The 60,948-nt window shown below is 36.5% G+C and overlaps 1 protein-coding gene across 2 annotated transcripts; it reads left to right on the top strand.

Moving 5' to 3' along the window:
* Positions 1-17,128: 17,128 nt before the first annotated feature.
* On the top strand, positions 17,129-53,446 carry LOC121424559 (cAMP-specific 3',5'-cyclic phosphodiesterase 4C-like). 2 transcript variants are annotated; one of them, XM_041620285.1, is made up of 13 exons: positions 17,129-17,525; positions 40,326-40,505; positions 43,264-43,374; positions 44,134-44,320; positions 44,974-45,067; positions 46,333-46,577; positions 46,988-47,086; positions 48,363-48,527; positions 48,944-49,043; positions 49,777-49,931; positions 50,897-51,019; positions 52,512-52,694; positions 52,893-53,446. In XM_041620285.1, exons 1-13 carry the CDS (start codon positions 17,377-17,379, stop codon positions 53,307-53,309), a joined length of 2,208 nt encoding a protein of 735 aa, XP_041476219.1. In that variant the 5' UTR covers positions 17,129-17,376; the 3' UTR covers positions 53,310-53,446. The 2 variants fall into 2 exon arrangements, with proteins under 2 accessions (XP_041476219.1, XP_041476220.1); XM_041620286.1 differs by lacking the exon at positions 17,129-17,525 and adding an exon at positions 32,263-33,696.
* The last annotated feature ends 7,502 nt before the right edge of the window (positions 53,447-60,948 follow it).

A 60,948-nucleotide genomic window follows, 5' to 3' on the forward strand; every position in this document is an offset into this window, starting at 1 on the left:
TGTTCAGCGATAAATAAAACCTTGTTTATCATGACAATGAGGAGAAAATTGAAATATTGTATATTTCATATAATAAAATATAAAAGAAATAGTGGGTGATGTCATCAGTCCCTTATATGCATACCGAACAGGATGTGCATATAACTGTTTCGTGGATTATGCGAAACTTTAAAATGTCATAACTTTCTTATTTTACATCCAATTTTGACGAAGTTTTCAGTGTAATATGCTTAGTTTGATTTTTCTCTTTTTATTCAAATCAACTTTTTGTTGGGGTGGAGTTGTCCTTTAATGCATATGAATCTACATTGCTATATCTTACTTGCATAGTGTTTCTTCCTGTCGAGTCTAATGTGACATGCGGAAGTTTATAATGTAAAATTCTGACATGTGATGGACAAGAAGGCAAGTTAAAGACGCTGTCATTCTTGTTCAGAAGTCATGACAGTCATGAATATAGGAGCCCCGTCATCAGGAAACCATGAAAATTAGTCAACAGGAAGTGGTTTGTGGGGTCAAGAGTTTGTAGGTCCCTTCTATTACAGGAGAAAAGGGGGGCAAGGATGGGAACTTGAAAGAATGACAATCTTAAAGGTAGAAAGTATTATTTCTTGAGAAAGCCTTTAAAATCAAAGTTAATTACCACCATATCATAGATCTAGATTTGGTACATTGAAATCAACTCATCTTTGTGAAGTCAAGAAATCTTAGCTGAAAACCGATAATTCTGATGATAAATACATAAAAAGGCATATGTGGGACAGTATATTATTATTGCTTGGCTAAATACCCGACATTTTATTTAATTCTGTGCTTATTTTGCTCATTTCTCAGCAATTACATGTACACTTATTTTTCCAGAGCCATTTGTCACATACTTTATATATAACGCTTGTGTGGTAATTTTATTGTATTCTGTTCTAACTCATTTTGAGATCATTACTTCAACTGATATTTATCTTTAACTTATGGAAAAGAACTATTAGCACACGATCTTGTCATTTGTGGCTCTCTCGGAAAAGAATGAGTCACAAATTACTACTTGTCAGAGGCAAAATTATGCCAAACTATTCTATCATTCTTGGCTGTCTGATGTGGATGTACTGTAGAGTTAGACATGTTTTGTTTAGAATATACCTCAAAGAAATTGAGATATAAACAATTGATTTAATAGCTATTTATGGCTGAACACCTTGTGAACTTCCATGACCTGGCAAAGTAAATTATTTTTTTGCCGATTATGCTTAACCATAATTTTGTAACATAAAGAAGGATTTGATTGAAGAGAAACCTGTTCTTACTTTTGTGTGGTTAACCAAGAGGTACACACTAAATTTTCTAACTTTGCTGTGTCTTTTTTGCCAGTTGTACTCTACAGTCACCATCTAATCCTAAAGATTCACTTTTAAATAAAGAGTTATTTGAATTCAAGTGATTAAGTGTGAAATCTGAATTCTGAATGTGTCTAGTCATACCACAGCCGATAAGGAAATTCATGAAATCTATGAATATAAGCTATTTATACTGGAGTACAGAAAGCAGTTCACTTGGACAGAATGAAGTAAACACCTTAAGTGCTTGATTTATGATTAGTTTTCATTTCATTATATCCTTGTTCAGAGTGCCCATTTTCTTTCATTACAATGTTTTAAAGGTAAATGCCAGTTTTGGTAACGATATCAAAATGAGTTCGTGCAGAATCCAATTAAATGACCACCAAAGTGTCTGTTTGTATAAATAAAGCATATGTGCCAAAGGATTCTTGAAGAAATTGTGTAATTGCTGAGAAATCAGCAAATAAACACAGGATTAGGGTCAAGCGTCGGGCCCGACATTCAAAGCAATTATTATACACTGTCCCACGTGCGCTTATCTGTGTTGGTGATCTTCAGTGTGAACATTTTTCAGCGTATATTTCAAGATTTCACAAAGTTCAGTTTATGTAACTGTACCAGATCTAGATCCTCGATGATATACTGACGACTAAGCCTTGTTTTACAGACTTTCTCATGAAATCAGTGTTTACTGCAACTACTGGCATTTCTCTTTAAACCTTGTCCCTACTTATGCATTGCAACATGATGGCATATGTTTATCAAAAGGGATAACTGCCCACGTGCATTCTTAGGTTTAATCCTGCAACATCTTCCTTCAAAAAATAATGTTACCTGAACATGAAAATTCAGCATAATCTGTATATTTGGTGACAGTTTGTTACGCATGAATGGAGAGTGGTGGAGCATGAGAAATAGGGATTAAGCAGAATTATTCATGGTCCTTGGTGATGAATTTTGCATGATATTGTCACGCTGACGTACTTGAAACTGGCCTACTTCACTCTAGTACCACTTGGAATGCTCGCTGAGGATGGTCGGCATCTCTCTCTCCCTCTTTCCTTCTTCCACTCTCTCAATTACACTCTCCTTCAATCTGTTTTTTCATTTCTCATTTTTACCTTGTAGTTCTTTCTTTCTCTCTCCATCTTTCTTAATCTCCCTTTGGGCTCTGTTCCTTTCTTCCCCTCTCTCACTTCGATCTCTTCCTCACTCAATCTCTCCCTCATTCTTCTTCGGGGGTGGGGGGGGTATTGCGTGACCAAATTATTCCCAAACACCCCTTAAACAAGTATTTTCTCTGTGTGTAAGATAACCCCCTAAACAAGTTGTCGCCAGAATATGACCCCGGGGGAAAGCTTTGGAAAAGTAAAGATTCCCTAAATATGTTTGACCCGCGATTTACCATTGACCAGGCTTTCAAAACCACCCTTTTTTCTTGAAAATCTGTATTTTTGATACCCTTCACGAGTGCACACGTGGCCCGCGGCCAAAACTGAAAAACACCCCTTTAAACGCGTTTTATTGGGTCACGTATGTGTACAGCAATATATTTGACTGCCCGCGGGTTTCTTCCTTCCCTCTCTCTACTCTTTCTCCACATCTTCCTCTCATTTCCCTTCACCCTTTCACTCTATCTCTCACTATCCCTTGATCCCCTCTTAATCCCTCATTGAGGCTAGAGCAAATGACCTCTTTTGTCTAAGGGTGCGTTTATTCGACACTTTTTTACCCTAGAATCATGATTAGAATCATGATTCAAATCACGATTCTGCAGAATCACGATTGCGTTTAGTCGAAAGTGGAAATAAACGTCTTTCAAATCACAAACATGAAACACGGAAAAAGGGGCGTTTGGAAAGACGTTTCTGTAGAATCACGAACGAAAAGGGTCGTATAAACGATATTGTGATTTGAATCATGATTCTATGACGTCATTGTGTCGTGCTTCTTCCGGGTTCGACTCAAAGGCGCGCGCTGTGTTTCGTGCAGGTTAATTTTCGTGTAGCAGATTGCCAGTGTACTAGTACCGGTATAATGTGCATTTAGGAATTATCATTCTGTGTATTGTACCCCGGGGTTGTACTGTAGCGTCATTTGTATATTTCACTCAGGGTGACCAGATTTCACAAAATGAAATACGGGACAATTGACAAACGAAGATCAACAAAGAAGCCCACACAAAGTGTGGGCTTCTGAGAATCCATAGTATAATAATAAGACTTTTGAAAAAAATATAAAGAATTAGAAGGGAAGGTGAACGAAAGAATGAAGGAGAGAAAGAAAAGAAATGATTGGGAAGGAAAGAAAATAAAGGAAAACAGAAAAAATAACAGAAAGTTAGAATAAAAGGATGAAAGAAATAATAAGAGATAAAAAAAAGTTTCCGTCATTCTTTGAAATGAATATAAGAAAGAAAGGAAGGAAGGGAAGATTAATAAATGTCTCGCAAAATAAAGGAGACAATTAAAGGGGGAAAGGTGAGAAAAAGAAGGAGGAAAGAAAGAATGAAGGAAATAAACATGTTTCCTTCATTCTTTGAAAGAAAGAAACAAAAGAAAGAAATAAAAATAAGGGAAAAGAATAAGAAGGGAAAAATGAAGAAAGGAATAAAGAATGGAAGGGAAGAATGAAGGGGAAGAGAACGAAAAAATAGAAAATAATGGAAGGAGAGAAAGAACGAAAAGAAACAGGAGACGAAGAGAGAAGGAAGCCAAGGTAATTATAAGGAAAGAAAGAATGAAGGAAATAAAAAAGTATATTGGATAAAGAAGGAAAGAAAGAAAAATGAACAGAGAGAGAGAGAGAAAAGAAAATGTCGAGGAAAGAAAGATAGGAAATAAAGATAGATGGAACAAAAAAGGGCAAGCAGAAAGGATAGGGTATATATAAAATAAAGAAAAGGGAAAAGTTCAAACTTCAAGTAAACAAAAAAATCCAATCATCTAATAAAAATCATAACTTTATTTGGTGTTTTTTTAAATGTATTTTTAAAATTTTAAACATAAAATGTTTTAGAAATGAATAAAATTTCAAAGTGAAACATATTGTCAAACTTAAAAATTAGATGAAACATCGCGGCATCGTGCACCCCAAGACTCAAAACGAAAGCTGAAACAACTAGATCTATGAAAAGTCAATAACATTTTCCTCCGATTACATCTCCAAATCATTAAACTGAGAATCCATAGTATAATTATAAGTATTTCCCGCCGATTTTGTGATTATTTTGGTGGAAAAACTGCTTATCATGTGAGGTGTTTGCACCATTGAGAATTTGCTTCGATCCTCCATGCCTAGCTAGTAGCCTGCCACACACACAGGCAGGAGGCCAGTTCGTTTGCAATGTATTAGCAAGAAATCATCGCAGAACTTGCAAGTTTACAGTTATCGATTTAATTGTTGTCCCTGCTTCGTCAGCTGTTGGTTATTTAATGAAAATTCGTCACTTTTAGATGTATTAACTACATTTTGTTCAATATTCTGAAATACGGGACAATCCCGGGAAATACGGGACGTCTGGTCACCCTGATTTCACTGTTTTCATCAATCATGTCTTCAAGTTCCAAAGGCACAAATTTGACTGACGACGAACTCAGGGCTCTGCTTGTGCTTTGGGCTCAGCCTGAAGCACAAGCATCCCTTACCGGGATTCACAGAAATATAAGACGATCTACGAGTCCCTTTCAGCGGCGCTTGCAAGAGAGGGATTTCAACGGAGATGTGGCACCGCCTGTCGAGACAAAATTAACAGAATTCGTGCCCAGTACTACGGCTACCGAACACCATTTTTTATGAACCGACAAGATTGAATACAAGTAAACAAAAACAATACGAGGTACAATACACGGAATTCTGGAAGTAAAAGATTTATTTTTCGGAAGCCGAGTTGCACTTGCACAAACGATCGCGCGTACGTTAGCTCCGGTGGCAGCAAAAATCTAGCAGCCGACGTGAAGTTAGAAACACGCGCGAAAATGTTGACCTATACTTCCTGGGTCAAACTGCGCACTGTGATGCGCACTGGATCGGCCCGAATTCAGGGAGAAACAGCGTTAGAAAGATGGTCGTATAAACGCTGATTCTGTCGGATCGTGATTCATGTTGCTGTTTTGAATCATGATTCAAATCGTGATTCCAATCATGATTCTGGGTTGAGGTCGCATAAACGCAGCCTAAGTCTCTTTTATTTTCTGTCTGTTTGTGGCTCTCTCTTCTGTATATCTGTCTCTCTCCCTCTCTTCCCTATCACATTCTCCCTCCATCTCCTCTCCCTCTCTCTTCCTATCTCTCCTACCTGGATGGCAATCAATCTAGTGAATATGAGCATTCATGTCCTGCACTTCAATTCTTACCCACGAGGGTTCTGTGTGAGTTGCCTGGGATATTGCCTCTTCGGACAAAAAAAATGCACTTCTTTGAACTCAGTTCATTTCGCAAACCCTCCCCTCAACACACACAAACACACTAATTTTAACATGCAATGAAGCTCCATGTGATACAAATAATTATGGGGCATTTTAAGACAACAAAAGTTCACTCTAGGTAACAGAAATTGAAGGATAAGTCCACCCAAAAAAATGTTGATTTGAGAGAAAGAGAAAAATCCAACAAGCAAAATACTGGAAAACTTCATCAAAATCGGATGTAAATTAAGAAAATTATGACATTTTAAAGTTTCGCTTAATTTCACAAAACAGTTAGATGCACATCCTGGTCGGTATGCCAATTGGCAGACTGATGACGTCACCCACTCACTTTTTCTTTTGTATTTTATTATATGAAATATAAAATATTCTAATTTTCTCTTCCTTGTTAAGTGAAACAAAGTTTTATTTTTCCCTAAACATGTGAAATTACCATTATTTTAAGAGTTAATGTTTAGGTTAAGTTGGTCCTTATTGTCAAATCTGTAAAAATTGAAATATTTTATTATTCAAACAATAAAAAAAAAGAAATAGTGAGTGATGGACATCATCAACTCTCTCATTTGCATATCACTGTTTTGTGAAAAATAAGCGAAACTTAAAAATGTCATAAAATTCTTATTTTACATCTGATTTCGATGAAATTTGCAGCGTTATTTTTGTTTGATTTTTCTCTATCGATTCAAATCAACAATTTTCTGGGGTGGACTTGGCCTTTAAGGAATACTTCAAATAAAGTGTTTTTAATCTTTCCAAGTCATGTGTATATGTCACATGTGATGTTATTTCCTCTCTGTTGGTCCAATCTAATTCAAAGTCATCAATATGCAATTTGTATGTATGTATGGTCTCATTTGAATGTGAGGTGAACCTGGTGCAGAAGAACTACATGAATTTAAAAACATATGTTCATAATTATTATATGTAACTGGAGCAAGAAAGCAAGAAAAATTTTCTTTCTTCATGACTTTGAACTAATATTCATGCTGCTTGCAAGATAACTTCTGGCATTTATGAGGGAGTTTGGCTCTGGAAAAAAAAGTAAAAATGTGTAATTGCTGAGAAATGAGCAAGATAAGCACAGAATTCCATAAAATGTCGGGTATTTCTCCAAGCAATATTAGTACACTGTCCCACAAATGCCTGTTTGTGTTAGTTATCAGAATTATCGATTTTCAGCCAAGATTTCATGATTTCACAAAGACGAGTTGATTTCAATATACCAGATCTAGATCTATGATAATTTAATTAGACTTGATTTTAAAAGCTTTCTCGTGAAATAATTGTTCGCTCTCTCTCTTTTCCTTGAAGTCCAATCTTGTTTTTCCAACGATTTCTGAATGGATGTTTAAATATTGGTTACAACATCTGCGATGTTTGGCATTTTTTTAATTGTTATGAAATCGTACAACGATATCATTATTTTTAAATAGTTTTGTGGCAGTGACATGGAAGATTGAGTTTGTAAAGGATCAGTATGAGTGTGTGTGCTATTTATACACTCAATTTCAGTCATGTTTGGTTTCAGCGGTTCATCCAATAGAAATTAAATCAAAGGATGCAAATAAAATCATTGTACTCATGGTTTGTTTCAATGCATCTCTTTATGTTCTGCCCAAGCTGGCAAAATTACCAGTTTACATTGTATTAATCACATGAAAATTCTTGTTTAGAGGTAACACATAGATGATTTTTTCCCCTTCGATACCAAATGGCAAGGACTGTATAAATATAACACATTTTTCTTAATGCACCTATTCATTTGAACGGCTTTGTCGATTATTGAGGACCATTCTAAGGTCTCTCATTTCACATGAAAGTTTTAAGTGCTATCTCGTGTCGTTTGGTGTTTGGTATCTCGGCTAACATCAATCGTTCACCCCAGGGGAGGACACTTTCTCTGCCACGCGGGACGCAAATCCCTCTGACAAGTAGGCGCCTTTGAGAAGCGAGGCCCTTGAACAGATAGGAGCCGTAAAAGTCAAACATTTCCTGCCGCCAATTATTCAGGGAGCGATGTGCATATATGTAGCGATCGGGGTGCCACCCCCACCTAATTCTGTTGTTTTATCGATATCTGAAATATAGCCCCCACTTTGCTATTCATGGAGTTGCCGGGACTGTCGGTGTGACCTTAGAGGTGGATACCGAGCTAATCACCGTACATAAACGGTTTCCAGTGGTTATATTACCCTGATGCATTCATTCAATTTAGAGCTTAGGAACGTATTAAGCAGCGGGTGTGCATTTCTATCCGACCTCAAACTGATTGGCTTAATGAGAAATGAGTAAGCTCGATCGCAGCCATCATTTTTTATCATACAGGAAAGCAAGCAGTGTTTCTTAATACATTTCGCTGGTATTATAAGGAGATCTTTCACATCGACAAGGAAGTGACACAGATATCGTGAAGTCTAAATACGAATAGACATGGTTATTTACGCTTTATGGAGTCACTGCCACATCGATTTGCTACTTTCAGTGATACAGCTCTTCCCTGGGATGTTTACAATTTCATCACACGCCAATTTGGATGTTCATTGGAGGTGACGCTTCCTGCATTTTGGATAACCCAGCTCGGATGCACCATGTGTAATGTTACATCTGCTTATGTTATGTGAGAATTTTTGGCCTGAACCTAACCCGCATGAGGTTAACAAAAGCTTTGACTTTAACTGTTTATTTCTACATTCCTACCCAGATTCGAGCCTAATTGAATTATGTGGAATATGAGCAGCTCTATTGTCAAGGGTATGTCTATTTCTAGATTCTTTTGTATATATATTCAGTCTGTGCAAGGAATTCTTTTGTCAACTTGCAGCGCTCGCTGTCAAGCAGCCTTGAGTGGAACTATAAACACACACAGGATACCTCGTCTTTTTATCCTGGGAAAGGATTTGAACTTCATAGCAGTCTAACATGATCACACATTGCCGTCAAAATCAGCCCACTCTCAAAAGACATCTCCAGACTACCTGTCCCACTCTATTCCTCGCTGATTCACTCTTCCCAAATTAGCAGAGCTCGGGATCTTGTTGACGCTGTAGCTGTCACCGGCCATCAGACGCAGAGGACCAGATCGGACAGTGACGAGTCATAACCCCTCAGAAACCCAACTCACCGTGAATACAGGCTGATTGCGAGATCCCTAGTGATTACTCACAGTAAACGAGCCATTTAGACAAATCCCCCTTGCTTTTTGAAAGCTGTCGTCCCTGGCGCTCATATCTCATCGTGCCGGGCGTCAGAAAGCACCTCCGACTGTCTGGGAGGGGCGAATAGATCATCAGCTCGATGCCTTTCACAGACCAAGACCCCTAGATGTTATTAACGATTTGCCAGATGCTCATCTTAAAAACTACATTTCCCCACCTGCGTCACTTTAACGTCACACTCAATTCTGGTGGTTCATGCCCTGTTCCCGATTCGTAGCCTGACTTTATTTCAAAGCCGACATTAGCTACCTGCAACGGTGGATCTAGACGGAATCGGTGGTTTTATCTTACGTTGTTCTCTTCACGAGATAAGTGGTGAGTGCTAACTTCAGCATTGTATTTACAGCACTGTACAATCTCCAATTACCTGGATAATATGTGAAAAGGGCCGGGCTTGCTGGCAAAGGGGGAAGGAATACTCTTTACACAACCATGTCCGATATTGGATAAGGCAATTTGGAAGTTCTGTGACGCACGTGGAAAACTTTGATTGCAAGATTCAATGAAGAGGGGCCTGCGATAACATTCCTCGCACAACATTATTAGAGACAGCTGGTTATCTTCAGCTCGGAAATCTGGCTTTTAATGAAGTAGATTAGCTGATTGTGCTTGTTAAAAGGAAGCTGAAATACTCCTATGCAATATTTAATTGCGGTAATGCCATCAAGGAAATAAAATCAGAAGGAGATTGCCTCCGGGTTGTAAGTCTCTGGAATCGAGAGCTCAGATTCAGAATCCCTTCGGAAAGTGTCGGGTTAAAAATCTGGATAGAGAACTCTGGATAGAGAACTCTCGAGTTAGAGGGGGTTGAAAACATCAATTGAAAGTAATATCTGACTGTGGCAACTATGGGATGATGACCTGAAAAAGGAGCCATGTTATTTTGTTTTGATTCTAACAAAGTGAAAGTTCTTCATTAATCAATTCAATTGCTAAGAAATATCCACTTAATTTGCTACAACAGAAAACTGCTGGGCAGTTGAGGAGGAAGTTATTGAGCATCTATTTTGATCTTGGCAGCGATAAAGATACTTAAGTTTTGAAAGCTCAGTCATAGCAGCATTGTGTATCCCGAGCGGATTTTCGCAAGAACAGTTCTTTGTGGATGCTGGTTTCCTAGGTTTGAATAGTTGCAAATAAGTTCAGAATTAGCTGTTACTCCTCAATACCTATGACAGCGCCGATACCCATCAGTGATCGCAGTGAGTCCTTGGGCACCATGGATGTGCTTCAAGAAGACGAAGAATTGCCTCCCGATTTCCATCCGGGGCCCCGATACCATGGGCCCCCACCTAGATCAAGTTCGGACTCGGTCAGTGCTGCGCTCCAGTTCCGTCGTCACTCCTATGCAAGCTTCCTGGTAACGCAAGCAAACAAGAGACGGTAGGTGCTTTTGCTAGGCTTTTGCTTGATTTCGTATGCAAAGGAGAGAGCAAATGCTTTTGCTAAGTACGTTTAAGTAATCACTAACTGAATGCTAGCATTTCCTTGACAAAGCTATTAAGCTATTGCCAGAAAGCGTATGCATAAAGCGAACATGTCACTTGTGCGTTGAAGCACTTGCTTGGTTTTTTTTCAAGCTCTCAGAGCAGCTTGAGTGTTTGCTTGATCAGGGCATTCAATCTTTTAATAATGTTTATGCACCTTAGAGAGAACCCAAATGTGTACTGTAGCCTAAATTTACAGGTTTTCTTCCTAAGAAGTGCAAAACAAATGTCAGATATACGTTATAAAAAGAAACAAGTTAGTTTGACACCACATCTGAGGAAAAGATGTTATAGGAAAGAAGCAGTAATTTGCACTGCCTTACTTTTGCATTCGAGTCCTGCCTTTCCTGTGAGTTGCTATTAATTGTTCAAACCGCTAGCAAGGGTTATGCATATGAAATAAAGCAATAGCTGAAGCATGATATTTTGCGTTGCTAGTTATTGCTTGTGCTTGAAGCAATTACTTGCCAGCAATTGCTCCTTTTTATGCATCTGACCCAATGCCCTGTTTAAGATATTATTTTGATCTAGCTACTTAAGCAGATGATGGACATGATGGGGTTTCTGTTACACTTCCTTGTTTGTCTGAAACATGCTCAAGATGTTATCAAGTGTTTGTAGTTAAAGGAAACCAAAACCAAAGAAGAGGAGCAATCTTATTGGAAATAGTAAAACAAGAGGAACAATTTAAAACAAGGTTTATCAAAATCGATTATGAAATAGGCAAGTTATGGACATTTAAAAAGTCTTGTAAGTTCTATTGGTATCCTCAAATTGACACACATGCTTCAAAATGGCTGATTTTGTGAACAACCGTCCATCTGTTATGTACATGCAGATTTTCAGATTTTCCCATTTTTTACATATTTCTCAATATCTCCTCCTGACCTTGACATGTATGTGGTGTGAATTATCTTTTCCCATGGCATAAGTTATGTCCGTAAGGAGGCAAGATGCAATTTGAAAGATAATGGGGAAAATCTGGAAAATTGTGTACAAAACAAATGGAGAATTGTCCACAAAATCAGCCATTTTAAGGCATGTTTGCCAATTTGAGGATCCCCATAGAAAGTACAACAAGACAAACATCAATAACTTGCTTATTTTATAACCAATTTTGATGAAACTTGTTCCTCTCATTTACCCTTTCCAACAAGATTGTTGCTCCTCTTGGATTTTGGTTTCCTTTAAATCATTTTCATACATAGGCCTACTTTCCTCGAAGTTGAATAAGCTATACAAAACCTAATTTCAAGTATTTCCAGCAAGCAATAACTTTCAAGAGAGAAAATTATTTTACATCAGGGTGTACTGTTTTCATGTTATGGAAAATGTATTGATCTAGTCGGGATAGTTAGCGAAACCTAAATGGTGGAAATCATAAAAATTTGCTGAAAGCTGTGGACCATGAAAATTGCTTACACAAAAAGGGACACATGGTATTTCCCATTGCTGGGAATACTGGCAGGATGCTGTACTTTAACTCATAATAGATAATAATAACATAGGATTTGTATAGCGCACATATCCACCTTGCTAGGTGCTCAAGGCGCTCCTATATTACCCCGGCTGAGCTAGTCTACCGATTCCGTTGCACACATCTTTTTGAGGAATTACTTTCTGCCGATACCCATTTACCTCACCTGGGTTGATTGCAGCACAATGTGGGTGAATTTCTTGCTGAAGGAAACATGCCATGGCTTGGAATCGAACCCATGTCCCTCAGATTGAAAGACGAGTCTTAACTGCTAGACCACAATGCCCCCACGACCAGAATCATTTGGAAAATAATTTTTGATAACGTTTAAACATCTGATGGATGTTTCCTGGATTGTATTTTATCTTATAAGTGTTAATTACCTTGAATTTATATAATAGTTCTCATTAGTATCACATTTCAGCTCTGCCGTAGGTAAAATTATATCATTCAGGCAACATTAATGTTTATCATATTACACCTATCTGTATCAAAGCCATGCACATCTTCTAATAACCCAGAGGCGGAATTGGCCGTAAACGCTGACATATCAGTCATCTTGAGAATTTGAAACAAGCGAGTTGTTTTGAATGTTGGTATTTTACATCATAATGACATCAACCAGGATGCTGCCAATTTGAACTTTACATAAGTATAATGGTCTTACAATGGTTAGGAATTCATAATTTTCGTTGAAAGTCCAAACCTTTCGCCCATTTGCTTCTATTATTTTCCCACATTTTCTTTAAAACAGACTTTCAACCTGGGTTGGAATCCCATTTAAACAAAAGGACTGTGTTCAGGTGGTACATCTGTAAACCTGTTTTTAACCACACAACATTAGCTTGTCAGTTTGGTCTTATGTCCCTTTAACTGGCTCTAAAAGCATATATATATATCTATACAGTTCATGATAAAATCAGTTTGCTCGAACTTCTGCAAAAAGTATATTTTTTTAAGATTCGATGCAGATTTGATTAAGAGAATTTTACACAGTAAAAATGAAATAGCATGTTGTTTAAGCCTGTCACTCTAGCAAGTTGGTTAAACTTTTTTGTAATTGTTTAAACTTTTAAACAACTCGTTTAAGAGGTTTAAACAGTTGTTTGAAAACTTTAAATAACTTGTTTACAAGTTTAAACAATACTTGTGCTTGAATTTTAAGCAGCATTTTTTTGCAAGGTACCAGGTATATTCCCAAGGTTGCTGTTCTCGATTGAAATTCGCTAAATTTATTTTCTAGAAAGTAAATTTAGAGAATTTCGATCGAATCCCAGCGAGTAGGCCCTATATTGGGAATGGTTGCTAAGGACGATTGTGTTGCCAGCTGAGCTCGTGATTTTGAAAATAATTACCGATTCTGCTTCTCAGACCATCCTCCTCATACTCATAAATTGGAGATCTGTCCCCAGAATGGTCTGATTGGGGTCAGTATGAACGCAGAAAAAATTATCAGATATTTAAGGCCTGAACACATTCTCATATACGCTTGCAAGTATTATGGTGATCAAGTCAGTCTGAAAGCACCTTCTGAGTTTTTTTACTGCTGAAAATCTGCCATTCCTATAAGCATTTCATAGAGACCATCCGGTTCATGTAGACAATGGGTTAATTGATGATCTATATCCTATTTGACTGATTTATACCGTGTTTACACATTGACTCGGCTCGCGTGTTGAATCCTCGAGCCGAGTTGAACACTGCGAAGAAGGGATCAGAGATCGCGTTCATACGTACATATAAAAAGGCGAGTTCAACACGGCTCGCGGATCTCGAACGGAAGAAGAATTATGACGTCACAAATTAAACGCGGGAACTTCACCGCCGGAATCGAATCTTGTCCGTGCGAACAACAACAATGCCAAAAGTGAAAGCGCGCGCAGTGACCTAGGTCAAGAGAGTTCGACACGGCTTTCTGTTTACACACGAAAAAATTGCCGAGTCTGACTCGGGTCGCGGGTTGAAACCTTCGATTTTGTAGGATCGATAAAGCCGTGTTCGACACGGCTCGCGGATCACTCTGATCGTGTTTACACAGCATAAAATTGCCGTGTTGAGCACGGCTCTCGTGTTCAACCCCCGAGCCGAGTCACTGTGTAAACACGGTATTAGTATGAGTACATCATACTTGTGTACGTAGGAGGTGAGCAATTAAGAGGTGCTATAGCTCACTCGGTAGAGCGGGGGTTCCGGATTCGGATGACCCAGGTTCGATTTACACTTGGTGCGTTAGTGCCCTTTGGTAAGGCATTTACCACATTACCAGTTCCCTCGGAGAGAACCAGTCCTCTGGTTGTTTGCTTACAAGCATTCATACTTTTTGAGGAATCAGGTAAAAAATCACCATTTACAATGCACACAGTATTCAAGGGATAATTTGGGTGATTACTACTCAAACCTGGGTGGAGAGTGGTAAATATAAAAAAATTTTGGTTGTTGTGTAGCATCTTTGGTAGGGTATTCGAGAAGTATTTCATTTTTTTTATATATATTGCACTCAGAATTTAACTGACATAAAAATATGTATTGGACCTGTGTTTATATAAGAATTTTAATAATAACTCCATTAACTATTTGCTCAGTGGAATGATTGGTGGGTTTAAAAATATGTATGTATGATATGCCCTTCGAGACTAAGGACATGGCTGCATTGACCTTATTTGAAATTTGTTGTATATTTGCATAATACCGGCATATTGCAACCACCCTCTCTCTCACTCTCTCCTGGTCGAGATTGCTGCCCCCCCCCCCTCTGAGTACAGAACACACCTACCCATTCTACCCTAACAAGTTGACCTACTTATCAGGTAACAATAGCTTATAGGGTAATGGAAGAAAGGGAGGGAGTTGTTGAAACCATGGAAACGACCCAAGCTTTCAGAATTGATGGGGATCATGAGGTCTTGATCCTTTGTAATATGCACCAATGCTTCCACCATTTTCAGCATGAATACATAGTCCTTTATTCAGGATCAAATCCGGATTAGGTCACCCTCTCATCATTCAATGTGAAAGGGATAATACATAAACAATTGAGCTGGCATCCAAGGTGAATAAACTTGTACCCTTGCAATAAATATCCTGTTTGCAATCTCTTGAACACAACAACAGGATCTCTCATTTGGGTCAATAGATAGCATTACAGACTACAGAGTGAGTTTTGATTGGAAAGACAACATGGTAATCTGATCTCCATTTTGTAACTAGACTGACCTATAAGCCCGCTTTTTTAAGTTGGTACACAAGCATTAGGTCTGTTCATTGAGATACAACAGGGTTTGACATTGGATCATGATGAACTGCTCATATAACTTCTTTGTGTTCAACCCCTACAGAAATTTCCAAGCTTGCGGGAAGCGTGCGACTAGCTTGCGCAAGCTTGCGGCATGCTAGTAACTAGCATGCGGCTAGCTTAATAAGCGTGTGATATGCGTGCAGAGTAATAGTTAAGCGATCTTTTAGCGAGCAGGGACTGTTCGCTAGCATGCACTCGCTTATTAAGCGAGCGCCCTGCTAGTCGCATGCTAGTTACTAGCAAGCGGCACGCTTAAATTTCTGCAGGGGAAGAGGCTTATGAACCAAATCTGCACATACCATTTTGTCAGTGGATGTCATAGGCTCTCTGTTCATGAAAACTGCTGAGAATTGTTAGAGAGAGCTTGGGTAAAGAAACTTGACTGAGGTTTGCGGGTAACTGCAAGTCTGCAACTACTGCATATTAAAGTTCCAAGGGAAAACATGAGCTTGCATTGCTTCTCAGGAAGCTCTTCACATTGTTGCATATTCTATCGCGGTTTTACGCGAGACTGAAGTGGGTGCTACTGCTGAAGAAGAGCTATCCAGAACTTGAAGAAGGAGGGGAGCAAGAGAGCCATTCTGAATTCTGTTAAGGTTCAAGTCAGAGAGGAACATGGTGGCAAGGATGAGTGGTGAACTGATAACAGATACGCTGCATGCTCCTTGATCGGAATACAGATGAATGAAGTCTCTGGAGAAGCTTATTGTCATTCTGCAAGAAGGATCGTCCTTGAGACTTGTGGACCCCTTTCTCCATTTTGCTGTGAATACAGATGAATGAAGTACTCTGACAAAATGTCATTGCAACAAGAAGGGTAATCCCTGAGGTTTGTGGGCCACTCTCTCTGTGTTGAATGCAGATGAAAGCAATCCCAGTCACACTGGCCCCTCCAAAAATGCGCCTTTGAATGTCTTTAACAGATATATGGAATTATACAAATACTGTTCATCATCACTTATGGTTGTTCTGCCACAAGAAGAATTGGACTTAGACCTTTGGGCCACTTTCTCCATGTACATGTAGTTGTTAATACAGCTGAATGAAATTGGGGATAATGTTTGTTGATGTCCTTCAACTTTTTAAGAAGAACTGTCTTCAAAGACATATCTCCAGGGATCTCCTGTACTGCTCAGTGAGATCAACCAGTTCCTTGGTGGAAACCCATCTCCTGGTGGAATTGAGTTCAAGACATTGAGGATTTGTTTGAAGGAGGGAGGTAGCATTGAGAAACCTCTTGATTCAAAGTTCACAACTTGGTCGGAATATATGCGCCTGTGAATGTGTAGCCAGTCTGAATACATAATGAAGTAGTGCCCCCCAAACGACAAGCAATATAAGGGAAGGTCGGACCATTCTTGAATATTGATCAGTAGACTGAAGAAACACGGGTCCTCTTGAAGTGAAGAGGCCCACCATTGCCCTCTTTCAGTGTCAGGGAAGAATATAATGCCTCTACAGACACTCTTGGGAATATGGTCTAGGAATGCTGAATATGACTAATGAATTATTTGTGGGGATTTGAATGATGCGTTTAGGTTTACATCCAAAGCAGAGGTGCAGTGAGCTGTAAATGCAATCACTTCCTGTCCTGATTACAAAAACCTTTCTTGTTTGATACAATCTACATTATAATCATAATCATCCATTAGGTAATGGTAAACACCCTGTAAAGAAGTCAAAAACTATGTTGAAAAGATTGATTTGAGTAGCAGTAGCCAGAACATAAATCTTTTCTTTAGAATGCACATGAAAGCCCCTTCCTGCTCCAAGTCACTTCTGACCTTTCCCAAATTTGTACCAAAATTATCTTGCAGTATCAGAAAGCAATCCTTTGTACTGTGAATCTATCAAAAAACATTTCTACAAAAAAAAGCTTTATATGAAATATACACTTGATGTTTGAAGAATTGATTAATTCAGTTTGGGGTTTAACTAGTGTGAAGTAGGATTTCTTGTCAAACTTTCAGTCTCCTCCCCAACTCAAACTGCAGCTTCGTTCCATATATACATGTTAATTGGATTTTTGGTTGCTGTTGCAAGAACCTGTTGCTTTTGAGGTGCTCCACATCCAGACATTACAAGGGTGCTAAGACCTTAACTCATTGATTGCTGAATAGTTGACTTTAAAAGTGTGGAAGATGACCTCGTGGCTGGGTTCTATCGGATCGCTCTTATTATCTCCTGTGAGGGGTAAACGTAAGCCCGAACCAGTGGAAGTTGTAGTGATAGAGGAACCGGATGTAGCAAATATGGCTACCGTCTTGGAAAAGCCAAGGAAATCAGTGTGGTAAGTGTAATAATAATCCACTTCCATATAGCACTTACTTACGTCAGAATGACATGTCTAATTACCCTGGTCTTGTCATTTACGTATATAACGTATAACTTTCTCCACTCCCTGGGGAGCATTCCAACAAGAGTTCCAAGACTCAATTGCTAGGCATACTACATAGGCTTTCACATCCTACTTGGTACCCATTTATCACCTGGGTGGAGAGTGGCAAGTGTGGATTAACGCCTTGCGAAAGGACGCTAGGCTGCGGTGAGATTCGAATACACAACCAAACCCTTTTTCACAAAATGGTCTTTTAAAGGACTATATAGCTTTCTGCCAATCAAAAGAAGTTTGCAATTCATTATTGCAGAGTCTAGGACTCTCTTACACAAGTTAGGATTGTGACCAATTGCAACCTATTCTGATTTGTTACTGGTCAGTATTTTTTTAATAAAGTACTGTATACCTGCAACAGATAGGTAAATTATTGTTTTTATGCAATTGATTGCCAATCTTGACTCAAGATCAGAACCAAGATTGTTGGAGCGTTGTGGCCCAGTGGATTAGTCTTCGGACTTTAAAACAGAGGGTCGTGGGTTCGAATCCCAGCCATGGCGTAATTTCCTTCAGCAAGAAATTTATCTACATTGTGTTGCACTTGACCCAGGCGAGGTGAATGGGTACCCGGAAGGAAGAAATTCCTCGAATGCTCGAGCGCCCGATCAAGGTAGCCGTGCTAAAGCCAGGGTAATAATAGCAGGGCCCGCTGGGAGAACAGTTTTCGGAACTGAAGTGGCTACCCTGGGTAAATATGCCGCTATTATTATCATAAGATGGCTTTTAATTTTGTTTATATTAGGCCTACTTATGCCTATTCTGAATGTAGGGAGTCCATAGTAGGATCCATGGTCATATTTTGCATTTAGGACTGAGTGTTAAGGTGATGCCAACTACAAGTATTTTGTGAAACTGCCCCCTATTTACAGTGGTGTCTCTTTGGTTGAATCCACACAGGAGACTACACCTTGTTTGCACTTTCTCGCTCATAATTAACGGCAAAGATTCTATTCATCACAATCTAACATTTCAGTTTTATGACTTTGTTTTGTTAACTTTGTTTACATTTTTTGGTACATACTTGTTTTTGCCTGCACAACCTTGAATACAGCACATTTATCTTGTTTGCCCACTACCCTTTAAAATGAAAAGGCATGCTCGTGATTAAATCTATGCGCAGCACATTTGTTGTCACATATGATTGATTTCATTTCACAGCCTGGGGTGTGATTTCCTTTTGGAGGCATAGTTTTGAAATTCAGCTCTCCAAATTTATTAAAATATTAAAAGGATTTTATACAATGCTGTTCTTACATGAACTCGTTTTCATTAACAGAGGTTTAGAACTTTCAGAACACTGGTACATTTGATTGTGAAAGAAAATCAATTAAAAATAGGATACATGTACCACGACCATTGTCTAAATGCAACAACTGTAGTCAAAGATAAGAATTTGAATGTAAAACAATATTAATGTCAGTGAAAGTGATACTAATGCAATTCATTTGAAATAATGTTACATCGATAGATTGTTATTGATCATTGAGTTATGTAGGGCCCACTGTAAATGAAAAGGAAAGTGAAACTGAACTTATAAAATTGCATAGCAACTGTTGCCAAAACTTCACAAAGTATTGAGGGATTGGAAAATTGAGAACAACAGAAGATGAAACCAAATCATGGCATTCATGTAGATGTCTTTTTACAGAATAGATTCGTGCCTGAAATTATATCAAGTGTTATGCAGTAACTTAAGTGTTTCTTCAGTGAAACCAAAATTCATTTACTGGTACATAGTCTTGTAGTATTGTAGTTTGAGTGACAGTTTTGTGATCGTGCTGTCAATAAAACACTTAATCGTATAAAAAAAACAATTCTCTGAAATAGTTAAATTCAGCACCAACAGTCCAGCTAGAAAAGTGTGGATGCTTTTGCGACACCAAGATTTTTTTTATTTGTCTTCAGAAAGATGCCTGTCAATTTTAAGACAAAAATTTATCGACAAAAATGAATAGTATTATATATCTACTGTACTTGTAAGTCGTCAACAAACAATAAAATGAATTAATTGTAGTGAGGGCTGTATTTTGTACAATATCTGTTTCTTCTCTCTAGCTGTCTGTCTTCTACTTGTATGACCTATATCTGGAAGTTAATGCTTTTTGTTGGAATAAACATGGCGTACTGTATTACGACCAGTTTCGCTGTCAAGTCTGCTATTGATACTACCAGCTTACATCAGCTAATGAACCCTCGCATAAATGTTTACTACTTTCAGACATCTTTAAACAAAACTTTAGATGGTAGCAGCGAGAAGGGCATAAGTTCTCCTCTCGTTGACAAGCCCTTGTGCCACTCACTAGGTAATCTGTGACATTTGTCCCAAACTTTGTTCATATCAAACAATTACTCTAATTGGTAGGGAGGGGATAGCTGGCAAAGGCAGATGTTCAAATCAATCAGGCTAAAGAGTTTGTGTTTAGGTTTATTTATCAAGGCTTGCGTTGTTCATTTAGAGAAATTGTTTGAGCAAGGATGTTTGACGAGCCCCACTTTCTCTACATTTTAAAGGCCCATGCAATTTAATTTGATGGAGTGGTGTTGCGGTATCTGACATCATTATGGTCCAACCAGAAACTCTCCTAAATGATCCCAGAGACCACATTTAAGGTTTTTAAGAACAGTCAAGGCGATCTAGTTTGGTGGTTTATTTCAAAGGCCTGTAACTTTTCGGCAACATCTATTATACCAATCAATTGAAGTTTGTTGGGTATTTTTGCATAAAGTTCTTTATAATTCTAGTTAGAGATTTTATTTAAAAAATTTTCTAATTTTGTTTTTATTGGAAAAAATCACAATATTTACAAGAATTGTTGCACGATAAAGGTACAAAATCAGAGAAAATCTTACCTACTTTCAACGCGGTGTTGCAAATTATATATAAGATAAAATTGTGATTTGCTCTGATAACTGTTGTAAGCTACTTGGCCTTTGCCTTTGATTGGCTAAAATCACATTTTGTCAGTAAAATTCAAGAAATATTTAACTGTTTATATGTAATTGGTCTGATTAAATATTGAATACTTGTTCAAACCTGTGTGAATCTGAATCTATTCTCATTTCTGGGATCAGTGTGAGAATCTGGATAAAGAGTACAAAAGAATTATTGAGTAAGCATGGTCGTCATATCTAGAACCAATCTTGTCCCATTTTTCTGAGCAACCTGGTTTTGCCATTAAATATCAAACTCGTCTTGCTCATGGATGCGTGAAGTATTTTTCCCATTTTAGGTTTCAAAATAAAGACTTATTATTACATCTAAATGTAATATAATTTATTTGCCTTTGAAGAAAAAAGACATGGGAATCCCGGTTTCCCTTTTCTAGGACGCACTGTATATTGATTTTCCTTTCCTTGTGCAATGACATTACAAAGTCTGGTGGTACATTGTAGCTCATGACGTCAGATAGCTGTTGTAAGCTACTGAAATTTTTGCCAGTAATCTCCCAGTAATTGGATAAATATGACTTTTTTCAGTGAAAATTACTGATGAGATTTATCCATTTGGGCATCTCTTTCCCATCTGGTTATACATGTATTTGTGGAGGTGAGAGGAGTCGAGATTATACTCTCAGTGTTTTTGTTCTGAAACACTGCCCTCTCTAGTCTGTTACGGGAAGTCATAGGCTGCCTGTGTTCAGAACATAAGTTATAACTTTCATTCAAAATGTAGTCTATAGCTAAATATGACACAGATATGTTACAGTTGGGTTCAGTTTAGTACCCCTCCCCTTCGTTCAAGAACAAAGAATGAGGTATTGGAAATAAATGGCTACATCAGATTGTTTTGAAGATACCATATTACAATGTACATCTCTTTGTTGATTAACCCTTTGAGAAAAATAAGAAGTAGAAGTAAAAATATGAAAGTGTAATCAATCTATCTTCAATCAGGACATATGATAATTTTTACAGTGTTGTGCAAATATTAGTCACAAATCTTAAATGATTAACAATTTTTTATATGTGAATTCATTGTGTTCTACTTGTACTTGTCAAGAATATATTCACAATACCACATCATACACAGTATTTTCTGCTGATAGTTGCTTTATTAGCATACTGAATGTATGGTATGACCATTATACATATTGTATTGAATATTTTTGGTGGAATCTAGGGTCTTTCTAGCAATTCAGTCTCCTTGAATCCCGGTTCAAGTATTAGTGGTGTACTATTCCCCTGGTTTGTGAAACACCTGTCATCTGCGAGGCCAGTCATATTCACAGACCTGTAATTCACTCCAACCATTCCCTGTTCGAAGACTGCAAGTCGAGTCGTCCATTGAGGTCTTCAAATTTACTGTAAGATTTTATTTCCAAGCTCTCTTGCTGCCTCAAAGACCCCAATATCATATTTTTCTCTTTTTTATCGTCTTCTTTCTTAGTCTGGTTTCCAATAAACCATTGTTGGAGATCGCTTCGCTAGCATCCTCATCATCCTCTTTCTCAACTGGTTTCCAGAACCACTTTACATAAATGGTATCGTTGCTAAGGGGATGCTCTCAGTGGGGTTGATTTAATTTAGTTTTCACTTTCCACTAAACTTCTTTGAGAAAGTATGATGAAAAAGGAAGCAGTTGAATTTTATAAAAGCCTCTCTGTCCTGAAAAAAAAATAGTGAAAGCCCAGAGAGAATGCTAACATAAACTTCACCCTGACACTAATTAGGAATAGCGTTAGGTCAATGTTATGGTTTGCTTTTCACAAAATCACTTAATTCTCTACCAAGCACATTTTCGTAACCCTCACCAAAACCAGGGAAAATAATTCATATTTTCCCTGGCTTTTGGTGAGGGTTGCAAACGTGAGTGACAGCACGATCTAGTGCACACTAACAAGTATTGTTTTAGATCTTAAAAGAAAATGCTAGTTTTGATAACGATATCAAAATGAGTTCGTCCAGAATCCAATGAAATGACCACCAAAGTGTCTGTTTGTATAAATAAGTCGCATGTGCCAAAGGATTCTGGAAGAAATTGTGTAATTGCTGAGAAATCAGCAAATAAGCACAGGATTCGGGAAGAGCGTCTGGCCCGACGCTCTAAGCAATAATTATACATTGTCCCACGTGCGCTTATCTGTGTTGAGGATCTTCGGTGTGAACATTTTTCAGCGTAGATTTCAAGATTTCACAAAGTTCAGTTAATGTAACTGTACCAGATCTAGATCCTCGATGACATACTGACAATTAAGCCTTGTTTTACAGATTTTCTCATGAAATCAGTGTTTACTGCAACTACTGGAATTTCTCTTTAACCAAGTTAACACTGCACAGAGATAGTAAGCAGTATAGAAACATGTTCTCATCTACTCCAGACCTGCATGGGAGGATCCAAAGGTCATGTTTATTTTCTCACGTCAGACCCATGTGACTAGTAGCTCATGGGGGTATAATCCCATCTTGGTAATTGGAATATTGTTTATTCATCATATTCATGTATGTTCTGTAAACACCAACAGGCGATTTTGACAGACAAATAGAGCCTTGGTTTGATGATGGACGTACTCACACAGGCATGATCATGAAAATACCTGTAATTAAATTGGTAAATTGCTAGTTCGTCCATTACCAACTCGTCCACTCAGCGCATGGTCAACCTTTATTTATTCGAATGCCATTCCATCCAACATTTCTTCTAACAAACATTTGGTCCAATAACCATGTGTTCCAATGATCAATTCATCTAATCACCAGTTCGTCAGTGACCAGTTTGTTTCTTTTCATTCATTTCACCCAAATTAACTCTAGTCCTAGTCCAATTAGACCAAATGGTGTATGGACTAAATGGCTATTGGACCAACTGGTTATTAGACAAACTGGTGAGTGGACGAAATGGCAATTAGACCATGTGGATAGTGGATGAACTGATGGTAGACGAGTTGGCAATTGGCATTACACCTATCGGAAATAAGCCATTAAATTTATATCATACACACCTGCCTCAAGTTGAAAAAGTAATGAAAAAGTCCTGTGAAAGTTTTTTTTTCTTGTTTGTAAATTACCTACTAATTAATTAACCAGGTTTTTTTTGTTTGGAGATATAGCAAGTATTTTGTGTTCACACTCCCCAAATTCCCGGTATTTTCCTGATCGTGTAGGTGTGAAAGGGTCTATTGACTCATGTGATGTCTGTCGATCAGAGCCAAATAGAGAGCTTTCGTGGTGTTTCTTCTACAATAGAGATAATACACTATTAAGTTGTTTTTCATATTTTCAAATGCATTTCATCACTTTTAAATAAAAAGATTAACTTCTATAATCATTTTGTTAGTTTAAAGCTTATGATATTTACATGTGTTAATGTATGAATTTGGCACAAAATGAAATGTTGAATTAAAAGATACAAATGTTTGCCAGGGAAATCAATGTTGCTTTGAAACATGTATTCAAAAAAAAATATTTATGAATGTTGTGTTTGATTTTAAGGCACTACTGTACCTTTCCATGTGTAGTGATTTGTTCCTGTAAAACTTAGGCATAAACATATTTCCTATTAAACATATAAAATTGAAAAAGAACAATTTTTAAGGTAAGGAGTCGCTTTATATTTAGGCCTATAATGAAAATGAGTTGGTTTCCATGGTGATACTTCACATTGCAACATTTTTTCATTTGATTGATAATTATTCATTTATTGCAATCTATTTCATTTGTTTATGTACTTATTTTGCTCAAATTGTTTGTGGCATTTTAGAATACATGTCTACAGGCTACTGTGAAGTCATTAGAGTCTTAAGAGATATGTTTTCTCCAATAGGCCTATACATGCATGGTATAGAAGGCTCTTGAATGTTTATGACAGTTTGAAATTTCAGAGTGATAAGTGGAAAAAGTAACTGGTAACAGAAATTAGATCCTCGCTACTTGACATTCAACACTTTATTACCTTTTTTTTTCACCTCTAAAGTTTGAGTGTCATTTTTATTTATAGAAGATAGTCTCCATTCAGGTGTGCTCAGAATAAAATATGTCAGGTATGTCTGCGCACAGATAAAACAAAAATTATTACTTAGTTGTAAACTGAAATTCAAATTGAAAGTTTATTTTGAATCAGTGAAAGATTTCTTTTATGTCAAAGCTTTAAAAATTCAAACGGATGATATTTCATATGATACAAAATGTTTAGTGAGTGTGTAGCCTCATTGGCTGCCATATTTGCATACTGGCCAGGATGTGCTTATAAATGTTTTGTGGACATGGACAAAACTTAAAAATTAACTTTCTTATTTCAATTCCAATTTTGATCGAATTTAAGCTTGTCTGATTTTTCTTTATTTTTTTCAAAATCAACGATTTGTTGGAGTGAACATGCCCTTTCAACCCAACATTGGTCCCTTTTCATAAGAATTATTATCACAGCTATCAGTGGAAAATTAGTAAAAATTACCATGGTAACAGAGCTTAGTAGCCAACAAAACTGAAGGTTTTAATATTTTCAAGGTGACCCTGTTGTGTTTTTCTCCAAAACCAAAAGAGGGCGGTATACTCATCATGTTTTCAAACATTAGCCTCTCTTGATGATACTGTGCTCCAAGGTGGTTTGAACTGTGAGTGCACACACACACACCCACACACAAATGTAGGCTTGGGTGAAATTGTTCAGAAAGAATAATGAAATCAGTGTGGCCATGTAAGGAATAGGCCTATCCCTTTACATGGCCGCCATGCATACATGTATGTTTTGGATTGTCGCCTCTGTGGTAGGTCCCGCAGTATCCCGAGAGATCGGGATGAGGAATGGATGTTGAATAGTGATGAGCAAGCAGCTAGGAGCAAAGAAGATGAAGATTTTCACATTTAGAAGGATATTCCAGAAAGAGAAATGATTGGCATAAATATTGTCAACTAGAATATGCTTAGAAACCTTAGAAACAATTTGTATTTTAAAAGGATAAATCTAAAACTGCATTTTAAGAAAAAAATACATAAAGAGCAAAATGGATTTTAAATTTTAAAATGAATACATAGGCTAAATATTAAACAAAACTGACATTGAGAGCTGTAGATCATTAGCATACCAGGGGATGCTTTTTGAAAATAAAATGATGAGGAAAATGCCTTCATAAGTGGTGATGACTTTTTGGGGGGTGGGGCTTGTCAGATACTCCCCTCCCCCCGAAGGTTGGTTTACTAGGTACGCTACTGGTGTAGAATTCTAGTAGAATTTTTTTTATAATATTCATTGTCACAGGGATGGAAGCTGTGTTATTTTGTAAATTGTGATTTCATAAAGACAAAAATAAAACTTGAACTTGGTTCTCGGTTTCAAAAGAGTTTGTAAATAAAGACTATTTTTAGATAATGGATACACATTCTGCAGACTTTTCTAGGATAGTTCGCTCCCATGGGTCACGTATGAAACGTGTTTGCAATTTGAGTCACACAGATCTCTATATATATATTTTCTTCGTTTTTTTCTTCATCATGTTGTGTCTTGAAGATACACATACATGTACATCAGCTGAGGGGCTGAATAAAAACCAAGAGAGTTTGATTTGTTTACGCATAAGGACTTTGGCATTGGCTGGCAACCAATCTTCAAGAGTGGTTATGAATCCAGACTGAATTCATTACTTTTGTCGAGACAGTGACAGAAACTCATCGCATTTTCTTTTTGCTGCTCAGTGCTGCTTGAAATTGGATTATTCCTGGAACTTGGGAGTGAATGTTATTCTCTGTGCGTGGTCTGTTTATGACAACTTTGGAAAGAATAGGCCTATAGTGATTGGATGTTTGGTATCGGTTGCCAAATATTTTGTCAGGTTTGAAATTAGATTTGATTTTCTTGGACATCATTATGAGGGAATGCTGGCAAGTGGTTATATGGTGCTAAACCTACTTCAACCCAGACGACTTCTGATTAAACAGTTCTGGTATTCATTAGAACATCATGCTGTAATGTCTGATTTGGTTGTTTATTCTGTGATGAAAAACAAGTCTTGCCCTAAGAGTTCGCATGATTTTTGATCGCACTGGATTATTTGTTCAAGGATTCCTTCTTTTAACCAATATTTTACAAGAGTGTACATACTCCATTGATGTACAGCCGCAAAGTTTTCTCTTTGCTATTGCTTCCTAGTAGAATTTAGGGAAAGCAGTATATTTTTTCCTCTGTAATGTTAAGATATAATTTTCTACCTGCTGGATTAATTTTGTAGGGTTGAGTAATTGCAACCTTTATTTTTCAAATGCACTCTCCGAAAGAAATCAATACTGTACCCTTGTGGGTGATATTTCATTTCCGGTTTATCTGCTAAGTCTAGAATCATGACCGAGTGAGAAGTTAATTATATGAATTAATATCATCGTGATAACAATTTTCCATAGCCAATGAAAGTGTAACATGTGTAATTTTCCCTATGATATAATGTTATGTCTAGGTTGCCATGGCAACGCTTGACCTATACAACCGTCAGTGACTGAATTAAAGCAGTGCTGTTACTCTAACTCTAATCAAAATCTTGGGAGTTGAGACCAACTCAATTATTGAAATGAATCTGTATTCTTGAGCCAGGGTGATTGCATAAATCTTTAATCATTATTCTGTTTGTGAAGCTTCCTTTCACTCTGAAAAGATTTAAATGTGTCCTGTGGAGATTCCACTGGGTAGATACCACAAAACTGAGAAATATCACACCCAGTTGAAACCTAATTGATGGCGTGGTGAATATTGAGGTCTTTTTTTATAGATAAGCATGCGTGTTGGACTACAATATGAATATCGACACTTTGTACAGCTACCCATTGATCTAGTCCAACAACTACCAGCAAAATGTATATTTCTTATTTGTAGGTCAAAGCAATTCTTTAAGGCTTTTTATATACCCGACTTGGGAAAAATAAATTGATATAAAAGCTTGTTATTCTTTTTTAAGAGACATGTAATTATATATAGGGGTGATATAACTATTGCCAAATAACCCCATGATCATTGACAGTTAAACTTTGAAAAGGCAATTTTTTGGTAACTTTTTTTCCTGTAATGCTTCCAGACAGAACAGTTCATATTTCAAACTTTGTTCTTTGAATTGACCCATTTCAAAATATTTCATGGTTAAAATTATGGAATTGATTATTATTAAGTTATCTTGGTTTAAGTTTCCCATTTTATAGAACCGAACCCCCTAAATAATTGTAATCTCTATATTATCTACCCTTTCCCCATCTCCTTTCCCCCATCCCCTCTTCCTACCCCATGGTGGCCTCCTTCCCGTTTCTCCTCCTCCCTCACCTCCCCATGTCCCTTTGTCCTTCCCCTCCCCCTTAATACCCTTCTTCCTTTACCCCCACCCCCCTTCCCCATCCCTCTCCATCTATCTCTCCCTCCCCCATACTCCCCTCACCCCCTGTCCTCTCTCCACCCCTCACCCCTTTCTCTCTAATCCCCCCCCCCCCCCCCCCCCGGTTTTGACTCTTCAAGCGAGTGAGCTTTATTTAACATCCCCTTCACTTTCCACCCCATCCATCTCATCCATGGTATCCCCGGAGACTACGGGTAACTCGACCCAACCATGGACACCCCTCCATCAGGGAAATCCAAATATACCAGACACCTCTTCTACCTACTTCACTTGGCTTGTATATAAGCATTCGATGCCCACTAGACCGAGCTGGGGGGCCCCCCATGCCGTCGTCATCATCATGGGTTTTGTGGGATTTGTGCATGTTAGACCGGCAAAGCCAGATAGCTTTAGTTTCAGCCTTCTCTCGGGTTTGCCATGTCACGGCATACTCGAGCGGCAACAAGGTTCGCCAGATGTATAAAAGGCCAGAGGCATCACATATTTCATGAAGGGTGTAAGATTTATTGGTTGATGCATGTGCGTTTGTGCATGAACACATGGGCTAGCATATAGACCTACACATAAAAATAAGAGGCTGCTTTGTATACAGACTGAACTTTTTGAAGAGTTAATTAAACTTCTCATATGTGCATCGTCAAAATTCTCTATAAAGATCAGAGGGTATTGTTTCTTACATTTGTTTCTTTTATGTACATGTAGGAACTTACTGTAGCAAACATGTGAAGGAAATAATAAGGAAAAATAATGTCGTTAAGACTTCATTAATCATCTCTTTTCAATTGGAGGCCAAACCCCGGTGAGAAAGGATATCTTGTTTCATGTTCGTGGACTGTTGCTATGGTGATTATATTCCTAATTTGTTACATTTTATCAGTTTTGCAGAGCTTGACTTGATTGCAACACAAGTTAGGCATTTTCAAATATCCATTATGATAAAAAGGCCTCCGTCTCAAATAAGTATTGCATATGGTACTTTGAATCTGTTATTCTCTTTTAAGATGGTGTTCTCCATCCCTCAAACAATGAAGAAAAAAAATAATGCAGGGACGGTATTACTCTGTAATAGATAGTAGGTTGAAAGTGTGGAAGTCCCATCACAATAAAAAGGGGCACTTTTTTAGCTCTGCACTATTTTAAAGGGATACTACTAGCTGAAAATAATAAGGTTTGAACAGATTGAGAAAAATCAGACAATCAAAACAATAAATATTTGATGAAAATCAGACAAAGAATAACAAAATTATGGCATTTCAAAGATGTACATTGTTCTGATAAAACAGTGCTAGGTATGTCTTCATGAATATTCAATGAGCAAACTGATGATGTCATATCCCTGCTTGTTCTTTTATACTTAATTATAATAAATTAGGTTTATTCAATTTTTTTCCCTCCAACAACTAAAACAATTGCATTGACAACTGATTTAGTGCATTAGATATTCATTTCTGTAACTGATTTCATTATAAGGGAGACATATAATTCACACAAGTATGATATAATAAAAAAAATTATTATTTTATGTTATAAGATAAGAAAACGTAAAGTGGGATGTGACATCATCAGCCCACCTAATGAATATTCATGATGACTGTTTACACAAAAAATTGCTAAACTTTAAACTTCAATAACTTTATTATTTGTTATCCGATTTTGATGAATTTTTGGTCATTTTGCTCAGTGAATTCTACTCTATGTATTTAGATATAAATATATTCAGCCTGAATCATCCCTTTAAGTAAGAGATATAAAGGTATAATCACATAGTAAATTGTGGTATATTAGGTAACTTGAAATTATAAAAAGTGCTTTACCATGAAGTTTGATCATTTTTATAGGCCCTATTTATTTTCAGACCATATGATGCATCCTTGTAAAGTTACATGATTTAAAAAACATCCAAGGATGTCATCATGTCACATGTGTATCACCTTGCATCCCCCCCCCCCCCATCACCCAAATTGAAATACATGTATCTTGACCACCCCCTCCCCACCTCTGACACATGTAAAACTTTTAATGTTTTGATATAATTGTCATTGAAATATTGACTGAAAAATCTTCAGGAGCAATCATTCATTTGGTACACTATGTTATGATTATTGTCATGAGCTTAACATTGCCTGGATGTCTGCTATGTTAAGAGCATCATTATCACCATCAACCTAATTGGGCATGAGAGACAAATTAACGCTAGCCAACCGTTAAACTACCAACGTTGATTGTATTTAAAGAATTGCTAATGATGTTTCACTGTACGACATTTAAATGCATCATTAAAGCCATCAGTCTCCAGTGATGCTCATTGCTTCGTGAGTGGTTTTCCCCAAGATTCTACTCGTTCCTTACATACTAATCTCTTTTGACAGGTATAGCATTAAAGGACAAGTCTACCCCAACAAAAAGTTGATTTGAATAAAAAGAAAATTCAACAAGCATAGCACTGAAAATTTCATCAAAATTGGATGTAAAATAAGAAAGTTATGACATTTTTAATTTTCGCTGAATTTCACAAAACAGTTATATGCAAATCCTGGTCAGTATGCAAATGAGGGGACTGATGACATCACTCACTATTTCTTATGTATTTTATTATATGAAATATGAAATATTCAAATTTTGTCCTTATTGTCCAGTGATTCAAAGTTTTATTCCTGCCTGAACATGTGGCATTACCATTGTTATAATGTGTTATGGTTCTTTTAAGTTGGTCCTTGATGTCAAATTGGTAAAAATTGAAATATTGTATAATTCAAACAATAAAAAACAAAAGAAATAGTGAGTGATGGACACCATTGACTCTCTCATTTGCATACCTTTGAGTTATGCATATCACTGTTTTGTGAAAAATAAGCGAAACTTTGAATTGCCATAACTTTCTTATTTTACATCCGACCTTAATCAAATTTTCAGCATTGTTGATGTTTGATTTTTCTTTATCTATTTGAATCAACATTTTTCTGGGGTGGACTTGACCTTTAAGCAGCTCGTCAATGATTTTTGCGGGCATTTGTTTTAAGCTACTGAAAATAAGCATTTTGAGAGACACATCCTACTTGTATTCTCCCCTTTGCATCACCCCCTCCCACGCTCCAACTACCCTCCCCCTTCTCCCTCCCCTACCCCTTTCCTTTCTTCATCCCCTCCCCCTTTCCTTTCTTCATCCCCTCCCCCCCCCTCTCTCCCTCCCTCTTTCTTTCATTCTCTCACTCCTTTTATGTGCTTCCTCCTCTCTCTAATGCATTATTGATTTGGCGACACTCTGCACTTGAACAAGCATTTCTATTGCATTATTAGAGGGTGTTACCGTGTGAACCAGACCGTACCGACTTGGTTTGCTTGTGTCTTTTAAACCAGGGCAACTTGAAATTAAAGAGATGGGACTATGCATATCAAATGTTGTCAGTCTTGTCTCACACATAGGAAACACATCCGATGCAATGCGTCTTCTAAAGCACTTTCATCAGGGATGGACTTCAGGGTCAGCAGGGCTCGAATTAAGAATTCAAAGGGGCCAGGCCTTTTTTTTAAATAGGGCACTCACAGGTTAAGTTCTCCCCAGCAAAATGTTGATTTCAATTAATAGAGAAAAATCAAACTAGCATAACACTGAAAATTTCATCAAAATCAGATGTAAAATAAGAAGTTAAGGCATTTTAAAGTTTCGCCCATTTTTCACACAACAGTGATATGCACAACTCGGTGACATGCGAATGAGTCAGTCGATGATGTCCATCATTCACTATTTCTTTTGTTTTTTATTGTTTGAATTACACAATATTTCATTTTTTACAGATTTGACCATAGGAACCGACTTGACTGAATCATATAGTGTTAAACAATGCTTATTTCACATGGTCATTGTTTCACTGGACAATAAGGAGAAAATTAGAATGTTTCATATTTCATATAATAAAATACAAAAATAGTGGATGACGTCATCAGTCTCCTCATTTGCATACCAACCAAGATGTGCATATAACTGTTTTGTGAAATTAAGCCAAACTTTAAAGTGTCATAACTTTCTTATTTTACATCAGATTTTGATGAAATTTTTAGCGTTATGCTTGTTGGATTTTTCTCTTTTTATTCAAATTGATTTTTTGTTGGCGTGGACTTGTCTTTTAAAGGATAGGGAAGGTGGTGCTCACTTTAGGGGAATCCAAAGGCCATTTAAAAAGACAGGAGTAGTAATATTGTGTGACACATTAGCCCACTTGACGTCCGTCCATGTAAAAAAAATACTTCAATATGCAGTTAGATAAAAAAAATTAAATCACTTGATTACAAAGCTGATTACTATTATTATTTCTAGAAATGCTTTTTATTTCTTCATCACTCAAAAGAAATCTACTTAATCATTTCCTTCATCTTTGGCTATTGTCATGGGGATTGTAAACAGATCATATTCCATCTCCATGGTTATATCAAATATTAACAATATTCGGATCTGTTACCAGGTAGTCACTTTAAGGTAAATATTTTCTTTTTAGGGCATACCTAAATTTTCTAGTAAATGAAACATTACCCAATGGACTTTGATCTTCCAAGTGCATGTATCTTCCGGTCGACATAAACTCCAATTTGATTGTTTCCCTTTTGATATGATCACCTACTGCTTGAGATGTCTTCCCTTCATATCTTTATGATATATTCTGCATTTTTAAGATGCGTTGTAATAACCTCCAGGCTGTATGAAATGTAATATCCGGTATTCGGTTCGTGGTTTTCTTCAAGTGTGTTCCTTTTCCCTTCCAGAGGTGAAGGAAATTCCACATCCATAAAGAAAAATCTTGTTTGCTTTCAGTGATGTCCTAGACACTGCCTTTGTGATAATTTTCTGGAACACCTTTCATTGTATTAATGCAAGGGGGATCCATTCATCTATTCATTCATCAACAACTCCCCCGTGGGGATCCGCCATGGGGCGTGCGTATTCTACCGTGACAATAACGACTTGGGATTTTAATATTTTCTAATGGGATTCAAGCTGTCCTTGTTTCACAAGAACCGGGATTGTTTGATACATAATCCACTGTATCTATCTATCTATTTTCTGAGCATGCCAAGTGCTTGATAAAAGGCCAAATGCTCTGTACTTATCACCGACGCACACAACCCTCACGCATCATTATCCTAGCCAACGTTCACTCTCCCGTCAGATCTCTTGTGACTGAACCTTTTCGTGAGAAAGTGAGAATCACCTCGCCATGAACATTATTCAGAGCAAAACTCCGGATTTACGGATGCTGTCTTGTCAGGAGACACAAACGACACATCACTGATGATTTCTCTCTCTCTCACTCTCACCCAGTCACGTTGTAGCCAATCTCTTATTTGGAGAAATGTCTTCATTTTAGTGTGTCATCAAATCCGCGTTTGATGTCAATAAACTTGGCCTACGTTGTGACGTCTTTTAGGAATAAAGCAGGAATGTCGCTGGATTCCACTGAAATGTCTAACCTCAGGTGGTTCTACTGATTGGTCATATTACATTGACATCAAGGATTATCAGCTTCAAATGTCCGTCTCCTTTGAATTTGAGTTTGAAGTTGGAATTGGAAACACCAATCTTTCTATCAGTGGCAGCCTGACCAGTGGACATATCTGATTGTTTATCAGAAATCACCGGTGAATATATTTCTGATTTTGTAAAAGAAAAAAAGGCTCGCTGTTGAAACTTGCAACATGGCGAATTTAAAGAGCCCAACGTTTGGTTATCGTGTGCTTAAAATTCGCAAGTTATCTGAGCCGGTCTTCAGGTGAGCATTCTGCATATTTTTTTTAGTATTTCACTTGATTAAACATCACAAATTGGCAGTATTCTGTTTGTAATATTTGAAGTTTGGTATTCACATGTATATTTTTTAGTGTGTATTTACCTGTATATCATATACATATAGTCACATACCCATGGATGAAAGTTCAGTTGAACTGGAGACATGTTCATGTTTAAAACATTACTTGTGTTGGACCTCCCCCCCAAAAAAAAAAATGTATGTGGTATAATTAATGGCAAGTCCACCCCAACAAAATGTTGATTCGAATTAAGAGACAAGCATAACAAGAGACAATCCAACAAGCATAATGCTGAAAATGTGATCAACGTCGGATGTCAAATAGAGTTATAAGATTTTTTCAGTTTTACGCAATTTTACACAACAGTTGTATACCTGTTGTGGTCGGTATGCAAATGAGGGGACTGATGTCATCCACTCACTATTGCTTTGTATTTATTAGATGCAATTTGAGATATTCTGATTCTCTTCTCATTGTCCTGTGAAACAAGTATTCTTACTCCCTGAACATGTGGTATTTTCATGGTTCAGTCAAGTAAGTACTAATTATCAAATTGGAAAAAGTTGAAACCTTGTATAATTCAAACAATAAACAACAAAAGAAGTAGAGAGAGACATCATCGACTCTTTCATTTGCACGTCACTGATTTGGGCATATTAAATTCTGTTTTGTGAAAATTAAGCAGAAGTTTAGAATGTCATAGCCTATTTACAATCTGATGTCTATGAAATTTTCTGCAGTATGTTTGTTTGAATTTTCTCTTCTAGTTCAAATCCTCGTTTTCCAGGATGGAGTTGACCTTTAGTTTTGGTTCTGTACTAGTTTGTTATATTGCTGTTTCAGTGCATAACTTAATTATTGCTACACGTGATAGGTTCCGATTCCCTGTTATGGTTCAAGAAAAAAAATATTGAAATAGAACATATGTTTGCACAGAATACTTACAATCAATAGACGGTATTCATTTCTTCTGCATGTTGCACCTGAGGAGAGAGTCGATGTAGCAAGGTAGCTTTTTAAAGGTAAATGCTAGTTTTGGTAACGATATCAAAATGAGTTCATACAGAATCCAATGAAATGACCACTAAAGTGTCTGTTTGTATAAATAAAACGCATGTGCCAAAGGATTCTGGAAGAAATTGTGTAATTGCTGAGAAATCAGCAAATAAGCACGGGATTCGGGTAGGGCGTCGGGCCCGACGCCCTAAGCAATAATTATACATTGTCCCACGTGCGCTTATCTGTGTTGGGGATTTTCGGTGTGAACATTTTTCAGCGTAGATTTCAAGATTTCACAAAGTCCAGTTAATGTAACTGTACCAGATCTAGATCCTCGATGATATACTGGCAATTAAGCCTTGTTTTACAGACATTCTCATGAAATCAGTGTTAACTGCAACTACTGGAATTTCTCTTTAAATATGTGATTTAATGAAAATAACTTTGTCTTCATTGTCATAAGATCAGTATTAACAGTGCTTTGCCAGTGGATCCAAATAATTTTGTTTTCTCATTATTCTAACATTACTCTAGCAGTACTCTTAAAATTTGCACACTTTACCCATGCTGTGTTTAGTTGATAGTTAAAAGCATCAACATTTCTCGAAAAATTTTACCTCTATAGAGAGAAAAAAAGAGAATATAAGAAAAACATAGGATCACCTTCAAAGCTGTCAAACAAACAGCGCAGCTATTGGGAATAATTGATTGATTCGTTCTATATAATCTCATTGTGCTGAGCAATCTTGACCTCAACCCAATCCAGTATTCCAATCTATTTTGATACCATCTGCCAAGGAGCCAATAAATACCTTGAAATACTGTTGAGAAACAGAAAAAATATATATTTCATGACCTTTAGGTTCATGATTTCAAGTCTGCCTTGCTGAAGTCGACTCAGAGAATGTCTAGGCTAGTTTTGCGAACCATTTTGTAGTTGATGGAAAAAAAGAGGAAAAGGGAAACGACTATGACTTTGGTCCGGAAGCATTTCAAAATGCCTGTGCTGGCCAAACATACACAAGTATATGCTTGTATGCTGAAGTCAGGTTTTACTTTGATTTAAACTCCTGTCTAAAGTTGTGGCTTAAATAGCCAATTGTGACATAAATCGCTAATAGTAGAGGTTCAAAGTATTAGCTCATTTGACCATCAAATCAATCTTAATTGCCTGAGAAGGATGAAGAAGATAAATGTCTTCAGCATTAAAGGGGAAGTTCACCCTGACAAAAAGTTTATTGTAAAAATAGCAGAAAAAATAATAAAAAATATTGACGAAGGTTTGAGAAAAATTCATCAAATAATTAAAAAGTTATTAGAATTTCAATTATTTGATTTGTGACGTCATATGCGAGCAGCATTCCTACATAGCGAATGGTAAAAAATAAATGAAATGTCATTTTCTCAGAAAATTAAAAATGGTTTTCATTGTACCTATTGTATATCAATAGACAAATCATTTCAAACCCGATCATGAATAGAAAACATAATTAAGTCATCAGGAACCATAAAAAATTTGAAATTCATGCATTTTATATTACATAACACATGAAGCAGCTGCTCGTTTATGACGTCACAAATCCAAAACTTTGAACTCCAATAACTTTCTTATTCTTTAACGGATTTTCCTCAAACCTTCACCAATATTTTTTATTATTTTTTCTGCTATTTTTACAATTGACTTTTTGTCAGGGTGAACCTCACCTTTTAAAGAATTAGGAAAGAGCAAAGTGAATATACTTTAAGAAATTTATAATGTACGCAACTTTTTGACATTTTTGGCTTCCCATAACTTTAGTTAGGCCATGATCCAAGTTAAACCCGTCTTCATCATACGGGCTATTGAGTAACGCATTCTCTGTCCTATAATGGTTGTGTGTAACCTTTAAAAACCACGGCTCGGATTTGTCAGACATGATGTCGATATTGATGCCAATGGAGTAGCATGTATCCGGTTATATCTGCGGCACCTGTCGATGATGCACCCCTTTATTCATCCTGTAATTGTCACGTATCGAAAAGTGATAGACATGTAGACGATCTATCCTAGAGCACAATCTCATCACCCCCCCCAACATTCCCCCCACCCTCTGTGGCATTTCTGAATCGTTGAAAACATCTTACGTGTAGTTGGTTTGACTAGTGATCTCAGTGGGCCTCGCGTTGCTCGGAATAATAATCCTTGCATAATGGTACGAGCGAATTATCCCTCTAAAGCAATGGCTCTTTTATTAAAACTGGAAAAACGGGGGCAAGTAAACATTTTGAAAGTCCATTATACTTTTTACAGGCCTACATGTACATGTTAACATTTTCAGTTTTTCATGCAGACAGGTTATGTCACTTAGATTTACTTTGTAGCTAGGCTTAGGCCCTGTATTATTTTTTATCTGTTTATTAATTCATTTTTTTGCCTTTCTTCCCCACCTAGAGATTTTAAGTTAATCACATCACACCCCTCCTCCCCTCTCTTATCTTCTTCTATTTTTTTCTTTCCAACATTTCCCATCCAATAACCCCCCTTCTCCTTCATGTTCATCCCCCTAAAGAGTGTCAAATTCCTCTCCTTGCATTGGGCCTTGTCGGCAGGCAGAATCAAATTAGTCTGCTGCATACGTGTCTTCTGAGAGACAGCAGATATATCGAATTTGTGGGACTACAGGGGAACGGGATAATTCATCAGGTTTTGCCACCGTCCTGTCACTAATCTGTCACCAAAGGGAACGGAAAAGGGAAGGCTTTTGCCACCTCCTGGGACGCAAAATTATAATTCTTTGCCATTTTTATGAAAAGAAGGCAACATGTAGAACTTCGGTGGCGGATTAAACCAGTGAGATGAAAATGAAATGGCTTCTTTTTTAACACGGCTCAGATTTGATCAAATTCTGTTGCATCCCCGGCATGCAATGGTGGACGCAGTACTTCATTATCATCAAATATGTATGGATGCGTTTCGTTGGCGTGCAAATATTTTCAGAGGAGGTTAATTTTTTTTTTTACAAAATGGCAAGATGCCACATTTTTATTCATTTTGTCAAAAGTTCACCAAACTTTCCCCTTGTTGATAAACATCAGTCAGCATATGGCTCACCAATGCACTTTTTAATACACTCACTGAAAGTAAGCTTCATGTCAATTTCTTAATTCTGCTGATGTAAAAAATGATCAACTGATTGGGACTATAAAATGCCAGCTATGTCAATTTTTTTTTCATCTGTGTTACAAAATGCTTGCATTCATTATTTCATTTCCTAATGGAAGTACTGGTACATGTTCTTGTTAATGAATTATTTTCTTCTCTTGAAAAACTGTTATGAACCAGAATCCCAGGATAAAACAATATTTATCTGATATTTCTCAGGAGACTCCCTTTTTTCATCTTGGGGTATTTTCTTGTTGTGTATACATCATCACCAATGTCAATAAGTGTCCTTACTGGTCAAATTTGATGTAATTTTTTTGTGAAAATGTCTATAATCTCATGAATTATCAATCGTTGACAGTCTCATTTGACACCAGAGATATTGTACTGCTGTGGTACCAAGAATTGAATTTAATCTTCTTCTTTCTACTTCCACAAAGCAAAATCTAAACTTAAAATGCATTTATCTCAAAATTTGTTTCAATCTGTGAAAAGTCTGTTTAGGGCAGTTTTAGAAAATGGTGATGATATGTAATGAAAGATGGAAAGAAAAGTGAATGCTTATTGTTATATTTTTCATTTTTGTGTATGCCCTATAAAGTATTTTAACAGTTGTGTGAATTCAGTGTGTGTACAAGGTTTATTGTTTTACCATGGAGGTTCTAACTCCATGGTTTTAAAAACTTAATGCAAAGCTCTTTCACTTTTCATCTTTCATCATTCTATGTTAGTTATACCCTTTTCATAAACCCATCCTCCAATTAGCCGCCCAAGAGTAATGCGGATAATTCAATAAAAATTGCGTTCACAAACTCCGAAAATAATCCGCACTATTTTTACGAGCACCCATCCTGAAAAAGGCGGATAATCGTCATGACAACTGGACACCCCCCCCCCCTCAGATGCGGTGGTGTTGGAAAAGGGTGACCTTGTGGCCGCACCATGGCAATTATCCGCATTATTTGGAAATGCGTTCATAAAGTCAAAATCTGGACCCGATGCTGCTATTATGCATAATAGCAGCATCAAAATAATGCGGATAACTCTGGTCCTCCTCCGATTTTACGACCAAATTATGCTGCTATTAGCCGAGTAATTGGGTTTATGAAAGGGGTCTTGGGTAGTATGAATATTAAAAACAGTAAACCATTAGTACCTACAAGATGTGTGTCTTGGGGGAAGAACAGATTTTAGCACCTTGATATATTCTTATCATAAACATTTACACAGGGGATTATGATAATCCTTAGTTTGAAAATTATTCATCAGGTGTGAAGTTTCCTATCGTAGAAGGCTTTCTGTGGCATTTGTAATGACTACAGGGTAGGTGCTGTTTTTAGCTTGGAATTTTACACTATCAGTGCATTATTTGGTGGTATGCTCTGGTGATGGAGTCTTGGTTTCGGGAATGAAGGTGAAAGTTCATACATTTACTCCTGGAATTACAGGGATTTTCAAATAAATCCAGATTAAGATTAACTGGAGAGTTTCCGGTCTATTTCTGGAGTTAGATTTAGATTTAGATCCTATAGTGACTTGTGTTTGAATAGAAAATGATTTAAAATCAGATTGATAAAGATTTTAATCTAAACTTAAAACTTTAATGGTCATTTTTCATAGCCAATCTGAATTTTTCTGTTTAATTGATGAAATTCAGAGTGAGATTGTCAGAAGAAAGTGACTCCACATTGAATTAAATTCATTTCGCATGACATAGTTAATAATATAAAGCACAGAGCTTCTAGACTTGTAATTGTATAAGAAATTTTGCGTTGAAAAAAAAATACCCGGTACACGGATAAGTGATGGGATCTAGGATATATGTATCGCGTGAGACAAGGAGACAGACATACTATGAAAGAGAAACAGAAAGATTGTGCGAATGTGAGAAAGTGAAGGAGAGAGAGAAAGAGATGGAGAAGGAGGGTTAGAAAGAAAAGAAGCTCAGTCTTTTCTATGTTTCTAGAGGCCGGAGAAAACGCACCTCTTTGTAATTTGTTTGTGTTTATATGCTCCCAAATGCAGTGTTTGTGTGTTTCTAATGATTAATATTGTTCCTTCATCTTGAACTCAATGATGTCGAAAAACAAACATGTTTAATAATTATGCTCCTATACTGATAGTTCAACCCACTGCAATTCCAAAAGGTCTTATTTATTTTCAGTATCAGTTTTTTTTTTCTATCAAGTGCAATCAAATGAATTACTACTCTTTTGCCTATCTGTATGTAAAAGGAAAGATAATATTCAGCTTTTTTACGTAGTAGCTCTTAATTATCAGGAATATATGACTCTCAAGCACGTTACAGATGTATTTTATCCATTGATATCATGATTTTTTTGCATTTTTTTTTAATCACTTTTTTTTATTTTCAAATTCTACACCTGATTTCCTCATCATAGACAATAATATATTTTCCTTTTTTGTTTTCTATTTTTCTCTACCTTACAGCTTTGATGTTGAAAATGGTCCATCACCGAGCAGAAGCCCTGGCTTGGAGGCGGCGAGCCCGTCTTCGGGCCTGGTGCTCAACTTTCCCCAACGGAGGGAGTCCTTCCTCTATCGCTCGGACAGCGAGTTTGACCTCTCACCAAAGTCCATGTCCAGAAATTCTTCCATTACAAGTGAATCGTAAGTCCCGATTCTTTCTCATTTGAGATAAAAAGACAGGAACGTTTTGATCATGAAAAATTTTCTCAGGAGGAATATTCTGAGTTAAACCAGGGGGCCGTTTCATAAAGATGTTCGGAAGTTTAGAGTGATTTTAAGAATGACTGGTGATCCTTTCTTGTGTAAATGATATTCACCATTAAATGTTCATTGGTGATTATATAACACATCAACAGGTTCACCAGTCATTCTTAAAGTTGCTCTTAACTCACTAACAGCTATATGAAACACCCACCGATTGGAATAAAGAAATTCTCAACATTACAATGATAGGTTATCTCTTTATTGAATTTGTAATTAAGTTATGATCAATCATTGATAATTTTCGGTCTAGTATTTTTGGGGAAGCGCTAGATAACAGGAAATTACTTCGGATGCTGACCAGTAAAAAGCTCATTAAAAAGTCATTACAATTGCAGTCTTCAAAGATCATGATGATACTCATACTATATTCTTTGTTTATTTTCGATTGGTCAATCGCCAACTCATTCACTCCCCACATGGCCTACCTTCATTTAGTCTAATGCCATTCCGTCCATCAACACTTTGTCTAACAGCCATTTGATCCTGTAACTATGTGGTCGACTCACCATTTTGTCTAATAACCAGTTGGTCCAATAGCCAGTTAGTCCATATACCACGAAATGAATGAAAATAAAATGGATATTGGACCAAATGGTTTTGAAACAAAATGGTCACAGATGAACTGGTGATTAGACGAAGTGATAAGTGGACCAAATGGTTATTGGACCAAATGGTTGTTAGATGAAATGTTGATGGATGGAATGGCATTAGACTGAATGAAAGTAGACCATGTGGGGAATGGACGAGTTGGCAGTAGGCAAATTGGTAATTTATTAAATTCTTTAGCATGTTTTGCTGTCAAAAAAACTTCATTAAGTAATTTGCGTGTTACATGTACATGATGCATGCTCCCTCGACATCCATCATGAAATTTCTACTTTTTCTTTTTGGTTGACAGCGTTTTCCTTGATAGCATGCGCAGTGAGGAAAAATTATAAAGTGTAAAGAAACATTTTTTGTGAATGATGGATACCAACATGGATAATGATGGATGATATCAACAAGTAGGTCTTCATGCAAAGACTAGCACATGCAAAACTTGCTTTTTGGACTCAAGAGGGCCTTCAGTACACAAAGCATGAATAGGCTTCGCATTCAAACCCTTAAACTCGAGTGAAGGGTTTGCACATCAGATGAAACAAGTGCAGGGAAAATAAAAAGGATTAATCAGTAGGAATATAAGTACTGTCAAGGGAAAGTCCTAGAGTATTTGAAATTTTGAATGAGGTTTGTAATCACTTTGAAGAGAAACTCTGATTAATGCAAGGTATTGTTGAGTACATTTTCGTAGACCGATCGATCCCTCGGTCAATACGTATGAGTGACGTAATTATAGGGGTATAACGTGTGCGCTTGTATCATGACATCCAGAAATTTGATGTTGCTCATATCAGTGACTTCTTGCATAAGTTATGATATGTAGTGTTTCATACATAACTACCTTTTTGAGGTCACATGTTTGTACAGCATTCTCGAGTTGCCCCCGGCAACGTCATTGCAAATCTTTGCATCATGATGATACTTCATCCTGTACTCATCTTCTCAAATACATTCCTCATTCAGAGAAAATTTAATTGCCTTTTGTTCCATCTCATATGTACTTTTAAGAATAGCTTTCAATATGCTCTCCCTTTTTTACTCCTCAACATCAGAAAGTCGTTGTGGGTCTTTTAATGAGGCTGAGGATTTTTTGTTTCCGACATGTACATCAAAATTTAGTATTTTAATCTTATAAACCTTGCTATTGGTTTCAAAACATGTCCTGAATGTACGTGGTTAAAATTACTACAGTAACTACAAAATTATTATCATCCCATATCATTATCATACAATAATACATGTAATTCCATTAGGTTTTTTAAAATCTTTAACAATAGATAAACATATAGACAATAAAAAAAACTTAATTTTCACATTATGATTGGCATGCCATTGACATACATGTAACAATATTCTAGTGTAGTTATCATTAGTTTCACTTATTTTGCCTTAGCTTGTTTTTCTGTTTGTTATAAAATGAATTTGAAATTGCATGCCATTCAATATTTATTTATTTCATTTTTTATCTTATTCTGAATCTTTATAGAATACACAAAAACATACCTTTATTTTCATCACTCCATTATTTTGTCATCACACTTAACAGTGGAATTGTATTTACCCACTGTTATTCAAAGGATCCTGAGGAACATTTCTCATTCAAATAATTTTTCTTGTCAATTCAATTCCAATTTTTCTCAAATGGAATGGAAAGAACAAAACTAATTGGTGACATAAATTTGTTTATGAAAATCCATATTTTATTGTTCGAAAAAGACATGAAATGAAATATTAAAAAATTTTGCTTTTCCCTATTGATAGTGGGCCGGCAGCCATTGTGCAGCGCCAGATCGATGAGGGTTTATCCCCTTAAGTCGTTGAATGCCAAACATCGTAGCAGCAACTCCCATCTTTGAACTTTTGGTCTCATGCGGTCGGGTTGGAACTCCTGACCTCCCGGTTGTGAGACGGATGCTCTACCAAGTGAGCTAACAATAATTATAGTTACATTCATATAGCACTTAATACTCTCACGTTGCTACGCACTTAACGTTGTGATATAATACTTTTTCTTTCCTTTTTTTTGTGTTTAAAGACATGCACAAGAAGACATTATCGTCACACCATTCGCCCAGATCCTTGCCAGTTTACGAAATGTACGGAAGAACTATGTCAACCTTACGGGTCTATCTCAAAGCGCACCAAGGTAAGTATGCAAGAGTGCATTTGTGGATACCCAAACTCACTTTATATGTTGGTGATATGTGTTACTTAATGCCCATCTGGTAATTGGGATGATTGTTTGAGTTTGTCTTTCATTCTGAAAATAAACTGGTTAAAACGACTAGATTGGTAGTCAGCTGGATGTAGCTGATATATGTAGTCGTAATACTAAGTGAGAAATGACTAAATATGATAGTAAATGTTCAAATATGACTGAAGTAACAGTTTGTACCAGCTGTTTTTAGCTAGTTTGTTTTTATAGTAATATATGTTGTATGATTCTGTCTTTATTTTTCCCAGAGTTTGTCCAAATATGTTTTTCTGAAATTATTGGAGTATGTTGATAAGTGTATAATTGTGAGTAAGCTTGCCTGTGTATACTGGAGCGATATTTCCGATATGAAAAAAATGGGTCTTTTACATTTCTGAAACCTTTAACATGCTTTTCATACATATTAAAAAATAGAAATTGTGTTTTGTCATAAGAAAATGCACACAGCAAAATAAAATGAATTCTGCTTTGGAAAGGTAAATTCAATGAGTTTTCACATCAAAAGTACAGAATGAAAAAAATTGTCTATTTTGATTTATTGCTAAACTGAATATCACTGTCCCTGTATCTTGTATGCCCTCAGGCAAAGTCATGTTGTTGTTCCGTTGAACCTGTAGAAAGAGCTATGCCTGGCATAGCAGCCAGTATCTATATCATAACTCCTGTTTCGTTTGACATTTGTTACCATAGCACCAGGCAATCTCCAAGAAGTACTCAGGCAAACAAGCAGTCATCGACGCAATCGTCGACCGGGTCATCGACAGAAGAGAATACGTCCAAGATGGCGACAGACACGTTAGAAGAGCTAGACTGGTGTTTAGACCAATTAGAAACCATGCAAACACATCGGTCAGTTAGCGACATGGCAACAAGCAAGGTATCAACCTCATATTTTGTGCATCTTAATTCAATTTTGAAACTTATTTTCATGAAACGGAATAGTTGGAAATAGTGCGAGTAGCTCTAGTTGACATTTGTAGATTTTTTTTTACATGCTCGGAGGTTCAGAATTGCCATCAAGTATTTAGAACATTTAAAAAATGATAAGGAAAATTGTTTTTCTAGACCTGCCTAACTCAAGGCTACTCAAATTTATTGTTTAGGGAAGTAAGTTAAATGAATTGGAATCTGTTGAATTTTTAAATAATTACTTCCTCTGCAAAATGTGTGCATGCCAAAATCAATCTGATTTCTGTCCCCATGGTAGAACTACCATGGATAGTATTTGAATCATGTACATTTCATGGTACATTTTCTAAATTTATAAGCAATTTTATAATGTATATCACTTATCAGTCAATGAATTTTTTAATCAATCACTATATCAATCATGATTTAAGCATATGCATTGTTGCCTACTAAAAAAAGATGGTCCCAGTACACAGTCTTGAGTAACTCCAGAATTCAGTTATCAACAGGTTAAGTCAAGAGGATGGAAACCATTCTAAGCAAAGCATTGTATGTCCACTTTGACGAAGTTCTTGTAGAATTGCCTTTTTGATGACATTTATGATAACCTTATTTTCCCAGTTCAAACGGATGTTAAATCGAGAGCTGTCAGCCTTCTCGGAAACAAGTAAATCAGGAAACCAGATCTCAGAATACCTCTATAACACCTTTCTCGGTTAGTGTTGCCAATTTAATGTATATGTACATGTATATCCTAAAAGCATTGTTCAACCTTATTGCCCATATTCTATTGAGAGAATGATCTTTTTAAATTCACAATAAATGTGAAGCTGTTCGCATATGTGGCATCACAAATCAAATAATTAAAGTCTAACCCTTATGCAGATACAATAAATGAACTAGAACATGTAAAGTTAGTGTTGACCAGAAAAAATTAAATGGATGCTACTTTGCTTTATCTACACATTTTGCAGTAGTTTCCATTTTCTAATTTTCATGTTACAGCACATATGTTGATAACCATCCAGGGCACCGTTACACAAAGATTTATAGTGATCAATTGCTAAACGAAATGGCCTATCAGGCTCACCGTTGCATGCGCATTTTTTCTGAGTAGACTGACTAGGAACCAATCAGAATTGCTCTTTCATTAAGTGATTAATCACTAATCTTTGTGTAACGGGGCCCAGATCTCCATTCTAGCATGTGGTTTTAAGAATGAGGCGATAAGAAAGATTGTCCTTTGTCAAGAAATAGATAATGAGAAGAAAATCAAATTGTCTCAATTTCATGAAATGAATACTTAACCCCAAAATGCAATTTCATTAAATAAGAAAAAAATTGTTATGATATTCATGAAATGGGTTGAAAAGGGATTGGAGAAGCTGCAATACGATATTGTATGAAGATGAAATTTATATTACTCTTTTGACCTTTTATCCCTCCTCTTTACTCTCTACCTTCTTATCCCCCCCCCCCCTCACTTCCATCTCTCCTCATTCTGTCTTTCTTACCCCTCTCTCCTATGCTCCTGTCCCAACACATCCTCCCCCCCCCCTCACTTCCATCTCTCCTCATTCTGTCTTTCTTACCCCTCTCTCCTATGCTCCCGTCCCAACACATCCTCCCCCCCCCTCACTTCCATCTCTCATTCTGTCTTCTTACCCATTCCCACTTACCCCTCTCTCCTATGCTCCCGTCCCAACGCATCCTCCCCCCCCCCTCCCTTTCATCTCTCCTCATTCTGTCTTCCTTCTTACCCATTCCCTCTTACCCCTCTCTCCTATGCTCCCGTCCCAACACATCCTCCCCCCCCTCACTTCCATCTCTCCTCATTCTGTCTTCTTACCCGTCCCTATTACCTCTCATATACCCCTTTCCCAACGCATCCTCCTTCCCCCCCACCCTCCCCCTCCCTTTCTTCTCTCCTGGCCACGCCCCTTTTTTCCGGCCTCACTCTCTTCCCCATCTCCCCTACAGACAAGCAACAAGAAGTTGATCAGCCATTACCGTTGTCGGCAAGGGAACTGGCGCCCTCGCCGTCGCCGCTCAGCAAGGCACCGGCGTCCAAGAAGCTCCTGAAAGCCAACGAGCTGATGAAGATCAAGGGAGTGAATACGTCTATCGTCAACAAGACCAGGCACAACAATAACGTGATCAGCAACGAATTAGTCAAGAAGTTTGGTGTGCCTGTTAAGAAAGAAAAAGAGGAAGAACTTGATAAGGCAAGGAAAATGCCATAATTATGATAATAATGATGATGATGATGATAATAATAGTAATAATAATAATATTGATAGTGATAAAAATGATTATAATGATAGTGATAATAATGATAATAGTAATAATGATGATAAAAGTGATGATAATGAGGATGATATTGATGATGATGGTGGTGATGATGATGATGATGATGATAAAGATGATGACATTGATGATGATGATGATAATGGTGATGATGGTGATGATGATGATGATGATGACGATCATGATGCTGAATGATAGTGACAATCATTCAAAAAGAAAATACTCCCATCTGGGAACAGTTTAGACACTTCATATAGCTCCTTGTAATTTTGTATGCATACAGAAATCTTATGCTAACTCTTTCTCTTTTGTTTTTTTTTTACTTCAGGAGTTGAGGTTACTTGATTCATGGAGCATTAGTATATTCAAGATTGATGAAATCACGAACCACAGACCCCTCACAGCAATCATCTACAGATTATTTGAGGTAGGTTATTGGATTATATACTTCCATTTCATCTCATATCTTTAAAGGTAAAATAAAGTAATTGCAGCAAACAATTATTTCATGAGAATGCCTTTTAAATCAAATTTAATTATGTCACTATATTATCATAGATCTAGATCTGGTACATTGAAATCAACTCATTTTTGTGAAATCAAAGGTCACAGCTCATCATATATTCGAGTTGGTTCAAAAGTCTGAATTTGTTCATATACATGTATATGCATATTTGTTTCTGCATGATATTAAGTTCAATCATATTAAGTTCAATCATACTTAGTGAATTTCTGATCGCTTTAGGGCTGGGGCACATCAAATTTCTAGTTTTTCCATGTATTCTAGCTTGGCAGGGATGTTTTCATTATACCGTATTTGATAACTTTCTTTCAAGGGGGGGGGGATAAATATGTTATCTATTTTTCTTAATAATTTTGCCTTTTGATGAATGCAGAAATCAGAACAAAGGAAAATATTTACTTGGACATAAGGTTAATCAAGTATCACTGAACATCCTGCATGAGTTTCACGTCACATGACCAAGGTCAAAGGTCATTTAGGGTCAATGAACTTTGGCTGAATTGGGGATATCTGTTGAATTCCCATCATAACTTTGAAAGTTTATGGATCTGATTCATGAAACTTGGACATAATAGTAATCAAGCATCACTGAACATTTTGTGCAAGTTTCAGGTCACATGACCAAGGTCAAAGGTCAATGAACTTTGGCCGAATTGGGTGTATCTGTTGAATTACCATCATAACTTTGAAAGTTTATGGATCTGATTCATGAAACTTGTACATAAGAGTAATCAAGTATCACTGAACATCCTGTTCGAGTTTCAGGTCACATGATCAAGGTCAAAGGTCATGTAAGGTCAATGAACTTTGGCCATGTTGGGGTTTTTTGTTGAATAACCATCATATCTCTGTAAGTTTATTGGTCTAGTTCATAAAAAGTGGACATAAGAGTAACCATGTATCACTGAACATCTTGTGGGAGTTAGAGTGGTATTCAAAGTCAGCACTGCTGCTATATTGAACCGCGTGATGCAGGTGAGACGGCCAGAGGCATTCCACTTGTTATGAGATTAGACCCGACCCCATTGGTATGCCTTTTTTCCTATATTTTTCTTTTCAGGACCTTGCTTTATTGAATATATTTCAAATTTCAGAAAAGACAAGTTTGTTGGAATTGAGCTCATTTTAGTTGTACATGTATGCTGTGGACTTATTGGTGTCTTTCCTTGTATTTTTTCAGGATCGAGGTTTATTAAAGACATTTCAAATTCCAGAGAGGACATTCTTGATATACATGATGACGTTAGAAGACCACTATCACAGAGAAGTGATATACCACAATCAAATTCATGCAGCTGATGTCGTTCACTCTACACATTTTCTCTTATCAGCTCCGGCACTGGAGGTAAGACCTGTTGATGGTGGAAGCAGGGTATGATGAGATGCAATGGTGGTGGTGGTGATGATGATGATGATGATGATGATGATGATGATGATGATGATGATGATAGATATTGATGATGATATTGATGGTGACGGTGATGATGGTGGTGGTGGTGGTGGTGATGATGATGATGATGATGATAATGATGGTGATGATGATTATGGTATTGATTCTGATGGTGGTAGATTAAAGGGAGATGTTGATGATGGTGATGATGATGTTAGTAGTGATGGTAGTGATGATTTTTTTTTTCAGATGCCATAAATTCATGAATAATGATAATTTAAATGAAACAAAGCACACCATTGATAATGAGTACACAAAATGAGGATGTACATTTATAGTCAAACTGCCTTTCCTTCTCTTTTCAATTCTAGAATGTGTTTACAGATCTAGAGATAATGGCCGCTTTGTTTTCAGCAGCAATACATGATGTCCATCACCCAGGTCTGAACAATCAATTCCTGTGTAATACAAGTAAGTCAACATCTTCTGGAATCCCATAATCCCCTTCGTTTCCTTCCTTACCATCCCCCATCGGGCTGTTACCCTGTGGGCCATCTTACTTTGAAAAAGTCCATCTCAGTTTGAAAAAAATGAATTTGCAATGAATTTTGCAATCGCTACATCAGTTAGTATAAGGAGCAATTTCTTAACCCTGAAAAGACATGAGCTGACTGAAAAGACAGAGATGGTTCTCTTCCATCTGCCATTGCCGGAAATCTGTGACTGCATGTTAATCAGGTGGGGGGGTGAAATAATAGATCACCCCCCCCTCACCGATAGGTTCACTGCTTGGATTAATGCCATGCTCATAACAAAACTTGGGTAATCTGGGTCGTTGACCATATGATCACGACATACCTACATCATAATCTACAAAACTAGTAAGTCAAATCTTGTAAAAAAAAAACACACCAAAAATGCTCAGTCAATTGATTATGCTAATTTATACATAAAATTAAAGGTACTGTTTAAAATTTTGCAATAAATATTTTTGTATGTATTTAACATTTAAACTTTTTTGGCTCATTCTTATTTTTGATGGCAAATGTCAGACAAACAATTTCGATTTTAAGCAACTTGAAATTAATTGATCAACAAAAGTAAAAAAAAAATCCATTTACAGCTCGAATATCCAATAACAAAGTCTTGAACCAATTCTATTCATGTCCAACTTATCTGTTATTCTTCTACCTTGCTCCTGTAGGCGCAGAACTAGCAATACTCTACAACGATGTCTCTGTCTTAGAGAATCACTCCCTTGCCGTCGCCTTCAAACTCCTCCAGGAGGAGAACTGCAATATCTTTGAGAATCTCACAAAGAAACAGCACCAAACCCTCAGGAAAATGTCCATCGATATGGTAAGGGTCTTTGTCATCAAAATTTTTTAGTGTATGAGTAAAGGCCACCGCACACCTTACGACTGTTCGCGATCCTATTTTGGAACCAATCGCATTTTGCTCATTTTCTGAAAATGTGAATGGAACATACATGTATCATTTTATTTGAGGTTAAAATTAATTGAAAGAATACTAATATAACCATTTTGAAAGATTGCAAGCCTTTATTTTGGAGTAAAGGCAAAATTAGTTTTAAATCGTAGTCAATCGTACGACTGCTATGACGTCATTACGACTAGATATTAAATTTACTTTTATTCTATGAAGGATGATAGCATAGTCACAGATTTGAATATTCGATTCGTACGATGATTTAGAACATTACACGGTTAGATATTCCATGTCTCAATATTAGCATCAAATTCTACCAGGTTTTATTCCAAAATCGGGTCGCAGACCAATCGTAAGGTGTGCGGTCGCCTTAATAATCGGTAAACTGCCAATTGGTCGACCTCTATTTCATCTACTTTCCATTTGGTCCCATTCCACCTGGTAGGTGTTTCATAAAGCTGTTCGTAAATTGAGAGCAACTCTAAGAACGACTGGTGATCCTTTCTTGTGGTAAATGGTATATTCATTTGCGATGGTTAAGTGCGAAAGAAAAGTTCACCAGTCGTTCTTAACTTACAAACAGCTTTATGAAATGACCCTCTGGTCTTATCCTAGTTTTTCTACATACAGTTCTTGCACTAACCATTTGGTCTATGGGGGTAATTGCAAATATAGGCCAATTACCATTGCCTAATATCCAGATAGACTATGACCACTTTATCATCAACTTGATGTAATACAATTCAATCTACATTGTAAGATGAACTATAGCGTTGACTGTTTTCACACAAGCTTCTTGTTCCTGGGGTTTTATTCTCCTACAATTATACCACTCCTAATGAATGCATTATTTGTTTTATTTTCTTCATCTGCAGGTACTTGCAACAGACATGTCAAAGCACATGAGCTTACTGGCTGACTTGAAGACCATGGTTGAAACCAAGAAAGTGGCTGGCTCAGGGGTCTTATTATTAGACAACTACACGGATAGGATACAGGTAGGTACTAGCGTGGTGGTGATATAGCGGGCAAGGGTTGCAACTGATCCTATCACTCACAACTGTGAAAAGCCAGCCACCCCAACATCAAGAAGCATTATCTTGTCCATCTGGGCCCCGTCTTACAAAGAGTTACGATTGATCCGATCATTCGTGACTGTATGGAAATCCATCAGTGTCATAATTTTTTTCTACAAAAAAATTTGCACAATGTCCTCTGTATGCAAGGAGAAGCACAGTGAATTAAAAAAAAACAATATATGCATGAATATACATCATTGCTCGACAAAATTTTGAACAAACATGCGTAATAGATGTTGATGTTGCTGGCCGTCCATAGTTGCGATGATCGGATCAATCGTAACTCTGTAAGACAGGGCCCTGGTGTTTTCTAAAAATATGATGTATTCTCATGCATGCATCATTGTCTTGGCAATTCAGTGCTCTCTTCCATGTGTACAAAGGAACATTGTTCAAATTTCCTGCATGAAAAATTATGACTCGGATGGATTTTACGTAGTTGGCATCGATCGGATTTATCATAACTCCTTGCAAGACGGGACCCAGGAACCTGTTTCACAAAGACTTAAAACAATGATAACTGCTATTTTTGTAACTACCATGAAAGCTTGACGATGATTGGCTGCTGAACCCTATAACAATAGTCTTTATGAAATAGGGGCCCCTGGTAATTTGTTAAAGTCACAGAAGTGGCTTATTCAAGTATTATGTCATTGGTGTTGGATGATTTTATAATGCTGCCCAACCTAGTGCCGACACCAAGTTTACATGAACTATAATGGTATCATGAATCACTGGTTAAGTCCCTTGACTTTCAACCGCAGGGTCCAGGGATCAAATCCCACCACAGCTCTCTCATCCTTTGGCAAAACCCAAGAACACCAAACTTAAAAATACCTATGGAATATTATGGACAATGTAAAATGAGCTTCATCTAGGATAAGGAAGAGGAGGAACAAAAGGCAAAAATTAGTCTCCCACAGAGAGAAAGGAAATAGACGTCTGACTCTGTATTTATTTTAGTTTTGCTTATTTAAGGAAGGAAATGGGCTAAAATGTTTGAGTCATTTTAAAAACATGAAAAAAGTTAGAATAGCTCTACATGCACTGAGAAGTATAAGGGTATAATGATCTGCTTGAAGGCATATTTCCTGTAATCCTGTTGAGTTGAAGCATTGGAAAGAGCTTCCTCATCAATGGAAATTTATCCATAAAATTTGCAACATATTCATGATTATGATGTAAATGAAGAAGATGATGATGATGATGATGATGATGATGATTTTGATGATGGTGATGATGATGATGATATAGATGATGATGATTATAAAGATGATGATGATTATGATAATGGTGATGATGGTTGTCAAGATAATGACAATGATGGTGACAAACCTTGATTACATATTTTTCAATTATATGTATGATTTACATGTGATATATGATATATATTTCATTTCACAATTAACAGGTGCTGAAGAATCTAGTCCATTGTGCTGACGTAGCGAACCCCAGCAAACCTCTCCATATCTACACCCAGTGGACGTCAATGCTTATGGAAGAATTCTTCAGACAGGGTGACCTAGAACGAGAGAAAGGAGCAGAGATCAGTCCCATGATGGACAGAGAGAATGCATCCATTGAAAAATCACAGGTTAGAAATAAGTTTTTCTCGTCTAATAGAATCTTAAGAATGAAGAAATGTGCATTGGTTATTTCAAGCACAGTTAACTCTCCTCCTAAGTACATGGTAGATTTCTGAAGAGTTGAAGGGAACATCTTAAAAGTTCCTCTTAAATCAGATATGACTTTTTTATGTTTGTATAACTGGTTCCTTCTCTTTTCCATTCAGGTTGGTTTCATAGACTTCATCTTGCATCCCCTGTGGGAGACTTGGGCCGACCTGGTCTACCCCGACGCCCAGGAGATCCTGGACCACCTGGAGGAGAACAGGAACTGGTACCAGAGCCAGATCCGAGAGAGTCCCTCGCCCAACCCCAGCAAGGACGGCTCCAACGAGACCAAGACCAATGGTGATGACCTCCATGATCTTACGCTGGAGGACCTTGAAGAGAAGGACGGAGACGAAGGCATCCAGGATCACACGCCCACGCACCGGTCAAACCTGTTGCAGAGGAACCCCAAGGTGGACGATGGCAGCAGTGTGGAAGCGGTCAATGCCAAGAATGCAAGGAGCAGGGGGAAGGACGGTGAAGTGTTCAAATTCTCAAAACTCACCATCAAAGACTCCAAGGAGACGGATCTATAGTACACTCTGACCCACCGTGGGGGGATAGGACCTTCCGTTTTGTATCACCTCAGTGCGGCGGAAATGGGATCATGCAGGAAATTGATGACGGTCTTAAGTATCGTGCATAGCCAGGATATGGGATTGCAAGAATGCAAGGATAAGAAGCTTGCGCTGATGAAGTAAGTGTCACAGATGTCACAAATGCTTCATGCATCAGCAAAAAGCTGGTCGTCCTGGTGGCCTGCACTATGTGCTAGACGGAGATGCAAGTGATTCAAAGTTGATCTTTGTTAGATGGCTATGCTAGAACGTAGCCAAGTAGGACTTCTCAGATGAAATGCTTGTTCGAAATATGAAGAGCCTTCTTTCTGAAGGTTCACTGGATGGACACATTCTTGAGAGACTAGAGAATCTGTAAGATATAGAGATATCTTTGTTGGTGAGATGGATTAGTAACGTTGCATCAATCGTGTCGAGTACCGCCATACCATTACTGTGTCAACATCAATTTCAAAAGTAGGTAGCTTTTGAAAACGGCAATGCTATTTAACAACAAAAAAACAATGGTATGGATATTTAAGGACAAACGTAAAAATAATAGTACAATTAGGATGTACTTTTGAGGTTTCGCATAATTTTGTGCCAAAGAAAGACTCACAGTATACAATATAAGGTAATTATTAAAAAGCAAACACATGAAGTTTTTTATCATATTTGTGAGCTTTTCATATGTTGACTCATATTTTTATGAGAAGGTGGTTTGAATGAAAAGAAATAATATTTCTGAATGAAAAGCCACGCCCCTCGTATCGACAAGGAACATCTACAAGTTCATGAATGGATCATTGTTCGGGGCCTGTCACGTTACAAACCAACGGAGTGAAGACACCTTTGAATTGCTTTCTGATTTCAATTGGTGTGTTTTTTTAATGCGTCTTTATTTCTTTTTTAAGTGTGCTGTGTCTCAGAATTGAGTTGAAGAGATGAAAAAGAAAATTCTAGAATAATTCTCTAATATTTCTAGAAAGCTGTTACACCTTGTAAGCAGTTGTAAGTGCACATCTTGGACATAAAAAATATGAGTTCTGGTTTCGCCCAATAAATTTTTATTCAGAGCCCTGAAAATATGAGCATATATCAGAAGAAAGATTCAATGAGCTCTACATATTTGATATCGGGTTGGTAGTTTTCATTCAATGCTAAAAGACAAATGACCATTGATATCTTGAAATCAGCAATTTGATCAAAATGTTAAAATGGCTTTTTTTCCACCCTCTTTGTCAAATTTCAAGTTACTTCTGAAAATACCCTCTACCAATCTTTATGTATTTTTAATTCTTAAAAAATGTAAACGGAATAACGGTGCAAGAAAAGAAAGTAACAAATTCTGCCACTTTGAATGAGGTTAACATAATTTGGAAAATTCAAACTTCTGAAGTCTATCTTGATCTCTGATACAAATAACTGTAAAAGAAAAAAATTGTGTAGCAATTGGAAAAATAAAAATGTGGCCAATTTGAGGATTGATTAATGGTACAAAAAATCAATGTCCAGAGTGTATTTGTTAGCTTTGCTTCATCGTAAATGTTGATTTTTCATTTCAATGTGCCACCAAATTGCTTCTATATATCCAATTTTCGTTTTGGATAAGTTTGGATGATATTTATCTTGAAATGAGTTTATTTTGTGATGGCTGAATATCTGTGATAGTTTGTATACAATTGCTGCTTTAAAAATAAATTGTCCATCTGCTGCGTCTTTAGGGATAATTATTTGTTTTAGTTTTCCGAAATGTTTTTGAACATGAATATACGTATAATTTAATATATGTAAAGACTTGGTTGAATAGATATTAACTGTAAAGTCTTTGAACTGCTTAAGAAAAGGTCCCTTTTCCCAAAAAAATTGGGAGTTAGAATTAAAACTCTGATAAAATCATTTTCAAAGGAAAATTTTGAAGTTAACCTGTTCATGTGCTTGAGGTGAAAATCATTTTTTAATACAAAATCCTTTTTCACTCTCTTTTCCATAATCCATACATGACCATTGTCCAACATATTGAAGTTCTTTTAGTTCTTACAGATGGTTATGTCATTGACTTCTGTATGCCATAACAGTACTAATATAGGAACCGATCTTGTGAATAATTTGGAAAATTGATTCATTGAACTTGAAATAGTTTTGAATCCAATAAGGTTAACCATGCTGCAGCTAAAATAAAAAGTGATTTGATCAAATAGCAAAATGGTCGGTACTCCTTTTGATTCAAACTCTCCATTTAGGCCCTGTACACTTAACAATTTAAGCCTTCTGGTATAATCTCTTTGATTTCATCTACCCCTGTCGCTTTCTACATTAGTTCTTTTTTTTCTTGACAGTCCTGTTCAAAACTTAATGCATGTGGGTTTTTTTTAATAAATGTGAAGATAAAACAGTTTACAGTTTTAGACAATTGAATTTTGTAATAGTGCTCAATACGTAAAATCCAATTCTGTCATTTCTATAGAGTTTTGCACAGGGACAGCCTAGTTCTAGGAAGCAATGGGCTGAGCAAATGAGAATGTTCTTGCTATGCAGTTCCGAATACATTTATATTTCAAGAGATCATTGTTTTAGTTTATTATTTTTTTGTTTCGCTTTCAGTTTTAGAAGATGATGCTTCTTTTTACTTTTTATGATTTGATTTTGGAAATAGATTGTGCTTTCATTACCCGTTAATTCTTCTCTCGCTTCAAAATGCCTTTTGCCTGTAGCACAAGTAGACTGTACATGTAATTATAGGAAAATGCACAAATCCATCTCGAGCAATAATCCAGTCTTTGTAATCAAGTAGCACATGTGTCAGTAGAGAATGTATAACCATTATAGAGCATATTGCTGTCAATTGCAGCAGTGTCTCTTTCGTGATCTACAAATTGCACAAAAACATGCTTGCTTGACATATAAACATGATATATTTTAGAATGAGAATCGTGTATATTAGCTTTCATTTCATGTAATGGTATTGACGTCTTGTAACCGAAGGTTGTGATGGTTCGTATGTACAACTCAGAAGGTTTATCGAATGCAGTACTATTTGGTATGGGCAGTTGTTGCATGCAAATATTCCTATGGGAGATTTCTGTATTGGAATTTTCATTTCTCAAGTTGTGTGTGTGTGATTGAAGCATTGGACATCCAAAATAAGTACCTAATGAGTTAACTAGTTATTAACTAGTAATCTAGTCAAAAAGTGTTAACTACAAACTAGTTAATTGGTTGATAACTCATGTTGAATAATGTGTTACTAAGAATTGATTGACGGCTTTCTATCAGCTTATGAATTACTGAGATTGTAATGAGTTTACTAGTATATGTAATTTACAAGTAATCTAGTTAACTAAAGACAATTTATCTGGTTAACTAGTGCTAACTAGTGAGCTACATAAAATTAAATAATTGCTTTCTATAAACTAATATTATTTTTTGTGTGTGTTATCTATTAAGTTACTAAGAAAATACCTAATAGTTCATACTGGTTATGAAGTAAAGTTACCCATGAGTACAAAATACAATGTTAGACATCAAGAACGGATTAATTACAGTTTAACATTAAAGTTAACAGGTTATCAATATGTTACATAGGGGTTATTCAGCGATGTATTGGTTTATCGTCTTAGTTTATATGAAGAGGTTATCTACTAGCAAAGATATACTTCTGGGGCCTGTTGCATAAAACTTTTTACCTGAGAAAACTCAGGTTGATTGTACCGGAGTTTTTGCCCTGTGTTAAAGTCAATGGCAAAAATCAGACTAACCTAAGTTTTCAGTTTTTACGAGAGTTATCTCAGGTAAAAAGTCTTATGCAACAGGCCCCTGGGTTCATTCGAGGTTACTAGTTATCAGCTAATGACTTAATCTTGAGTTAACTAGTTAGTATACTGGTAATTACCCCGTGACTGAGTAAGAACTCGCTGCAGTATAGTATGTACTCATTTTTTTAAGCATGTTCAACAAGGTAACATAATCTGCCCTGCTTTACATAAATTTCTGCTGAAATATTATATTGTAATTTGGGTAAAAATTGTTATAAACTCTTTCAACAAGCACTGCTCTCAAATTATTTTGGAAGTAAGAAATCTCTCTGGTCAACAGCTTCTCCCCCATTTGAAGACCATTTGATTGAATTTTTTTTTACATAATGGTAACAGAAAATTATTCATATGGTCATGGAAGTATGGAATAAGTCAAATTTTATAACGTTTGACTACAGTTCAAGTTAAAAACCTTAAGGCTTAAATTATGTGCTTAGATGTCTGGAGATTTAGATATCTGGAGATTTATATGTTTGAGAAGAATTTCAAACATAATTTGGTGGCAATTATGTGATATTTCATGTACTGTACATCTCTTTTGTAAATTTCTTTCTAATATTTATTACTTTTTTATTCTCTTAACCTCAGAGTAACCGACTGATATAGTTAAAATAGTGTGTGTGATTAGAAAACTTTCTTTTTCACAATTTTATTAAAGCCATTGCTTGATTACTGATTGTTTAAATAAATTTTTGTTGTCTTTTCTGCAAAGAAAATTTTTGTAACCATGTTACGACCATGGAATCAAGAATTTTCTCCCTTTCTAAGCTATAGCAAAATATAAAAATATTGTGATTTTGAAATCTGGATAAGTGTGATCATCTGCTGCTAAACTAGGCAGGGCTGTGTGTCATTAGCCAAAATAGTCATTTGCTTGTCATAAATTGAACTTAGGAAAATTAGCTTGAACTGAAACCGTATAATCCATACTGTCAAAATTAAAGAGAAACTAAAACCAAGATTTTTTCAAGACGTTTACCTTAAAGACTGCTGGACGTTTTACCCATACGTGCACAGTTTGCACATATCATGCTTGAGTGAATCCCAAACTTCAAACCTTGGTTTCTCCTTTTCTTTGAAGCTCTCGGCACTGAAGATTTTTTCCACACTAACTCAAGTACTAGTGTGGGTTATTCTTAATTGATTTTGACAGTCAACAAGGAAACTATTTTCAAGCTTTTAAATAAAATGTCAAAAAAATGGCCTGCTTTTGAGGGTTTGAGGCAGATGGCCACAAATTAATTTCCATTAGATAAATAGACGTACAAATACTTCGAAGGAATTGCAAAATTTTGTCGGAAAGCTCTATTTAAAGTTTGCTTTTTGAAGACCTTCTGGGGTTTTCATGGTGCCAAATAGACTCATATTTTTTGCTTGTAAGTTGTATGTCTTTTTTTATTTAAAAATATGTATGTGGCATATTTGGTGTATGTATAAACTCTGCTATTTTATTTTATTTCATTATTTCTCGAGAACTCTAGTTTCTTTCTTGAATTGAAAATAGCAATATAAAACTTTATCATGTGACTTTAACAATTAAGTAGAAGTGCTCAAATGTATATTGCTATATTTTTGGCACAAATTGGATGTAATTCCGTGAGAAAAGCAAAATTTACGTCAATCCATATGATGACTTGTTATTTATATTCTTGTGGAGTTTATTTTTCAAAGCTCTTCATTCGTAGACCTCCGATCAGACAAATATGTATTGTCATGATTATATATTCATATGAGAGGAATGCATGGGAGGTTTTTTTTTGTTACTAAATAGTTATCAGGGCTCTGTTGCATGAAAAATACTATTAGGGTATCTTCACCATCCAGTGGTAACTACCATGGTAACGCTGATCAACAGCCAATCAAAATGGAGGATTCCACGCAAGCAACCTTTTTGTGCAACAGTCCCCAGATAAGTATTTATTATTTACTGGTACAGCCCACTTAATGGCACAATTACGTTTCAATTGGATTGAAATTGTATGATTTTTCTGTTATCTCTTTCTTAATCTATCTTGATGTATAGAAGCATTTATATTATCAAACTTTTTTGAAGGAAAAAAAAAGTTCTATAGGATGACATGAAGTTTATAAATCCTTAAATTATCTAACTTATTATTAACTGAAATGTCTATGTATTCCTTATACTTTGTGTGCATGTAAATATATGATGTAACAGCTTCGTACTGACTTTTGTACAGTGTATAGAGAGAGAGACGGACGGACAGACACGCAGTGAGAGAGAACGAGGAGAGACTGAGTACAAGAATAATTGTACAAACGACTGCAAGACGTTTAAATTAACAATAACTATTATAAATTATTGGATTATTGAATAGCATTTTTTGTGCTTTGTGTGTCTCTTATACTATATTGACCATTGAGAGAAATTATATGTAAAGAACATAGCCTTTGTTGGCATAGATGTATATAGACTTTGGGCAATATTTTGTCCCATATAAAACCATTGCAATACAAGTCCATAACCAATTTTAGAAGCTTCTCTTTTCTTTTTATTTTGTTTACTGTTGAAAGTGGATGGGAGTGTGAGAAGGTGAAATGAAAGCGGTAATTTTTTTATTATCAATATTTCAACATGATGCCCAATCAACATAAAAATTGCTCTCCCTTGGGGTCCTGCATAATTATTTAAAGGAGAATGAAAGCTTTGGAACAAGATAGCTTGTGTGAAAACAGAAAAATCAAATAAACAGGTCAACAAAAGTTTGAGAAAAATCTGACAAATAATGAGAAAGTTATGAGCATTTGAATATTGCAATCACTAATGCTATGGAGATCCTCACATTGGCAATGCGACAAAGATGTGGGATGTCACTTGTGAACAACTCTACCCATTACTTAAGTATATATTCTACTATTAACTCTTTTATCACATCTATCAGTAGATTGTGTGTTCTTTCTATAAAGGAGGGCATGCAATACAGATTTTTACAGAATACATCATGGATAAAGAGTTTTTATCACCATTTTATAGTCTATCAAAGAAAATTGTTCACATGTGAAATCACACATCTTTGTCACATTGCCAATAAGAGGATCTCTGTGGCATTAGTGATTGCAATTCAAATGCTCATTTCTCATTATTTGTCTGATTTTTCTGTATTGACACAGGCCTACTTGTTCCAAATGTTTCATTCCCCTTTAAAAAAAAACAATCAAAATATATCTCATAATACACAGTAAAATTGATATGAGAAAATGTACAAACATACTATGATAGAACATAATAGTTGAGGTCAGATATAAACAAAAACTACAATTAACAAAGCACATAATTAGAAAGAAGGAAATATACATACCAAGAACAAATGATTGAAATTGACATCGGAGATATTTAATATTGGAAAATTAAGCTGCAATTGGTCTTAAAGGTTATCTTTTAGATATTTCTTAAGAATTAAGAAGTTTATGTTTTGAGATTCAGGTTGAAGACCATTCCATAATGAGACGGCTTGATAATAAAATGAGTGTTTGAATAATTCAATATAACATTTTTGGAAGCGTAACTTATTTTGAGAGGAATTTCTTGTGCAGTATGAATGAATTAATTTCCTAAAAGTAAATAAGTTAGACAATCATGTGGGAGCAATACATTTCATACATTTGAACATTAAAACAAATTTAAAATGCGAACTCTATCTTCAAAGCTTTTCCAGTCTAAAATGGCAAATGAATTTTCCAAAGGGGTCAAGAAATGGGCATTCAAAATTATTGTTGCTGCTCTTTTCTGTAACTCATTCAATCTTTCGGCATGCATCCGGGGATGGAGGTGCCAGCATGCAGAG

Source organism: Lytechinus variegatus, chromosome 11 (genome assembly GCF_018143015.1).
Source record: "Lytechinus variegatus isolate NC3 chromosome 11, Lvar_3.0, whole genome shotgun sequence".
Classification (NCBI taxonomy): domain Eukaryota; kingdom Metazoa; phylum Echinodermata; class Echinoidea; order Temnopleuroida; family Toxopneustidae; genus Lytechinus; species Lytechinus variegatus.

Bases quoted from the DNA above. Each gene is read 5' to 3' on its own strand.
- LOC121424559 (XM_041620285.1), top strand. From the start codon at position 17,377: ATGACCTCGTGGCTGGGTTCTATCGGATCGCTCTTATTATCTCCTGTG. The intron at 17,526-40,325 runs GTAAGTGTAATA...TCTACCTTACAG, and splicing joins AAGCCAAGGAAATCAGTGTG to CTTTGATGTTGAAAATGGTC. The intron at 40,506-43,263 runs GTAAGTCCCGAT...TTGTGTTTAAAG, and splicing joins TCTTCCATTACAAGTGAATC to ACATGCACAAGAAGACATTA.